The 72089-nt window shown below is 38.4% G+C and overlaps 2 non-coding genes across 2 annotated transcripts; both read right to left on the minus strand.

The window, feature by feature from the left end:
• Positions 1–41748: 41748 nt before the first annotated feature.
• LOC148544268 (small nucleolar RNA R71) lies at positions 41749–41856 on the minus strand. Its single transcript, XR_015901503.1, has one exon. It is a non-coding gene; the product is annotated as a small nucleolar RNA R71 (small nucleolar RNA).
• A 7990-nt stretch (positions 41857–49846) lies between these two features.
• LOC148544269 (small nucleolar RNA R71) lies at positions 49847–49953 on the minus strand. Its single transcript, XR_015901007.1, has one exon. It is a non-coding gene; the product is annotated as a small nucleolar RNA R71 (small nucleolar RNA).
• Between the last annotated feature and the right edge of the window lie 22136 nt (positions 49954–72089).

The raw sequence follows: 72089 nt of genomic DNA on the forward strand, positions 1-72089 counted from the left end.
AAACTTGAGACTGAGCGGTTAAAGTCAAGGTCCAAAGCAAAAAAAGAGTGTGCTTAAGAACTCTAGACACCTCTAATTGGGGACTTTAGCAAAGCTGAGTCACAATCTGAAAAGGTTCACCCAGTTATGTGTCTGTGGCATTTATGTATCCGGTGGTAATACTGGAAAACAAAGTGCTTAGTGCCACGACCAAGACTCATAAAGTAGCTGTGTTCAAGAATCAACATACTGAACTAGGAGAATCAATAACACTATCTAAACTCTGAGTTTCTATAGATGCCAATCATTCTGAACTTCAATGGATAAAGTGAGATGCCAAAACTATTCAAGAGGTAAAAAGCTACAACTCCCGCTCATCTGATTGGAGCTAAGTTTCATTGATATTTTGGAATTTATAGTATATTATCTTCTTTTTATCCTATTTGATCTTCAGTTGCTTGGGGACAAGCAACAATTTAAGTTTGGTGTTGTGATGAGCGGATAATTTATACGCTTTTTGGCATTATTTTTACATAGTTTTCAGTATGATTCAGTTAGTTTTTAGTATATTTTTATTAGTTTTTAAATAAAATTCACATTTCTAGACTTTACTATGAGTTTGTGTGTTTTTCTGTGATTTCAGGTATTTTCTGGCTGAAATTGAGGGACTTGAGCAAAAATCAGATTCAGAGGTTGCAGAAGGACTGCAGATCCTGTTGGATTCTGACCTCCCTGCACTCAAAGTGGATTTTCTGGAGCTACAGAACTCCAAATGCCGTGCTCTCAATTGCGTTGGAAAGTAGACATCCAGGGCTTTCCAGAAATATATAATAGTCTATACTTTGCTCGAGTTTAGATGACGCAAACTGGCGTTCAACGCCAGTTCTATGCTGTATTCTGGAGTTAAACGCCAGAAACAGGTTACAAACTGGCGTTCAACTCCAAGAGAAGCCTCTACACATGTAAAGCTCAATGCTCAGCCCAAGCACACACCAAGTCGGCCCCAGAAGTGGATTTCTACATCATTTACTTATCTCTGTAAACCCTAGTAACTAGTTTAACATAAATAGGACTTTTTACTATTGTATTAGACATCTTTGGAACGTTTTTCCTTAGACTTGGGGGCTGGCCATTCGGCCATGCCTGAACCTCCATCACTTATGTATTTTCAATGGTAGAGTTTCTACACACCATAGACTAAGGTGTGGAGCTCTGCTGTTCCTCATGAATTAATACAAAGTACTATCGTTTTTCTATTCAATTCAATCTTATTCCGATTCTAAGATATTCATTCGCACTTCAATATGAATGTGATGATCATGACAGTCATCATCATTCCCAACCTATGAACGCGTACCTGACAACCACTTCCGTTCTAGCTTAGATTGAATGAGTATCTTTGGGATTCCTTAATCAGAATCTTCGTGGTATAAGTTAGAATCCATGGACAAACATTCTTGAGATCCGGAAAGTCTAAACCTTGTCTGTGGTATTCCGAGTAGGATCTGGGAAGGGATAGTTGCGACGAGCTTTATACTCGTGAGTGCTGGGCGTAGTGACAGACGCAAAAGGATCAATGGATCCTATTCCAGTATGATCGAGAACCGACAGATGATTAACCATGCAGTGACAGCGCATTGGACCATTTTCACTGAGAGGACAGGATGTAGCCATTGACAACAGTGATGCCTAACATACAGCTTGCCATAGAAAGGAGTATGAATGATTGGATGAAGATAATAGGAAAGCAGAGGTTCAGGAGGAACGAATGCATCTCTATACGCTTATCTGAAATTCTCATCAATGAATTACATAAGTATCACTATCTTTATTTTATATTTTATTTATCTTTTAATTATTAAATCTCTATAATCAATTGAATCCGCCTGACTGAGATTTACAAGGTGACCATAGCTTGCTTCAAGCCGACAATCTCCGTGGGATAGACCCTTACTCACATAAGGTTTATTACTTGGACGACCCAGTGCACTTGCTGGTTAGTTGTTCGAAGTTGTGACAAAGAATTAAGATCATGAACGTGCGTATTGAGTTTTTAGCGCCATTACCAAGGAATGGAACCGTCACGATTTCTGCGCTCCAACGCTGAGTCCAACGGTCCCTGCATGTTTTTAAAATTGGAAATGGTATTTTTGCATCCACGCGCATGCGTGCAGCACACGCATGCGTGGATGAGCAATTTTACCCCATAAGCGCAAATGCGCAAAGCATGCGTACGTGTGGATAGCGGGACGTTGGCCCTCCAACGTTCAGTCAAATGCCAATGACAGAAATGTTCTTTGGTTTTTCTGAAGAGCGTTTGAATCAGCGTTGGCCATCAAATGTTGACTCCAATGTGAAGCATCAGCCTCTGCAATTTAAACCAATCTCTTCTCAACAGCAAGGGAAACCAATTGGAGCCATTTTCAACCCAATTCCATCAAGGCCAAAAGCCCAATTCAGAGATTGAAGATCAATGGAAGAGAGTGTATAAATAGCTTAGAATTTAAGTTAGAAGGGATCTTTTGACATTTTTTCGGACTTTCACTTTCTACCGCACTTTTCATTTTCTGTTTTAATTTCTAGAATGTATCTTTCAGTCCGAATTTCCATTTTGAGAGCTACGAATAACTAAACCCCTTTCATTGGGTTAGGGAGCTCGTTGTAATTCAATGGATCAATAGTAATTTTCATTCATCTCCTTCTTTCTTTTCTCTTGATTTTGCTAGAAAGCTTTCGTTCTTCGTCCAATTGGATAATAATCTTGGGAAAGAAGCTATTCATAATTGGATCTCCTTAGAACCTTTGAAGAGGAATGAGGAGATTATGCTAGAAATACTTTCTCACATTGGATCAGATTGGGGTTTGGATGGATATAGTGACATGTAATCCTACCAACACTTTGATCTATAAATTTGTGTGGTATAATCAGTGACCAAACTTTATCTCTTCCTATGAGCACTTAAATCAAGGAATTAGGCAATTGTTCATGCTTAGAGAGATTGGTGAGCCAAGGAATTGGGATCCAATCAATTAAGATTGCCAAGGAGATCAATGAATGCATTGATTGCAGAAGAGATGAAAATGAATTTGATCCGGAGAATTATACATCTCCTAAACCCAATGATTCCCCCATCTCTGATCTACCCATTCTATTTACATTCTGCTTCTTTAATTTCATGTTAAATCCCCATTCCCTTTTAATTTCTTGCAATTTAAGTTCCTGTTCTTTAATTCCAGCAATTTAATTTTCTGTCATTTAATTTCTTACAATTTAAGTTTCCCGCCAATTTTACTTTCTGCAAGTCTCAATTCACTTCTGATTTCGCTCAACTAGCATAATTCTCCAATTAACATTGCTCAATCTACCAATCCCTGTGGGATTCGACCTCACTCTACAGTGAGTTTTTACTTGACGACAATCTAGTGCACTTTCCGGAAGAAAATTTGTTGAGAGGTAAATTCCGCGAATCAGGTTCACCTTAAAAACTTCAAATTCTCCTCCTGTCAGTTTATGTCGGGTTTGCATACGTAGTATGTGTATAAAGCGCTCTTTCAGAGTTTAGCGACATCCTTCGATTTGTGAAGTTATAACGATCCTTGATTGCATCTCTTTGGTGTCAGACTTAAGAGATAAATACCCTAAGAGCGTTGGTGCACGAAAATGAAACTCGCACAACTGAACCGGCAAGTGCACCAGGTCGTCCAAGTAATACCTCAGGTGAGTGAGGGTCGAATCCCACGAGGATTACCGGGTTGAGCAAGCTGTGGTTATCCTACAGATTTTAGTCTGGCGAATAGAAAGTTGATTGTTGTTGTAGGCGCATAAAATAGAATAATAAATAAAGCAACAATGAATTAACGTAAAAACATTAATAAAGAATTAGTTAAGGCCTCAGAGATGCTTATTCTTCCGGATTAATACTTCTTACAGACTACTTTAACAATGAGTGATTCATTCAATGGCAAGGCTATAAGTGATTAAGCTATGGTTTTGATCATTAATCTCCTCTAAATCAAACCAAACGCCTAAACAGGTCAGTCAATCTGGACGAGGGTGAAGCTCACGCATTTCAATCTCTGATGATCCTACTCAAAATGTCACAGACAAGGTCGAATCTTCCAGATCGGAGAATGAAGCTCTATGATTCTAGCCTTAACGCCATAGGGACCTCAATTACCCATGACTAACGAGATTTCATGTTACGTATCTCAATTAGCCCAAATAATTTATTGGAACCTGTGATGTACTCTCAAGCTATAGCTTAATACTATTCGGGTTAGGACTCGTAAAGAACTCATGTAGAATAAGGGGTCATACTTTCGTTCCACCTCAAATTCATAAAGATGAAGAATGATAATACATCATAGAATAGAATTAAACATATATTATAGTAGAAAAATAATAACATTAATCATAGGAATGATCAGAGCTCCTATCCTTAACTCAGGAGAGCTAGCCGCTCATATTTTACAAAGAAAAACAGAAAAATGTGTTAGTGCTTCTCCCCTCCTGGGAGGCATAATCCTCAAAAGGAAGGAAGTTCCTTATTTATAGTAAATACTAGACCTAAAATATATTACTAATAATTAAAATTATAAAAATGAAATAAAATAAGCTGAAAGGTGCAAAAATCCACTTCTGGGCCCACTTGGTGAGTGTCTGGGCTGAGCTTAACGTCCAACTTGGTTGAGTGGGCATTGAATGCCCACTAGGGAATGTCCACGCTGCTTCCTTGCTCCCTTGGTGGCGTTGAATGCCAGTTTGGGCATTCAACTTGGGAGGTTGGTCCTGTTTGGGCGTTGAACGCCACAAAGGGGGTAAGTTTGGCGTTCAACTCCCGTTTTGGGTAGTCGTCTCTAAAAAAAAGTATAAACCATCATATATTACTAGAAAGCCCTAGAAATTAGCTTTCCAAATCCGTTGAGAGCGTGTCATTTGGATCTCTGTAGCTCTAGAAATTCTTATTTGAATGCATGGAGAACAGGATTTGACAACATCTGCTATCCTTTCTTAGCCTTTGTATCAAACTTTGCCAAAACTTGCCAATTTCACCCAAAAATTACCTAAAATCATAAGAAAAATACAAAAACTCAAAGTATCATCCAAAAAGTGAATTTTGCACTAAAACCTACTAAAACATACTAAAACTTGATAGAATGTTCTGAAACACTACGAAAATGACCCTAAAAAGTGTATAAAATATCCACTCATCATAACACCAAACTTAAACTGTTGCTTGTCCTCAAGCAACTAAAAACAAAGTAGGACTAAAGAGAAGAAAAATATACAATAAGTCTCAGAGTTGTCAATGAAGCTCAGTTCCAACTAATTGAATGGGGCTATTAGCTCTTTACATCTGAATAGTTTTGGCATCTCATTTTTCTTTGAAGCTCAGAAGTATTGGCATCTCTTAGAACTATAATCTAGATGATATTATTGACTCTTTTCTTTAAGCTCTTCGTGATTCTTAAACACAGCTTCCATTGGTGCTTTGCACCTTTAAGCCTAGCCGTGACTCTAAGCGTTTTGTTTTCCCGCCGGATACATAAATGCCACAGGCACTTAGCTGGGAGAACCCTTTGGATTCGAATTTAGTTTTGCTTAAATTCCCAGACAGTGGTGCCCAGAGTTTTTAAGCGTACTCTTTGGCCTTGGATCGCAACTTTAACTGCTCAGTCTCAAGCTTTTTTTACTTGACACCTTCGCACCACAAGCATTTAGTTAGGGATAGCAACTCTTTTGAGCTTTTTAGGCCAATTTTTGACCCTTGTAACCATTGATGCTCAAAGCTTTGGATCCTTTTTCTTTATTTTTCTCTCTTTTTTTTGAAAAAGTATATTTTCTTTTTCTTTTTATTTTTTTTTTCTTTTTGCGGCTTTTTCTTGCTTCAAAAATCAATATTTTTTTATTTTTTAGAGAATCAATAATACTTCTCTAAATTCACCATTCTTCAAGAGCTAACATACTTAACTTCAATATCAATTATGCACTGTTAATACATACATTCAGAAAATAAAGATAAGGCCACCACATCTTAAGTAATTGGAATAACTTATGATATACTCAAGACCTTGTATATTTTCCTACTTCTTTTATAAAAATTTTCATTTAAGCTTGTTGTGGGATATAGGAGATATCTTTCACCGTAAAAAAAATTTGAAATTAAACTACTAAAGCAGGTCCTAATTAAGAGTGATCATGCAAAAGCTAGAAAACAGAAAATAGAATAAAATACCAAAAAATAGAAAGAAAAAGGGGGGATGAAACTCAACCACCTCAGTGCTGATGATTGCTCAGACTGTGCTCTTCTGTGAAGATGATTCACCTCCCTTTGGTGCTATTGATGATAATACACACCTAGAGCTCTCTCTGTAACACCAAACTTAAAAAGTTTGCTTATCCCCAAGCAAAGAAAACTTGGTCCCCTCTTGGCGTTGAACGCCAGGGCTGCCTCCCTTATGGGTGTTGAATGCCCAAGCTTTTCTCCTCCCTTCTGGCGTTGAACACCAGGAAGGGGCACCCTTTAGGGTGTTCTGTTTTTCTCCTTATATGTTCCTGTTTCTGTTCTAATGGCTACACATGATCAAAAACGTTAGAAAAACTAAGAAAACTATGAAAAACAATAGAAAATAAAATAATATGAAATCAAACTAAAATAACAGAAGGAAAGATAGAAAAGAAGAAAATACTATATGATACTTATGGTTGGGTTGCCTCCCAACAAGTGCTTCCTTACCATCACTAGCTTGACGGTTAATTCCTTCAAAAAGGAAGATAGTCATAGAGGAATAAATCCTCACTCCCCACTGGGAGCTTCCTTCCTGTGCTCTCATGGATTAGCGTAGTATGCTCAAGAGACAGGATCCTGTTCACTGCATGAGGTAGGATTGGGATTGCAGGGGATACTACCCTCATCCCTGGTGAAAAGCCTTCAGTAGGGATATTTTTGTTCCTCCATCTCCTAGGCATCTTTCTCTTAGGACCTTCCTCCTTGGTTGATAGTGCACACCCAACACCAAACTTAGGTTTGATGTTTGGGGAAACTGTATGAGTTTCCACCATGGGAGGAGGCTTCAACATTGTACTCTGCATGCAAGTACCTCCTCTATCAGGGGGTAGTGGAGGTTTAAAGACTTTGAAACCCAACAAATCCTTATGCAATTACAGCACCAACTTGCCTCTCTCAACATTAATGAAGTTTCTTCCCGTAGAGAGAGGTCTTTGCTTCAAAACCCAGTAAAGGAAAACTTGATTTGCAGTTTCTTAAATACTTCCAAGAACTGTGAGTGGTGCTCATTCTTGGTCTCCTTTTGGGACTCCTGAGGGTGTGGTGCTTCAAGCTCTTGAATAGGTGTCATAAAGGAGGCATGTGAAAGTGTGACCTCAGCCTTTTCTGGATTTTCTCTCTCCTCTGACCCTTTAGCAGCTTGCACTTCCTCCTTTGGTATAGATTCAGCATCCATTATGATGGCCTTGCACTCTACACTTGGGGTAGGCACTGTGTCACTAGGAAGAGTGAGAGGTCTTTTCAGTTTCTCGGGAGGATTCCTCTGAATGACTGCACTACACTCCTTAGGAAGCACTACTGTCTCTACTACCTTCCAATCCTTCTTGTTATTCAGTATTTCCTTCATGAATTTATCATATGAAGGCATTTGTTCAAGAGCCTCTGCAAGGGGAGTTTGATCTCTAGCTTCTTGAAATCTTCTAGGAAGTTGGAGAATTGCTTATCCTTTTCTTCCCACTAAAGTCTCTGAGGATATGATAACTTGGCCTTGTACTCTGAGGCTTTAGGTAGTGCAGGATGAGTGGCTAGAGTCACTAGAAAGGGATTGTCAGGATGTCTAGAGAGGATGTCCTCTGAATTGGCATTTATGCCTCCTCCCCTTTCTGGGCGTTGAACGCCTTTGGTGACCCCTGCTAGGCATTGAACGCCAGTGCTGCTCCCCTCTGGGTATTCAGCGCCCTTGGTAGTACCCTGGTTACTGTGTTTTCACTCTCTGGTGTTTCCTCTTTGCCCTGCTCTCTATTTTTCTAAGGCTGGGTATCCAGTGCCCTACTACTCCTCAATTGAATAGCTTGACACTTCTCTCTTATCTGTTCAGATATCAGCTATTCGACCTGGCTCAACTATGCTTCCATATTCTTGTTGGAAGCTCGGGGCTCCTGCAATACTTCTTGCAAGCTTATCACTTATTGTGTGAGAAGGTGCAGCTGCTGAGTTAATGGTTTACCTTGTTCCGGAGGGTTAGATTCAGTGGACACCGTCTTGACCTCTCCTTTCATTGAAGTCTCACCAGATGAGTATAGATGCTGGTTGTTGGTGACTGTCTCAATGAGTTCTTGAGCTTCGTCAATTGTCTTTTTTATGTGTATTAAACCACCAGCAGAATAATCTAGGGACATCTTAGCTATGTCTGTGAGTCTGTAATAGAAAATGTCCAGCTTTACCCATTCTGAAAATATTTCCATGGGACATTTCCGTAGCATCATTCTGTATCTCCTCCAAGCATCATGAAGAGACTCATTCTCTTCTTGTCTGAAGCCTTGAATGTCAAACCTTAGCTGGGTTAACTTTCTTGGGGCAAGTATTGGTTCAAGAACTTGTCCACCAACTTATCCTAGGTTTTCAAGCTCGATTTGGGTTGAGTATCCAACCACCTCTTTGCTTGCCCCTTTTATGGAAAACGGAAAGAGCAGCAGTCTGTAGACATCTTGGTCTACTCCATCGGCTCGTACTGTGTTAGAAATCTGCAGGAAGTCTGCAAGGAATTCTGTGGGTTCTTCTTGTGGAAGCCCATAAAACTGGCAATTTTTTTGCACTAGAAAGATCAACTCTAGGTTGAGATCAAAATGATCTACTCCAATAGGAGGTATACTAATGCTGCTTCCATAGAAATCAGGATTGAGAGCTGAGTAAGATCCCAGGGTTCTTCTGGGTTGTGCACTTCCATCTAGATACATAGTGATTCTAGTATTCCTGCACATTCAAGAAACAAAGGAAGCTGGGGAGTCTCTATGTCAAAGTCTAGAGAACTCCCAGTGAGATACCCAAAAGAGAAAAAAAAAAATATATATATATAATAAAAATTCGAAAATAAATAAATAAAAAAATTAGAAATTTTGAAAATTAAAAAGAAAAAGTCAATTAAAAATTTTGAATTTCGAAAATTGGAAAGAAAAAGTCAAGAGAAAGAAACAAGATAAAATAAGATTTGAAAATTTAAGGAATTTGAAATTCAAGAAAAGACCAAAGGAACACCAAACTTTAAAATTAAAACAAGATAAAACAAATAATTAACTAACAAGATTTGAAAATAAAATAAAAGATTTTATTTTAAAAATTTTTGAAAATTAAAAAGAAAGAGTCAATCAAAGATTTTAAAATTTAAATTTGGAAAGAAAAAGTTAAACAAGATAAGATAATATTTTAGAAATTTAAGATAGAGAAGATTTGATTTTGAAAAATTTTGAAATTAAAAAGACAAAGTCAAAGAAAGATTTTGAAATTCAAAATTTGAAATAGTCAAGAGAAAGAGAAACAAGATAAGATGAGATTTAAAAAATTTAAAGATTTTAAAATTCAAATTTAAAATAAAGAAAAGATTTGGAAATTTGAAAATTAAAATAAGATAAGAAAAGATTTTGAAATTCAAACTTAGAAAGAGAAACTAGCCAAATACTAAACTTTTAAAAATTGAATTTAAAATAAAAGTAAAGATAAGATAACAAAAATTTGAAAATTAAAGGAAAAGATAAGATAAGATTTAAAGATAGAAAAGATAAATAAGAAAATTAAATGAAAAGATTACTAACGGAACACCAAACTTAAAATTTGAAATTAAATCTTAAAGATTTTCGAATATATATATATATAATTTTTTGAAATTAAAAAGAAAAGAAAAACACTAAACGGACACCAAACTTAAAGATTTTGAAATCAAACAACATAAATTTCGAAAAAAAATAGAGAGAAAAACACTAAAAGATACCAAACTTAAAAGTTTTGAAATCAAATAAGGGAAAATACAAAATATTCGAACACAAAGAAAGACAACAAGAATAATTTTCGAAAATTTGACAAAAAGAAATAAAAACCAAAGGGACACCAAACTTAAGACTTGACACAAGACTCAAACAAAAGAAAAGATGACTAAAGATGAATTTTTGAAAAAGATTTTTAAAGAGTTTTCGAAAATTAACAAGAAAAGAAATTAAAAGAAAACTAGTAAAAAGTACCTGATCTAAGGAGCAAGACAACCGGTAGTTTGTCAATCACAAACAATCCCGGCGACGGCGCACAAAACTTGTTGCGTGAAAAAGAAACTCGCACAACTGAACCGGCAAGTGCACCGAGTCGTCCATGTAATACCTCAGGTGAGTGAGAATCGAATCCCACGAGGATTACCGGATTGAGCAAGCTGTGGTTATCCTGCAGATATTAGTCAGGCGAATAGAAAGTTGATTGTTGTTTTAGGGGCATAAAATAGAATAATAAAGAAAGCAACAATGAATTAACGTAAAAACAATAATAAAGAATCAGCTAAGGCCTCGGAGATGCTTATTCTTCCAGATTAATACTTCTTACAGACTACTTTAACAATGAGTGATTCATTCAATGGCAAGGGTGTAAGTGATTAAGCCATGGGTCGTGGTCATTAATCTCCTCTAATCCAAACCAAATGCCCGGACAGGTCAGTCAATCTGGACGAGGGTGAAGCTCACGCAATTCAATCTCTGATGATCCTACTCAAAACACCACAGACAAGGTCGGATCTTCCGGATCGGAGAATGAAGCTCTATGATTCTAGCCTTAACGCCACAAGGACCTCAATTACCCATGACTAACGAGATTTTATGTCACATATCCCAATTATCCCAAAAGCCTTGTTGGAACCTATGATGTACTCTCAAGCTGTAGTTCAATACTATCCAGGTCAGGATTCGTAAAGAACTCATGTAGAATAAGGGGTCATACTTTCGTTCCACCTCAGATTCATAAAGATGAAGAATGATAATACATCATAGAATAGAATCAAACATATATTAGAGTAGAAAAATAATAACATTAATCCATAGGAAAGAGTAGAGCTCCTATCCTTAACTCAGGAGGGCTAGCCGCTCACATTTTACCAAGAAAAACAGAAAAATGTGTCTGTGCTTCTCCCCTCCTGGGAGGCATAATCCTCAGGAGGAAGGAAGTCCCTTACTTATAGTAAATACTAGACCTAAAAGAGATTACTAATAATTAAAAATTACAAAAAAGAAATAAATTAAGCAGGAAGGTGCAAAAATCCACTTCTGGGCCACTTGGTGAGTGTTTGGGCTGAGCTTGGCGTCCAACTTGGTTGAGTGGGCGTTAAACGCCCACTAGTTAGTCACCACGCTGCTTTCTTGCTCCCTTGGTGGCGTTGAACGCCAGTTTGGGCGTTCAACTTGGGAGGTTGGTCCTGTTTAGGCGTTGAACGCCAGACAGGGGGTAAGTTGCGCGTTCAACGCCCGTTTTGGGGAATCATTTCCAAAGAAAAGTATAGACTATTATATATTTCTGGAAAGCCCTGGAAGTTAGCTTTTCAACGCCGTTAAGATTGTGTCAATTGAATCTCGATAGGTCCAGAAATGCTCGTTTGAATGTATAGAGGTCAGGATTTGACAACATCTGCTATCCTTTCTTAGCCTCTGAATCAGACTTTGCCAAAAGTTGTTAATTTCACCCAAAAATCACCTAAAATCATAAGAAAAACACAAAAACTCAAAGTAGCATCCAAAAGTGAATTTTTCACTAAAACCTACTAAAGCATACTAAAACTTGATAGAATGTACTGAAAACACTAAGAAAATGACCCTAAAAGGTGTATAAAATATCTGCTCATCAAGCGTGCAAGTTGAGGCACCCTCTGAATATCGTAATTCACGAGCTCAATCAGCTTACGTTCGTCTATAATATTTCAATACTCACCTATGATCCTCCATTGGGCATTCAAACAATTTTTTCTAGTTTGGGAAAAATTCTTACTCAGCTCATGATATGGACCTAACAATTCACAATCTGAGAAGCTGATGTATGCACCTGCAAGTCATAAACTAATTTGGATAATTTCAGCCCTAATTCCTCAACTCTATCATGCGATCTGAATGAATGCGATACTCCAGTACCATACAAAGCAACTAAAGTTCTCTTGAAATCCTGGCATCGTAGTCTTCCTCAACTAAAGTTCTCTTTTCATGGAACTCTTGGCAGTCATTCCTTGCCATCGTAGTCTTCCTCAAGCAATCTCCCACCATTCGGCTCTTGCTGACCAACTCAAGAAAACTCATTATCTCCATTGGCAGCACGGTACTCATAATGTCATTTTCACTGCCATGTCCATTACCACCTTCATTGCCATTTCTAGCTTATTGTCCCATCCTATCCACTGTTTGGTTAGTCACAGCAGCAGTAGCATTGATGGCAACAGTCATATTCTCCATAGCAGCCATGAAATCAGTCGGATGATCTAATGGAACAACTTTCTCACTACCTCTTCGTCCTCATTTTTGACCTTGTATACGTCCATGAGACACCATTTGAGTGTTGTCCATACCGAACAATTAATATTAAGGTGATCAATTTCAATATCTCAAGTCTAGTGTTTCGAATCCCCAAAAGTATGCTCATGAACATTTATGCTATATTTTTCAAGCAGACATCCTAAATAACATATACACATGACTCAAAGTATGCTCAGAAGCATAATCAGTCCATCCCTCAGACTCTACAGGAACGAACTACTCTGATACCATAAATGTAACACCCTACCAAACAAAACCTTACGCTATTGTCGTAAATCAAAGATGGTGAGACATTACGATACCTAAAAGAAAGATACATACATAATACTTGAAGAATAACAATATAACTAGGAGCCTGTGAAGGAAAGATTAACAAAATTGACAACCTTTATTCACACACGAGATGTTAACGTAAGAAGCATTGTATATTGGAGCAAAACAGATATATATATATATATATACACAAGTTCTGGAATAGGATACATAACATTTACTAATTTCGACTCGCAAAGAAAAGGTCGGCTAAAATATTATAAAACCAGAAAAGTATACAAAATAGAAATCCTACTTCTCTAAATAAAAATCTCTAAGAGAAAATATACAATAAAATTTTCAGAGGTGGAGAAAGCTTTAAATAAGCCAAAATAAAGTTCAAAAAGTCTTCTTCGCTTCGCCAAACTGAATCTCGCACTCTCAGCATGGTGCGTCACACCCTGCATCTGAAAAATAGAAAATCTATGACGGGTGAGAACCCGAAAGTTCCTAGTATGGTAATAGTTCCAAATAAAGACTATATAAAGAAACATGAACCCACGAGGCAATCCTAATCTCCAACTTCATAGAAGTTCAAGACTAGGGTCTTAATTAATCCCAACTGGGTCAATTTTTTAAGGTCTCAGCTCTATCAATTACCTCTAGCCTCAATCATTCTCAATATATTGTCATCTTTACTCCTAATATTTAATTGCTCAGTTCAGTAATACCAATCACAAATAATAATCAATATAAAACAAATATAATTAGAGAGAATGTATGGCAAGTATTACAATTAGCAATTAAATAGAAATATACAGTTAGGCAAACCAAAATAATTGTGCACACTCAAACAATAGCAAACAATTGCACATGATGCATGCCTATCCTACTGGTCGTGAGCTCACGTGTCAGGTTCTGGCAGTTTGACTGACACGTGAGCTCATGGAAAATACAAGTAAATGCAAGCAAATAACAAACAAGTAGATTACATGTATAGCAGATAACACAAGTAGCATTTAGGCATGTTATACAATTAGACAGAAAGCAAATAACCAATCCAAACAATCACATAAGCATGCATATGATGAATGCTTGCCCTACTGGCCATGATCTCACGTGTTGGTTATATTGCCAGAATCGGCCATATTCGATAGCTAACCTGGATATCGTCTCTCTGTTTCACTTCCACACTCTTGGGATATAGTGCCCGACGCACTACACCAACAGAGAGAGAACCACAAACAAGCGAGATTTCACCATCATCCTTGCTCGGGTTTTAATCAAAAGTCAAACTGCAAGTGGGATAACACCACTGTCCTTGCCAATCACAAATCACTTTTCAACACGCAAGTGGGATTTAAACACCGTCCTTGCCAAGTATATCACAACTTATCAACAACAATGCATCATAATCTGCTACTCATCTAAGCTATCACTATCCCTATTCAATAAGTTCACCAACCTCAATCTTTCACAATTCATCATTAGCTTTTCTTTGCTCACTTTACCATCAACTTGCCACTTTACCAATCGACTCTAATTATTCCATCCATAGTACGTTACAACCTAAGTCATCGTCTCTAAACTTATAATAGAAAATATCCTTTTTTAGTTCTCCCAAAGCACTCTCACTCTTCCCAAAGCCTAAACACTAGCTATGAGATCTTAAATAAGCATTACAAAGGTTTAGAAGACTAGAAAAAGGCTTAAAAACACAAAAATATAATTTATGCAAAATAGGATGGTCATGTGTACGCATGCCACCCTGTGTACGTATGAGTTTTTGAAATTGCCAGACTTGCGTACGCGAGCCACCTTCCGGATACACGAGAGTTCCAAAATCATCATTTCCGCATATGCATGTCCTCTGCGTATGCAAGAGTATTAGGCAGAGCCATAAACTCGCGCATGCATGACATCTCCCGTGTACACACAAATGTAAATTTTTCCAAAAAGTTGTTTTGTTGCAGAATTTTCAAATTTTTACACCAAACTTCAAACGTGGATAACTTTTTCCTTAAAAATTATTTTTCATCGATTATTTGAATGACATAAACTATACGGACCCAATTTTCATTCAAATTAAGTTTTACAAAATTTGGAGGTCTGGAAACCAAATTATGACTCGTCAAAGTTGGTTCAAAAACATGTTTTTACTAAATTTGCCAAAATCCTCTAGTTCCAAAACTCTCAATCCAAAAAAAAATTTTACTATGCAAATATCAATACTATACACTTCTACATATTATCCACTACTCCTCAATTATTTTTCAACTATCCAAACCTAATTTACCCTGCCTCTCACACAAATCACCTTTATCCTTCATTACCAAAAACTTTCACATTTCCACACATCAATAATCATCAATTTCCATCAATCCTCATCAACACTAATATTTATCATTCACAATTCTAAAAATCATCAATTTTACATATTCAACTATATCACAACCACCCGAACTTACCCAATCACAGCCTCCGGCCCAATCTTTCTCACCAATAATCAATCTCAATATCAAACATCATTAAAACCAATAATTATCATTCACTCCATAGTAGCATAACATAGCTCATTCATTTAACTCATTTCCATACATTCAAATACATCATACTTACCGAACTTACCCGGTCAAGGCCTCCGACCCAAATTCACCAATACTCATCACCGCCATCATTATACACCACATTCATTTGCGCACCATATCAAATCTTTCTTAAATTAATCATATATATTACACACATTCAAACCACCAAATCATACAATTCAAACTTATCTTAGGGACCACAAGCCTAAGTTTCACGCAACATTACATATTATCTAAAGAAAATCGAAATTATACTTTGGTCGATTTCCTCCCAAGCTCAAAACACCACAAAAGCCTTCTTTTTCACAAACTTTTCAAGCGTCCAACAAATTTTAACAAGTTCCATGGTGCACAGAATTGGCTCCGCAGAATTCCCACAAATAGACCAACAAGTATACCAGGTCGTCCAAGTAATACTTGAGGTGAGTCAGGGTCCATCCCACGAGGATTGTTGTTTTGAGCAACCGGTGGACACCTTGCAGATCTTAGTTAGGCGGATAGAAAATTATAGTTTGTCACGAAAAGCATATAAAACAAAATAAATAAATAAAAGTTAATGGATAGATAGGAATTCAATGGTATAGAATGGTTGAGGCTTCGGAGATGCTTTATCTTTTTGGATTAACTTTTCTTACTGTCTTCTTTAATAACCTTCTGATTCCTTCAATGGCAGCCGTAAGGGATTAACTCATGTCCTCTCATTAAGTTAACCTCTTTTACTGCAGCAATCCACCACGTTGAGATGAATCATGTCCTCTCATCAAGCCACCTCTAGGTTTCTCACTATAGCAGAAAATGAAGCTCTAAGAAGTCCGCTTCCCTTCACGATCCTACTCAAGGTGCCACAGACAAGGCAGATCTTCCGGATCAGAAAGTGCTACTTCTCTGACTCAATCCTTAATGCCACAGAAACTTCACGCACCCATAGTCAACGGGATTATATGTCACATATCCAAAGTTGCTCAAATGCTCTATAAGAATCTGCAATGCAATCTCTAGCTTTAGTTTAATGCTATCCGGGTCAAAAATCGCACAGAACCCATGTAGAACAAGGGTGATTGTCACGGGTCACTCTCAATTCATAAGATGAAGAATGAGGTTGCATAGGAGAATAGAATCAGACATATTGAATGAAAACAGTAATATTATTGATCCATGAAACTCAGCAGAGCTCCTAACCTTAACCTTAGGAGGTCAGTGACTCATACTATACATAATAGTGTTTGAAAATAATGGGGGAGGAAGAAGATCCTAAACATGGGTGATCTTCTCCTACATATACTAATCTAATGACTAAGGATTACAGAAATAAGATAAACTAAGTTAATAGTGCAAAAATCTACTTCTGGGGCCCAATTGGTGAGTGTTTGGGCTGAGCTTAAGTGTGTCCCACGTGCTAATGTCCCTTAAGGGTGTTGAACGCTGGCTAGGAACCCCTTTTGGGCATTGAACTCCAGTTGCTCCCTTGTGGGCGTTGGATGCCAGGAATGAGGCTGGTGGCTGGCGTTGAACGCCAGTTTTGGGCCTTCATTTCCGAAACAAAGTATGGACTATTATATATTTCTGGAAAGCCCTGGATGTTAGCTCTCTATAGTCATTGAGAGCGCACCATTTAGACTTCTGTAGCTCCAGAAAAGCTCCTTCGAGTGCACGGAGGTCAGATCCTAACAACATATGCAGTCCTTTCTCTGCTTCTGAATTAGACTTCTGCTCAAGCTTCTCAATTTCAGCCAGAAAATATTTGAAATAACCATAAAACACACAAAATCAAAGTAGAATCCAAAAATGTAAATTTTGCACTAAAACTTATGAAAACTTAATAAAACTTAAACAAAACATAACAAAAACTATATGAAAACAATGCCAAAAAGCGTATAAAATATCCACTCATCAGAACACCAAACTTAAACTATTGATTGTTCCCAAGCAACCAAAAACAAAGTAGGACAAAAAGAAGAGAAGGATACAATAAATCTCAGAGTTTCAATGAAGCTCAGTTTCAATTAGATGAGCGGGACTAGTAGCTTTTTGCTTCTGAACAGTATTGGCATCTCACTTTCTATTGAAGCTCAGAATGATTGGCATCTTTAGAAAATCAGAATCCAGGTGATATTATTGATTCTCCTAGTTAAGTTCTTTTTTATTTTTGAACACATCTTTTAGAGTCTTGGCCGTGACCTAAGCACTTTATGTTCCAGTATTACCACCGGATACATAAATGCCACAGACACTTTAGCTGGGTGAACCCCTTAGGATTGTGACTCAGCTTTGCTAGAGTCCCCAGCCAGTAGTGTTCAGAGTTTTTAAGCACACTCTTTGCTTTGGACCACGACTTTAACTGCTCAGTCTCAAGCTTTTCACTTGACACCTTCGCACCACAAGCATATAGTTAAGGAAGCAACTCATTTGAACAACCTAGGCTAAGATATTTCTTTTAGGCCCTCCTAACCATTGATGCTCAAAGCCTTGGCTCCTTGCTCTTGCCTTTTCGTTTAAAGAACAACTGGCATTTTACTCTTGCCTTTTGGTTTAAAGAGCTATTGCCTTTTTCTATATATATATATATATATATATATATATATATATATATATATATATATATATATATTCGGATTTTTTTCTTTTATTGTTTTTTTTGCTGCTTTTTCTTGCTTCAAGAATCAATTTTTGGATTTTTCAGATCACTTATCCCTCTTCATCTTCTAATGATGAGTTATTACACTCTATTGATCGAAGACAACAGGCCATGGAAAATAATCTTACATCTACTCTAAATGGTATGAACTCTACCTTGCAAGCTCTTGTCTCACAGATTGGATCACTAAATAACTCCAACAACCAGCCTTTGAGCTCCAGTGGAATCCCCTCTCAACCATTACCCAACCCCAAGGGTGGCATCAACGCCATTACCTTGAGGTCTAGAACCACACTACAATGGAGGAATCCTGAAGAGCCAAGCCCGCTCGAACACGCCCCAGCTGAGGACATGGTTGAGGTAGAGGATGTTGAAGAAGAAGATGAAACACAAGGCATGGCTAAAGCAGAAGCAACCCAAGAAGGGGATGCAGAATCCCAGCAAGCTAAAGCTGTAAGAGACACCACTCCTATCCCATTTCTACACCTTGCTAAGAAATCCAGGAAGCAGATGGAACTTGATCCCAAAATGGTAAAAATATTTAAAAAGGTTGAGGTAACCGTTCTCCTTTTTGATGTTATTCAACAAGTACCTAAATACACAAAGTTTCTAAAAGAATTATGCATACATAAAGATAAAATTAATGAATTAGAAACTATTCCTTTAGGTAGTTCTATATCTGCTTTAATGGGAAATATACCTGAAAAATGTAGTGATCCAGGCCCATGCATGGTTAACTGTACCATTGAAGGTGTGAAAATTTCTGACTGTATGTGTGATCTAGGAGTGTGCGTGAGTATTATGCCCTTGTCTATATATGATGCTTTAAGGCTCCCTCCCTTAAAAAGGTCGGCAGCTCGTTTTGTGTCAGCAGATAAAAGCATTATTACAGTGATTGGGATTGCTGAAGATGTGTTAGTGAGCATTAAGGGGCTCATGTTTCCCATTGACTTCTATATCTTGGAGATGCCCCAAAATGACTCCGGAAAGCCTTCATCAATCCTGCTTGGAAGACCATTCTTAAAAACTTCGAAGTTCAAGATGGATGCCTTTTCGGGAACCTATTCTTTTGAGGTAGATGGCAGAACAGTAAGCTTCAATCTGGATGAAGCTATGAAGCATCCCCCAGAAGATCACTCCATATTCCAATGTGACATCATTGATGATATTATAGCTGCAACTCACCAGGAAGAAATGGAAGAGAGTCACCTGGAGCAAGATCCAAGTATGGGGACACCCTCTGAACATACTGAAGATTCATTACCATTTTCACCAGCCCCAGATGATCCAGAGCCAAACCATGAGAAAAAAATGGAATTAAAGCCCCTTCCTCCATACCTCAAGTATGCTTACCTTGAGGACAAGCAGAAGTTCCCAGTTATCATTGCAAGGGAGCTCACTTCCCAACAAGAAGAACAACTGCTTAGTGTATTGAGAACGCATAAGAGAGCAATTGGATAGAGCTTGGCAGATATAGTAGGCATCAACCCTCAAGTTTGTGAACACAGAATATTCTTAGAAGAAGGAGCAAAGCCTGTCCGACAACCTCAGCGAAGATTGAATCCAACCATCTTAAAAGTTTTCAAGAAGGAAGTAACCAGACTACTTGAAGCAGATATCATTTACCCTATTTCAGATAGCGAATGGGTCAGCCCAGTGCAAGTGGTGCCCAAGAAGTCTGGAGTAACAACAATAAGGAATGAGCAGGGAGACCTTCTGACAACCAGAGTACAGAACTCATGGAGAGTTTGCATTGACTACAGGTGTCTCAACCAAGCCACTCGCAAGGACCATTACCCCTTGCCATTCATTGATCAGATGCTTGATCGCCTGTCAGGTAAATCTCATTACTTTTATTAGATGGTTATACAGGTTATTTTCAAATCCATATAGCTCCTGAAGATCATGAAAAGACTACTTTTACATTTCCTTTTGGGACTTATGCTTATAAGAGAATGCCTTTTGGCTTATGCAATGCACCAGCCACTTTCCAAAGGTGCATGATGAGTCTTTTCTCTGATCTCATTGAGACCTGTATGAAAGTTTTTATGGATGACTTTAGCGTATATGGTGATTCATTTAGCCTTTTCTTGGATAGTTTATCTAGAGTATTGGACAGGTGTGTTAGTTCAAACCTTGTTTTAAATTTTGAAAAGTCTCATTTTATGGTAAAACAAGGAATTGTTCTAGGACATGTTGTTTCTGATACTGGTATCTCTGTAGACCCAGCAAAGGTGGATGTTATTTCTAGTTTACCTTACCCCTCCTCTGTGAGGGAGGTCCATTCGTTCCTTGGCCACGCAGGTTTTTACAGGAGATTCATTAAGGACTTCAGTAAGGTAGCACTACCCTTATCCAGACTACTGCATAAAGACATTGATTTCGAGTTCAGTGAGGATTGCAAACAGGCATTTGATAAGCTGAAGACTGCCTTGACTCAAGCTCCGATTGTGAGGGGACCAGACTGGAGTCAACCATTTGAAATCATGTGTGATGATTCCAATCATGCAGTAGGCGCGGCGCTGGCTCAGCATGAAGGTAACGATCCTTTTGTAATTGCTTATGCATCTGAAGCTTTAGATGCTGCTCAATCTAATTACATTACTACTGAAAAAGAGCTTTTAGCTATTGTTTTTGCTCTGGATAAATTCTGAGCCTATTTACTTGGTACTAAGGTAGTAGCGTATTCAGACCATGCAGCTCTAAAGTATTTATTGGCTAAAAAAGAGTCTAAACCAAGGGTAATACGTTGGATGCTACTGCTGCAAGAATTTGATTTGGAAATTAAAGATAGGAGTGGTAACCAAAATTTAGTGGCGGACCACTTGAGTCGCCTCGAGCACATTAAAGATGACTCCATTCCTATCAATGATAATTTCCCATTTGATAGCTTACAGGCAGTATCTGATGTAGTTCCTTGGTATGCACCTGTAGCTAATTATCTAATTAGCCACACTTTTCCTCTCGATTTTACTAAGCATCAGAGAGACAAGCTGAAAAGTGAGTCCAAATATTATGTATGGGATGATCCATATCTATGGAGGTGTGGTGCTGACCAGGTAATTAGACGGTGTGTACCTCAATCAGAATTCCAGTCCATTTTAGAGGCCTGCCACTCATCTGAGACTGGAGGACATTTTGGCCCTCAACGAACAGCTAGAAAAGTGTTAGATTGTGGATTCTGGTGGCCTACTCTTTTTAAAGACGCTGCTGAATTTTGTAAATCTTGTTCCCCATGCCAAAGGTTAGGTAATATATCTAAGAGGGATGAAATGCCTCAACAAATTATGCTTTTCTGTGAAATTTTTGATGTTTTGGGCATTGACTTCATGGGTCCATTCCCAAATTCTAATGGTCACCTTTATATACTGTTAGCTGTAGATTATGTTTCTAAATGGGTAGAAGCAATTCCAACCCGTACTGATGATGCTAACATTGTTGTTTTCTTTGTTAGAAACCATATTATTTGTCGCTTTGGATCACCACGAGCAATCGTGAGCGATCAAGGCACTCACTTTTGTAACAGGCAACTAACAGGATTACTGAAGAGGCATGAGATAATTCATAAAGTATCAACAGCCTATCACCCCCAGACTAATGGGCAGGCCAAGGTGTCTAACAGAGAGATAAAGCGCATACTGCAAAAGATAGTCAAGCCTCATAGAAAGGACTGGAGCACCAGGCTCCAAGATGCGCTTTGGGCATGTCAGACAGCATACAAGACGCCAATAGGGATGAGTCCTTTTCGCTTAGTTTATGGAAAGGCCTGTCATCTCCCAGTTGAGTTAGAACACAAAGCCTTCTGGGCGGTAAAGGAATGCAACATGGACTATGAAAAAGCCGAAGCTGAACGAAAGTTGCAACTGCAAGAATTAGAGAACCTTCTCCTAGAAGCTTATGAAAACTCCAGGCTGTATAAAGAAAAGGTGAAAGCTGTGCATGATAAGAACATCAAGAGAAGAGAGTTCCAACCTGGGGACTTAGACATCCTTTACAACTCTAGAATGCGGCTCATGCCAGGCAAGCTGAGATCCAGATGGGATGGTCCCTATCGAGTAGAGAGAGCGGAGCCATACGGAGTCTTTCACTTGAGCCATCCTTCAAGCCCTGAACTTATAAATGTCAATGGACATCGCTTGAAGTTATTTCATGGCGAAAAGATGGTGAAAAACCAGGAGCTAGAGATCTTCCTCTTGGAGGATCCACCCACAGCAGAAGACTGAGCTAGTGGAGCGTCCAACATAAGGACGTTAAAGCAAAGTGCTGGGTGGGAGACAACCCACCATGGTATGATCGTTTCCCCCCTCTCCTTTATTTCCTTTTTCATTAACTCTTCTCAGTACCAGTGCCTATAGTTGCATCTGCATTTGCATATCGAAAAAAAATGGCACGCGACGCGACAGCATTGCCGACGCGTCCGTGTCATATGTGCCTCAAGGAAGAAAAGAGATTTTATAGTGAGTCATGCGAGAGCATGGCTGGAGGCGTACCTTTGGCACAATTTAACCCACGCGACCGCGTCACTGACGCGTCCGCGTCATGTGGGAAAAATGCCTCCCACGCGTCCGCGTCAAGCACGCGAACGCGTGCCCTGAAAATCGACGTAAGGGTGTATGGCAGAATGTCACGCTGGACCAGGGCTGGAATGGTTCTAGACGCACAAGCCCTACCATGCGAATGTATGCCCCACGCGTCCGTGTCGTTTTCCAATCTTGGCCATTCACGCGATCGCGTCCACCACGCAAACACGTCACCTTGAAATTTGGCAACAATGAGTTTCGAACAGAGAGTTATGCGAGCGCGAGGCTGCCTTCGCGCCACTAGCACAGATCCTGTCACGCGTCCGCGTCGGTTCATCTAAGTGCCATTCGCGCGAACGCATACCCCACGCGTCCGCGTTGCTTGCACCGCACAACTTATCCAAATCTGCCAAAATATCTTATCTTTTTCTTCCCCAAATCTTACTTTTTCTTTTCCCTTCTTCTTTCTCCCCCCCCTTTTCTTCCTTGTTCCTTCTTTCTCACTTTCTACTTTCTCTCTCTCACCACCATTATCAAGGTTTTTCTTTTCTTCTTCTCTCTTTACTTTTCTATTCTTCTTCTTATTTTTATATTTTCTTCTTCTTTTCTTTTTTTTTCTTTTTACTTTCATTATCCATGTTTTTTCTTTCTTTTTCTTTTAATTGGTGTTGGGAATTTATTTGGGTCATTATTTCTTATGATTTGCTTGTGGATTGTTAAGAAATTATTTGACAATTATATATTAATTTTATTGGGTTGCTTGCATGTTCAGTTTAATACTTTCAATAGCTTATTTACCATGCATGCTATGTGTTTGTGAAAACACCCGTATGGCATTGTGCACTATTTTTAGATTTCTTTTAATCTACTACTCTAAATACTTGCTTTTCACAAAACACTTTTTATATTTCATTAATTAAATATAATTATTATTACAAAGAGATTGTTAGTTTGACATACTTGGTAATCTAACTTGGACTTTGAATGCTTGATCTATGCTACTCATGCCTTTGACGGCATGCCAATAAACACGTTGCATTTAACTGTCTTCATATGAACTTGCTATATTTTCATTGATGATTTTTCACATGTAGTCATGACCATGTGTTAACATCATTCGTTTTAATGTGCATTGATTACCACCTTTCCCGTTCTCTTCCTTGCTCTAACCCTTGAATTCTTAACATCCTTATTCTTTCCCTTTCAGGATGGCCACCAAGAAAGGAAAAGAGAAAGCTACTCCCAAACCACCAGCAAGGAGAGGAACAACAAGAGCATTAGTGATAGAGCCCTCTTCAACTGCAGTTAATCCCTCAACAAAACGAATTAAAAGGATTATCAAGGTCGATGAAAAAGAGAAAGACAGATGTTCCCCATCCTGTGAGCAGATGTTCCCCATCCTGGCAGTAAGGAATTACAACAACGAATACCTGCTTATCATCCCGACCCGTATTACTGAATTTATTGAGCCGCTAATCGAACACAGACACTGGGGATTCCTACAAAGACAGCCACGACAGGTTAATCTCTCATGGGTAGTCGAGTTCTACTCTAATTTCCACTTGCCAACCCTGCAGTCTGTCTATGTTCGTCAGAAGCAAATCCCCATTACAGAAGAGGCCGTTTAACGAGCTTTGGATCTCTCCCCTACTCCAGAAGGACTGGACGCATTCCAGGAGGCCGCACTCAAGCGCCAGACGTACCAATTTGACTGGGACGCTGTTCTCAGAGTTATCGCACAACCTGGCAGCAGATAGATTTATGGATACCATCGTTCCCGACCTAAGGGAATATCGGCTTCCTCACTTACCTTGGAGGCTCGCGTATGGGCATAGATTATGTCCCACTACGTCTTTCCGAGCACTCATGAGTCCTCCTTCACTGCAGACATGGCCGTTCTACTATGGTGCATCCTCACAGACCAGCCTCTCCACCTACCAAGACACATCCGGAATGCCATGGGACACGTACAAATTGCGGGCAACCTACCTTTTCCTGCCTTGGTCTCAGATCTTATCGCAGCAGCCAGAGTCTCCTACAAAGCTGGGGACACCAAAGCCATGCTTCCACGGGATGATCAGTACGTCCCTAACGGGAAATATCTCTGGCCACCAACAGCCACTACCATCCAGTCCGCAGAATAAGCTACAGACATTCCCCCTTCCACACCACAAGCACCTTCAACAAGTCAGCTGCTCCATCAAATACTGGAGAGGTTGGACTGGCAAGAACAGAAAGCGAAACTACGAGAGCGCCGCAACCAGCGCCGATTCAAATACCTCAAGGAGCTACTCACAGGCAACCACAAGCCTGACAAGGACCCAGACACCCCGGACTCCACTTCATTTACTAGCACAGGGAGCCATGACGGTCCTGACTATGGAGATACTGCTACCAGCCCCCCTTTGTTCCTGACAGATGACACCGAGGACGGTGCAAAGCCTTAAGTGTAGGGAGGTCGGTCAGTGCCTGACTTCCGGAGGTAATTTCTTTTCCTTAACACCAATAAAATAGTTATTTTTTCAATTTTTTGTTTTAGAATATGATAGATTGCATAGTAATAGGTTAATTGCATGCATGTTCTACTTGATTGAAAGGATAATAAGTTTCTCCTAAGACCTGAATCTTTCACTAATTTAAATCAAAACCCTTATGTTAAAATTGTTTGAAGTTGTAATTGGAACATGGCTTTTGAGCTAAAGAACACACAACTTGTGAGACTTTGAGCCTAAATACATGGTTATATTATTTAACCATAACTATTTTATTCTTGTGTGTTTATTTCTCTATGATTGTAATTTGAATTTTGTTTTATCCTATATGTCTATTATTTAGTGTATTTACATACTTGCATATGATTGAGGCCATTATTTGTTTAGCTCACTTACCCCAAATAAGCCTACCCTTTTAATTACCTTTGTTAGCCACTTTGAGCCGTTTTAATCCCATTTGTTCTACATTTTACCACATTACTAGTCTTAAGCAGAAAAATAATTAAATATCCCTATTGAATCTTTGGTTAGCTTAAGATAGAAATTGTGTGTTAATTGAGTTTGGGAAGATTGTGGGAACAAAGGTTAATAAAGGAATGTGTCATGATAAGATAATGGGAATTTGGGTACCTACTCATGTGAAACTATAAAAGAAAATTGAAAATCTATGTGCATTGATAAGCTATGTTTATTTTTATGTTAAAAAAATTATAATATTTTAGTAAATAAGGGGACAAAATTACCCCAATGATAAGTTAAAGTTCAACAATCAATGCACATGTGATAAAATCAAAATAAAGGTTGATGCATGAGTATGAAATGTGAAAAGGAAATTCTGGGTAGCTAGGTATGAAATTTAAAGTTATATAAAATATACATATATGATCAGGTGAAAGCTTGGGTTAATTAAAGATTCAATTTATAAGCTCACTTAGCCATATATACCCTTACCTTTACCTTAGCCCCATTACAACCTTGAAAAGACCTCGTGATGTTTGCATTAGTACATTAAATGTTGTTGATTGGTTAGGTGAAGAACAAAAATTAGAAAGCATGATTAGAGAAGGATAGAGTGATTACCCTATACACTAGAGAGATTAGAGTGCACACACACCATCAGTAAGGGTTCAATGCTCAACTCCATGTTCCTTGCTTTCACAAGCTGTCTTCTTACAAATTTACTCGCTTTTACTGTATGATTTAAACTAGTGAAATCTGCTCTATGTTCTGTCTTAGAGAACTTATTTATTTTAATCAGATAGACAAAATCATATAATTGCATTCATGTATATAGGTTGCATTGCATTGCATGAGTCTTACATACCCCTATTCATTCATTTTTACCTCCTTCAACTAAGCATGAGGACATGCTAATGTTTAAGTGTGGGGAGGTTTGATAAACCATTATTTTATGATTTATATTATGTTTAATTGAGAGGTTTTATCAAGTCTTTCACCCACTTATTCATATGATTTGCATGTATTCACAATTCCTTCCTAAAATTGTTCTATGATTGAAAACTTGCTTCCTAAAGATCTTTTAATTGAAAATTTTTTTTATTCTCCTTTATACCATTCGATGCCGTGATCTGTGTGTTAAGTGTTTCAGGCTTCATAGGGCAGGAATGGCTTAGAGAATAGAGAGGAAGCTTGAAAAGATGGAAGGAACACAAGAAATTGAGCAGATGACCAGCGAGAAGTGACGCGGGCGCATGGCTCACACGACCGCGCGAAATAGAGAAAATTGCAGTGACGCGCTCGCGTGCTTGACGCGAATGCGTGGATTGGAAGCTACACGAGTGACGCAAATGCGTGGACGACGCGCACGCGTGGCACGGAAAACGCTGAGTAACGCGAATGCATGGACGACGCGGTCGCGTGGCGTGCGCGATCTGCAGAATTTACAGAAGCCGCTAGCGTGAATTCTGGGCTGCATTCTAACCCATTTTTTGGCCCAGAAACACAGATTAGAGCCAGGGAACATGCAGAGACAAAGGACGACATTCATTCTGCATAATTTTTAGTTTTAGATCTGATTTTACTTATCCTCTAGGTTTTCTCTCTACACATTCATAGTTATTAGGATTTTGTTTTTATTACTTTTTGGATTGGGATATCGAGAAGGGTTGTTACCTCTGCAAGACTTCATCTCTCTAGTTTGTTTTCTCTACTTTTTACTTACTCTTCCATATCCTTAATTTGTCCAGAGTACAATTGGATTATTTTTAGAATTATTTAATACAAAGACTATTTTTATTTTTTTAATTAATCTCTTTGATTATTGTTTATCATGTCTCTTTTTATTTCCCCTCTTTATTTTGTGAAGTCTATATTTATGATAATGGAGTAGTTCCCCAACTTGATTGGGAGTTGATTAAAAGGAGAACCTTGAGTTGGAATACTCAAGAGTTCAATTGTAATTGGTTTGTTGTTGGTGGCTTGTTAGTTACTAACTCTAATCCTTCCCAAGGGAGAGAATTAGGACTTGTGAATAGAAGTTGGCTTTTAACTTGACTTTCCTTCATTCGTTGAGGGTTAACTAAGTGGAACAACTACTAATTATTAATTAATCTTGAGAAAATTCCAACAAGGATAGAACTTCCGATTAATCTTCTCCCGGTCAAGATTTTTATTTAAATTACATAAATTCTCTGATTTAATTTCCTGTTTATCAAACTCAAACCATTTTGGAAAACCTCTAATTAATAAAATAGCATATCTTTCTGCAAGTCGTTGGGAGACGACCTGGGACTCATACTCCCAGTATTCTAATTTTAATTTTGTGACAACTCTTTTCTAAATTGACAAGTGGATTTTTGTTGGTTAAGAGCTGTACTTGCAACGCCGTTTTTCTTAATGATTCTTAATCTACCAATTTTCACCACGTCAGGCATCTCAGGGATTTCTTGTTGAGGTAGCTCCATATGCTCTTGCTGTGGTCCATGTGCTGGCTCTCTAATTTACTCCATCTTCTTCTTGGTGATGGGCTTGTCCTCCTCAATAGGAATGTCTCCTTCTATAACAATTCCAACTGAATTGCATAGATGAAAGATAAGGTGGGGGAATGCCAACCTTGCTAAGGGGGAAGGCTTTTCAACTTTCTTGTACACTCTTGAGGTATTACCTCGTGTACCTCCACCTCACTTCCAATCATAATGCAATAAATCATGATGTGTCTGTCAATGGTCACTTCTGATCGATTGCTAGTAGGGATGATAGAGCGTTGGATTGATTCCAACCATCCTCTAGCTACTGGCTTGAGGTCAAGCCTTCTCAGTTGGATAGGCTTGCCTTGAGCATCCCTTTTCCACTGAGCTCCTTCCACACAAATGTCTGAAAGGACTTGGTCCAGCTTTGGGTCAAAATTGACTCTCCTAGTGTAAGGATGTGGGTCTTCTTGCATCATTGGCAAATGGAGTGCCAACCTTACATTCTCTAAGCTGAAATCCAAGAGACAGCCTCGGACCATGGTGCTCCAATTTTTGGGATGAGGGTTCACACTAGTGTCATGGTTTATAGTAACCCCTGCATTAGCATAGAACTCCTGCACCATCAAAATCCCAACTTCTGGGATAGGATTGGTTAAGAATTTCCAACCTCTCCTCCGGATTTCTCTTCGGATCTCTGGGTACTCATCCTTTTTTAGCCTAAAAGAGACTTCAGGAATCACCATCTTCTTTGCTACTACTTCATAGAAGTGGTCTTGATGAGCTTTGGTGATGAATCTCTCCATCTTCCAAGATTCGGAGGTGGAATCAACTGCTTTCCCTTTCCTCTTTCTAGAGAATTCTCCAACCTTGGGTGCCATAAGTGTGAATGGAAAGAAAAAAGCAAGGCTTTTCCAACACCAAACTTAAAAGTTTTTCTTGTTCTCGAGAAAAATATGAAGAAAAGAGTAGAAGAAAAAGAGAATAGAGGAGATGGAGAGGGATAGTGGATTCGGCCAAGAAGGGTGTAGTGTATGGATGGTGTGTGTGTGTATGAAGGGTAGGAAGAAGGGGTATTTATAAGAGTGGGATAGGGTAGGGTTCAAATGAATGGGTGGGAATTGGGCGGGAAATTTTTGAATTTGAAGTGGGTGGGGGTTGGTGGGAGTTATGATGGTTTTGGAAAGTGATATAGATGTAATTGGGTTAGGGTTTATAGGTAAGAATGTATGGGGAAGAGTGAAAATGAGAGAAAAGAAGGTGGGGTAGGTGGAGATTCTGTGGGACCCACTGATCCTGAGGGGATAGAGAATTCGAGTTCCCTGCCCCCTTGTGGGCATTGAACGCTCAGATGCTGCTCCTGGCTAGCGTTCAACACCAGCTATGTACCTCTATGTGGGCGCTAAACGCCCATTGGGGTGTTCCTGCCTGGTGTTTAACGGCGGGTCTCTGCCCCATCACTGGCGTTCAACACCAACAATATGCTCCCTGGCTGGCATTCAACGCCAACAATGCTGCTTCTCATGGGCATTGAACGCCCACTCTGGCCTCCCTGGCTGGCGTTCAATGCCAGCAAGGTCTCTTCTCCAAGGTGTTCTATTTCTAGCTCTAACTATTTCTATTTTTATTTTAACTACTGCACATGATCATAAACTCAAAGAAAACATGAAAATTAAACTAATATAACTTAAATAAACTTAAAGAAAAATAAGAAAACATTAATAATTGATGGGTTACCTCCCAATAAGCACTTCTTTAGCGTCACTAGCTTGATAATTAGCTCCTTACGGAGATGGATAGGGGCTCAGAATTTTGCCCCTTACAGTAAATTTCTTGCCTGTGCTCTCATGGATAAGTTCCACATATTCTAGAGACATGATCCTGTTTACAGTGTGTGAAATAACAGGATTGTCAGTGAAGATAACTCTCATGCCAAGTGAGAGGCCTTTAGTGGGGATTTTCTTATCCCTCCATCCTTTAGGTACTTTCTTCTTAGTACCTTTGTTCTCAGTGCTTGATAATGGCTGCCCAATACCAAACTTAGAATTGGTGTCTGGGAGCTCTGTATAACTTTGCACTGAGAGAGAAGATTGGAACACTAGGTGTTGCACAACTGTTTCTCTTTTGCCACGGGGAGAGTTAGGGTTAGGCATCTTGAACAAGATGTGGTCTTCCCATAACTGTAGAATTAGCTCTCCCTTTGCCACATCAATGATGGCATTGGCAGTGGCTAGGAAGGGTCTTCCAAGGATGATGGATTCATCCTCTTCCTCCCAAGTATCCAGGATTATGAAGTCAGCAGGGATGTAAAGGTCTTCAACCTTTACTAAGACATCCTCTACCAGTCCATAAGCCTTTTTCATGGACTTGTCTGCCATCTCTAGTGAGATTCTTACAGCTTATACCTCAAAGATTCCCAACTTCTCCATTACAGAGAGTGGCATAAGGTTTATGCTTGACTCTAGGTCACACAGAGCCTTTTCAAAGGTAATGGTGTCTATGGTCCAGGAAATCAGGAAGCGTCCGGGATTCGACAGCTTTTGAGGTAGTTTCTGCTGAACCAAGGCATTAAATTCCTTGGTGAGCACTGAAGGTTCTTCCTCCAATGGCTCTGTGCCAAACAACATGGCATTGAGATTCATGAGGACTCCTAGGTAACAAGCAACTTGCTCTTCCCTTGTTTCTTCTTCCTCATCAGAGGAGGAGTGATCCTCACAATCCATGATTTGCAACAAGGCATTCATGGGAACTTCCATAGTATCCTCATGAGCCTTAGTTGCCTTCAGATCTTCAATAGGGAAGCCTTGAGTGGGCGTTGAATGCGCAGCTTGTGTCCCTTGACTGGTGTTCAATGCCAGTGAGTGTGCCTTTTTGGGCGTTGAACGCCCAGTAAGGTCCTCCTTACTAGCGTTCAACGCCAGTGATGGTGCCTTTGTGGGCGTTGAACACCCTCCTTACTGGCACTCAACACCAGTTCCTCTCCTCCAGATTCGGCCTCAATGTCCACTGTGATGGCCTTGCACTCTTCTCTTGGGTTCACTTTAGTATTACTAGGAAGAGTGTTAGGAGGAGTCTCAGGGATTTTCTTGCTCAGTTAACAAACGTGTACCTCCAAATTTCAAATGGAGGACCTTATTTCAGTTATGAAACTATGAGTGGTCTTAGAGAGGTTGGAGACTATAGTGACTAAGTTAGAAAGGCTCTGCCTAGGAGTCTCCATATGTTCTTGAGAAGATGGGAATGGTGGTCTGTTGTTGATTAAGAAAGATTTGAAAACAAGATAAGATAGAAAAATTGAAAAAGATTTGATTTTGAAATTTGAAAATTGAAATTGAATCAAGATAAGATAAGATTATGAAAATTGAATTTTAAAATCTGAATTTAAAACAAGATAAGATCAAGATTTGAAAAAGATTTGATTTTTGAACAGATTTGAAATTTAAAATTAAGATAAAATAAGATAACGATTTGAAATTAAATGAAAGATAACAAAAGATAAGATAAAGATTTGAAAAAAAAGTTTTGAATTTTAAACTTTAAAAGAAAGATAAGATGAGATAGAATCAAATTAAAAGAAAGATATGATAAGATATAAAAAGATAAGATTTGAAATTTGATTTTTGAAATTAAGATAACATAAGATAATGATTTTGAAATTAAAATTTGAAATTGTGTTTGAAATTTTCGAAAATAATTTTGAAATAAAGATAGAAAATATATTTTTTTATTTTTTGAATTAATAAGGAAAGAGAAAAACAACCAAAAGACACCAAACTTAAAATTTTTAGATCTAAAACACTAAGTTTTCAAAAATTTAAAAAGAAGAACACCAAAAGACACCAAACTTAAAAATTTTAAGATCAAAACAAGAAAAGAAACAAGAACAACTTGAATACCAAGAAAGAACACTAAGATGATTTTTGAAAATTTAAAGCAAATAAAGAACAACAAAAAGACACCAAACTTAGAAACTTTGAAAATCAAAGACACTAATTTCAAAAATTTTAAAGGAAAATACTCAAAGACACTAAACTTAAAAATTTTGAAATCAAAGACTCTAATTTTCGAAAAGAAAAGAAAAGAAACTTAAAGATTCAAGATGACTCAAAAAGACACCCAACTTAAAGATTGACACAAGACTCAAACAAAAGATACTATTTTTGAAAATTTTTGGAAAGAAAGCAAAAAAATTGGAAACTTTAACAAGAACAAGAATAAGAACAACGACTCAAACAAAAGATAAAGATCAATAAAGAAAACAAAGATTTTTTTATTTTTTTTATTTTTTTTGAAAAAAAAAGAAAATAAAAGACTCAAACAAATTTAAAAGGTACCTAATCTAAGAAACAAGATAATCCATTTGTTTGTCAAATCCGAACAATCCTCGGCAATGGCGCCAAAAACTTGGTGCACAAAACTGGCTCTACAGAATTCGCACGGATAGACCGGCCAGTATACCGGGTCGTCCAAGTAATACTTGAGGTGAGTCAGGGTCGATCCCATGAGGATTGTTGTTTTGAGCAAGCAGTGGACACCTTGCAGATCTTAGTTAGGCGGATAGAAAATTATAGTTTGTCACAAAAATCATATAAAACAAAATAAATAAATAAATGTTACTGGATAGATAGGAATTCAATGTTATAGAATGGTTGAGATTTCGGAGATGCTTTGTCTTTCTAGATTAACTTTTCTTACTATCTTCTTTAATAACCTTTCGATTCCTTCAATGGCACCGTAAGTGATTAACTCATGTCCTCTCATCAAGTTAACCTCCTCTACTACAGCAATCCACCACGTTGAGATGACTGGTGCGCGGAATTACACTTTGCACAACTGAACCAGCAAGTGTACTGGGTCGTCCAAGTAATACCTGAGTGAGTTAAGGTCGATCCCATGAGGATTGTGATTTGAAGCAAGCTATGGTTATCTTGTAGATCTTAGTCAGGCAGATAGAAAAGTTGATTGTTTGTTTAAAACGCATAAAAGTAAAATATAGAAAACGTTACTCAGTTGATGGTGAATGCAATGATATGGAGATGGTTAAGGCTTGGAGGTGCTTTGTTCTTCTAGATTACTCCGGTCTTACTGTCTATTCCAACTGTGAATGATTTCTTCTATGGTAGGCTGTATGTGATCAACGCCTTTCTTAAGAGATCGCCAATGCTCCTCCAGATCTGATTGAGGGTGAAGTTCCTGCAGTCCATTCTCTTAAGTGATCATACTCAAAACGCCACAGACAAGGTCGAATCTTCCGGATTAGAGAATGTTGCACCTTTGGTTCTAGCCTTTACCACAAAGACTTTAATCTCCCCGTACCTTGGTTGAACTGGTGTCTCGAGAAGTGCCTAACGAAGTCGTGGATTAGCCGTCTTAGAGAATGTATAATCAAGCTAGTGGTTCATCATTGTCTGGTGAAAGACTCACTTTGAACCCATGAAGAATGAGATAACCTTGTACCAGTTTAATGCATTCATAATGATAAAGAACGAATATACATCTTAGAATAGAGAATCAAACACGTATTGAGATAGAACAGTGGTACTTTATTAATCTATAAAACTCAGCAGAGCTCCTCCGCTCAACCTAGGAGGTTTAGAAACTCATACTGATAGAAAATACAATGATAAACGTGTAAAGCATCAAAAGGTCCCTAAGATTGTAAAATTTCTCAAATAAATACTAAACTAATGACTAAGGATTACATAAGAAGGGTAAAATAGTCTTTTAGTACGAAAATCTACTTCTGGGGACCACTTGGTGAGTGTTTGGGCTGAGCTTGATTGATATCCACATGCTAGGAGGCCTCTAGGGCATTGAACTCTGGCTAGGGGATCCTTCTTGGGCATTGGACGCTGGTCTCTTCTCCTTTGGGCGTTGGACGCCAGAATAGGGCAGGAGGCTGGCGTTGAACGCCAGTTTTTTGGGCCTTCAATTATGACACAAAGTATGGACTATTATATATTGCTGGAAAGCTCTGGATGTTAGATTTCCATAGCCATTCAGAACGCTCCATTTGGACTTCTGTAGCTCCAGAAAAGCTCTTTTGAGTGCAAGGAGGTCAGATCTGGACAGCATCTGCAGCACTTTCTCTGTCTCTGAATCAAACTTTTGCCCCTGCTCCTCAATTTCAGTCAGAAAATATCTGAAATTGCATAAAAACACACAAACTCAAAGTAGAATCCAAATATGTGAATTTTGCACTAAAACCTATGAAAACTTAATAAAACTTAAACAAAATATACCAAAAACTATATGAAAATAATGGCAAAAAGCGTATAAAATATCCGCTCATCAATGACTCATGTCCTCTCATCAAGCCACCTCTAGGTTTCTCACTGTAGCAGAAGATGAAGCTCTAAGCAGTCCACTTCCCTTTACGATTCTACTCAAGGTTCCACAGACAAGGCACATCTTCCGGATCAAAAAGTGCTACTTCTCTGACTCTAGCCTTAACGCAATAGAAACTTCACGTACCCATAGTCAACAGGATTATATGTCACATATCCAAAGTTGCTCAGATGCTCTATAGGAATCCGTAATGCAATCTCTAGCTTTAGTTCAACACTATCCGGGTCAGGAATTGCACAGAACCCATGTAGCACAAGGGTGATTGTCACGGGTCACCCTCAATTCATAAGATGAAGAATGAGGTTGCATAAGAGAATAGAATCAGACATATTGAATGAAAACAGTAATATTATTGATTCATGAAACTCATCAGAGCTCCTAATCTTAACCTTAGGAGGTGAGTGACTCATACTGTACATTATAGTGTTCAAAAATAATGGGGGAGGAAGAAGATCCTAAACATGGGTGATCTTCTCCTATATATACTAATCTAATGACTAAGGATTACAGAAATAAGATAAACTAAGTTGATAGTACAAAAATCCACTTCCGGGGCCCATTTGGTAAGTGTTTGAGCTGAGCTTAAGTGTGTCCCACGTCCTAATGTCCCTTAGGGATGTTGAACGCTGGCTAGGGACCCCCTTTTGAGCGTTGAACTCCAGTTGCTCCCTTGTGGGCGCTGGACACCAGGAATGGGGCTGGTGGCTGGCGTTGAATGCCAGTTTTGGGCCTTTATTTCCGAAACAAAGCATAAACTATCATATATTTATGGAAAGTCCTGGATGTTAGCTTTCCAAAGCCGTTAAGATCGTGCCATTTGAACTTCTGTAGCTCTAGAAAAGCTCCTTCAAGTGTATGGAGGTCAGATCCTAACAGCATCTGCAGCCCTTTCTCTGCTTCTGAATCAGACTTCTGCTCAAGCTCCTCAATTTCAGTTAAAAAAATACCTGAAATCACCATGAAACACACAAACTCATAGTAAAATCCAAAAATGTGAATTTTGCACTAAAACCTACGAAAACTTAATAAAACTTAAACAAAACATAACAAAAACTATATGAAAACAATGCCAAAAAGCGTATAAAATATCCACTCATCATTCCAGCCACCAAGATTCAATCCCAATCAATCCAATTGCCAAATTCAACTTCAATAAATACTAATTTTCAATCTAATATCATATAATTCATCATAATCAATTCTAGGATTCATAAAATTGACAAACCACAAGGGTTTACAGAATCCTTACCTTGCCCAATGATGTCTGGGGCAAAACCCAATAACAACCCAATTCTAGATTACACTTAAATAACAAAATCATGAAAAATCTTAATTTCCTAAAACCAAAAGTCAAAATTATGTTAGGACAGAGAACTGGAGCATAGGTTTTGAATTTCATACCACTTTGTTCAGTTAGAATCGAAGAGGTCAACGAGAGCTTTGCGTAGCCGCAAACAACACGTCAATCGAAACTCCGGATAAAAAGTTATGATCCAAAGAAGAAGATGATAAATAGTGGTAAGGGTTTGTGTTTTCCCTTCCAATTCTCAGGTGCTCCTTCTCCTTGTGTGTATGAAATGAAGCTGAATTGCCTCTTAATGAGACATATATATGTTGGGCTTGGATCCAACTTGGGCCGGTTGAGTTTTGGTTCATTTTGGCCCACTCTCAGGCCAAAACTTTTAAAATAACTTACCGGTTTTCTATCCCAAATATTTCTCTAAGTATTTTATCAGTTTTTATTTTCTCATATGTAGTACCAAACAGACTTAATCCGGTACTGCCGGCTAAATTACCGTTACGTGTTTTCATGTCTTTTTCCGCAGAAAATTACATTTTTTTTACTCGGAAAAATCTGCTGAATCTAATTCTCACCTTTAAGTTTTCAAATTAATATTTCTAAATTTTTTAACCTATTTTGGACAATTAAATTATTATTTTATTCTAATTAAATGGCTAATAAATTTTCCGTTCTTATATTTGTTTTCAGTTCAAACGATTTAAAGTCACTCCTCCATACCCAACACACCTAAGAGAGTTCAAAGGGGAGTAGATGGATCGTCTCTACCGAGTAGATGGAGTTGTCCATATTGTTGGTAACATCAATAAGGAGGCCAGTATACCAAATTTCTTTTCTTCATGTTAGATTATAAATGTCAGTGATCTGTAGTGACTTAGAATTATTAGACTAGAAATGTTAGTTAGGGTGGTGATTTGAAATTGTTAGTTAGAGTTTTTAAATTAGAAATGTTAGTGATAGTAGTGATTTAGAATTGTTGATCATAGTTAAATTTAGAATGCTAGTGATAGTGTTTTTGAAATTTGGTTTCTATAGATAAGGTTAGAGTAGGATATGTGGTATGGTGGAGACACTAAGATTGAATTTTGCATGTAATGACATGATTGGATTTTAACTTTTAGGATAAGGTTTTTATCACTTGATTGGAAAGAAAAATTTACTAAATGATTATGAATTAAGTTATATAATGTTCATTTTTCCAAAAGGTTACAAATTTGTTATTAAAATTTAGTCAAGAAATTTGTTGATTATCTAATTTTGTATAGATTCTTAATAATCTTTTTTACTATTATGTAGCTGACCTGACCTATGTATTACTAGCATTAAGAGGCAGCAGGGTATGCTTCTGGATGACCATATCACTAGAAATCTCTATAGCTAGACATGTATGAAGTCCATTATACTTTTTTACCTCTAAAGTGCCCTTTCGCTGTCAAAGAGTGATCTGAATCAACCAATTATATTGCAACCTTTTCTAAAATCCTTATACTTTCCAAAGAACTTCATGTGATCTGACTCCAACACTCTATACTCAACCCTACGACAAATGCTATGACTCTTTGACACTAAGGAAAACTTCCTCTTTATTACACTGAAATTGTTATCTATCTTGGAACTCAGTTAGAGCCAAAATATCATGAGAATATATTCCCTCCAAATTCAGATTCTATGTTCGAAAAACCTTACTGCATCATGACCTCTAAGTTTAAAGTCGAAAGTTAGGCGAATATTGCTGCACTACAGAACTTGAGGGGCCACTTTGTCTAACTGAAATGCTCCCTAAATCCTCATCGATATCCTCGCTTATCATGGTGGGCTCTATATCCTCATCATCTTGCATTGCATCTTCCATAGGATCTAGTTCTCCATCCTCCACAGAAGCTGGTATCATCCTAGGAGAAGCAGCCATTACAATCGGAAGCTTACCAAAGGAACGATTATCACCAATGTCACAAGCATCATCATTATCATGGTTTAAGTTAACTGCATAAGATGGAGATGCCACTAATGCTAGTTTCTGTGTAATTACAAGCACCAAACTAGAGGCAACTTGATGAGCGGATAATTTATACGCTTTTTGGCATAGTTTTTAGTAGAATCTAGTTACTTTTAGAGATGTTTTTATTAGTTTTTATGCTAAATTCACATTTCTGGACTTTACTATGAGTTTGTGTGTTTTTCTGTGATTTCAGGTATTTTCTGGCTGAAATTGAGGGACTTGAGCAAAAATCAGATTCAAAGGTTGAAGAAGGACTGCTGATGCTGTTGGATTCTGACCTCCCTGCACTCAAAGTGGATTTTCTGGAGCTACAGAACTTAAAATGGCGCGCTTCCAATTGCGTTGGAAAGTAGCATTCAGGGCTTTCTAGCAATATATAATAGTCCATACTTTGGGCAATTTTAGACGACGTAAAAGGGAGTTGAACGCCAATTCTACGCTGCTGTCTAGAGTTAAACGCCAGAAACACGTCACGAACCAGAGTTGAACGCCAGAAACACGTTACAACCTGGCGTTCAACTCCAGAAAGAGCCTCTGCACGTGTAACATTCAAGCTCAGCCCAAGCACACACCAAGTGGGCCCCGGAAGTGGATTTATGCATCAATTACTTACTTCTGTAAACCCTAGTAACTAGTTTAGTATAAATAGGACTTTTTACTATTGTATTAGGATCTTTTGAAAGATCCTGGATTGTATTTTTGATCCTGTGATCACGTTTTGGGGGCTGGCCATTCGGCCATGCCTGAACCTTTCACTTATGTATTTTTCAACGGTAGAGTTTCTACACTCCATAGATTAAGGTGTGGAGCTCTGCTGTTCCTCATGAATTAATGCAAAGTACTACTGTTTCTCTATTCAATTCAACTTATTCCGCTTCTAAGATATTTATTCGCACTTCAATATGAATGTGATAAACGTGACAGTCATCATCATTCCCCCACGAACGCGTGCCTGACAACCACTTCCGTTCCACCTTAGATTGAAGGAGTATCTCTTGGATCTCTTAGTCAGAATCTTCGTGGTATAAGCTAGATTGATGGCAGCATTCATGAGAGTCCGTAAAGTCTAAACCTTGTCTGTGGTATTCCGAGTAGGACTCTGGGATTGAATGACTATGACGAACTTCAAACTCGCGAGTGCCGGGCGTAGTGACAAACGAAAAAGGAGGGTGAATCCTATTCCAGTATGATCGAGAACCTCAGATGATTAGCCGTGCTGTGACAGAGCATTTGGACCATTTTCACAAGAGGATGGGATGCAGCCATTGGCCACGGTAATGCCTCCAGATGATTAGCCATGCAGTGACAGCGCATCGGACCATTTTCACAGAGAGGATGAAAAGTAGCCATTGACAATGGTGATGTCCTTACATAAAGCCAGCCATGGAAAGGAGTAGGACTGATTGGATGAAGACAGCAGGAAAGCAGAGGTTCAGAAGAACGAAAGCATCTCTATACGCTTATCTGAAATTCTCACCAATGAATTACATAAGTACTTCTATCCTTATTTTCTATTTATTTATTATTATTCGAAAACTCCATAACCATTTGATATCCGCCTGACTGAGATTTACAAGGTGACCATAGCTTGCTTCATACCGACAATCTCCGTGGGATCGACCCTTACTCACGTAAGGTTTTATTACTTGGACGACCTAGTGCACTTGCTGGTTAGTTGTGCGAAGTTGTGAAGTTATGTTTGGACCATGGTTCTGTGCATCCGTTTTTGGTGCCATTGCCAGGGAAAGAACGAACAAATAATTTTACAACCTAATCTGAGTAGCAATTTCGCATACCAAGTTTTTGGCGCCATTGCCGGGGATTGTTCGAGTTTGGACAACTGACGGTTCATCTTGTTGCTCAGATTAGGTAATTTTCTTCTTATTATCTTTTCAAAAGAAAAATTTCGAAAATCTTTCAAAAATTTCTCATCTGTTTTCGAAAATTATTCTAAAATTTTTTAAGAATGAATTCTAGTGTTTCATAGAGCATGTTGAAGCCTGACTGGCTGTAAAGCCATGTCTAAATTCATTTGGACTGGGACTCCCAACCCAATATTATTAAGAGCAAGCTAGTTGTTGCTAATCCACCTGCTGCTGTTTCTGATCCACCTGATTTACATGCTAAAGCTTGACTGGCTATTAAGCCATGTCTAACCCTCAGATTGGAGCTTTAGACTAAGAATGCAAGATTCCTGGAATTCATATTAAAAATTTTGGAATCCTTATTTTTCTTTTTCACAAATAATTTTCGAAAAAATACAAAAAAATTAGAAAATCATAAAAATAAAAAAAATATTTCATGTTTCTTGTTTGAGTCTTGAGTCAAATTGTAAGTTTGGTGTCAATTGCATATTCATTTTGCATTTTTCGAAAAAATCATGCATTCATAGTGTTCTTCATGATCTTCAAGTTGTTCTTGGTGAATCTTCTTGTTTGATCTTGATGTTTTCTTGTTTTGTGTCTTTTCTTGTTTTTCATATGCATTCTTGAATTCTTAGTGTCTAAGCATTAAAGATTTCTAAGTTTGGTGTCTTGCATGTTTTCTTTGCATCAAAATTTTTTCAAAAATATGTTCTTGGTGTTCATCCTGACATTCAAAGTGTTCTTGGTGTTCATCTTGACATTCATAGTGTTCTTGCATTCATCACATATTTTGATCCAAAATTTTCATGCATTGCATCATTTTCATGTTTTTCTCTCTCATCATTAAAATTTCAAAAATGAAAAAAATATCTTCCCTTTTTTCTCTCTCAAAATTTCGAAAATTAGATTTGATTTTTTTCAAAAATTTTTAAAATTCAATTGTTTCTTATGAGTCAAATCAAATTTTCAATTTAAAAATCTTATATTTTTCAAAATCTTTTTTAAAAATCAAATCTTTTTCATTTTTTTATTTATTTATTTTCAAAAATTTTAAAAATATTTTTTAAAAATCTTTTTCTTATCTTTATCACATAATTTTCGAAAATAACATCATCAATTAATGTTTTGATTCAAAAATTTCAAGCTTGTTACTTGCTTGTTAAGAAAAATTCAAACTTTAAGTTCTAGAATCATATCTTGTGATTTCTTGTGAATCAAGTTATTAATGGTGATTTTAAAAATCAAATCTTTCTCAAAACTAATTTCAATCATATCTTTTCAAAAATATCTTTTTATCTTATCTTTTTCAAAATCATATCTTTTTCAAAAATTTGATTTTAAAATATCTTTTCTAACTTTTTATCTTTTCAAAATTGATTTTCAAATTTGTTTCAACTAACTAACTAACTTTTTGTTTGTTTCTTATCTTTTTCAAAACTACCTAACTAACTCTCTCTCTCTAATTTTCGAAAATATCTCCCTCTTTTTCAAAAATTCTTTTTAATTAACTAATTGTCTCAAAATTCAATTTTAATTTATTTCTTCTTTTAATTTTCGAAAATTCTCTTTCTCTCTCATCTCATTCTATTTATTTATTCATCTACTAACATCCCTCCCTCACTCACCAAAAATCCGAACCCTCTCTCTCTGAGTTCAGATTTTCTCTTCTTCTTTTCTTCTACTCACATAAGAGAACCTCTATACTTGGGTAAAAAGGATCCCTATTATTATTATTTTTCTATTCCCTCTTTTTCATATGAGCAGGAACAAGGACAAGAATATTCTTGTTGAAGCAGATCCAGAACCTGAAAGGACTCTGAAGAGGAAACTAAGAGAAGCTAAATTGCAACAATCCAACAAGCACCTTTTAGAAATTTTCGAACAGGAAGAGGAGATGGCAGCCGAAAATAATAATAATACAAGGAGGATACTTGGTGACTTTACTGCACCTAATTCCAATTTACATGGAAGAAGCATCTCCATCCCTACCATTGGAGCAAACAACTTTGAGTTGAAACCTCAATTAGTTTCTCTGATGCAGCAGAACTGCAAGTTTCATGGACTTCCATCTGAAGATCCTTTTCAGTTCTTAACTGAATTTTTGCAGATCTGTGATACTGTTAAGACTAATGGAGTAGATCCTGAAGTCTACAGACTCATGCTTTTCCCTTTTGCTGTAAGAGACAGAGCTAGAGTGTGGTTAGACTCTCAACCCAAAGATAGCCTGAACTCTTGGGATAAGCTGGTCACGGCTTTCTTAGCCAAGTTCTTTCCTCCTCAAAAGCTGAGCAAGCTTAGAGTGGATGTTCAAACCTTCAGATAGAAAGAAGGTGAATCCCTCTATGAAGCTTGGGAGAGATACAAGCAACTGACCAAAAAGTGTCCTTCTGACATGCTTTCAGAATGGACCATCCTGGATATATTCTATGATGGTCTGTCTGAATTAGCTAAAATGTCATTGGATACTTCTGCAGGTGGATCCATTCACCTAAAGAAAACACCTGCAGAAGCTCAAGAACTCATTGACATGGTTGCTAATAACCAGTTCATGTACACTTCTAAGAGGAACCCTGTGAGTAATGGGACGCCTCAGAAGAAGGGAGTTCTTGAAATTGATACTCTGAATGCCATATTGGCTCAGAACAAAATATTGACTCAGCAAGTCAATATGATTTCTCAGAGTCTGAATGGAATGCAAGCTGCATCCAACAATACTCAAGAGGCAGTTTCTGAAGAAGAAGCTTATGATCCTGAAAACCCTGCAATAGCAGAGGTGAATTACATGGGTGAACCTTATGGAAACACCTATAGCCCCTCATGGAGAAATCACCCAAATCTCTCATGGAAGGATCAACAAAAGCCTCAACAAGGCTTTAATAATGGTGGAAGAAACAGGTTTAGCAATAGCAAGCCTTTTCCATCATCCACTCAGCAACAGACAGAGAACTCTGAACAAAATACCTCTAATTTAGCAAACTTGGTCTCTGATCTATCTAAGGCCACTGTGAATTTCATGAATGAAACAAGGTCCTCCATTAGAAATTTGGAAGCACAAGTGGGCCAGCTGAGTAAGAAGATCACTGAAACCCCTCCTAGTACTCTCTCAAGCAATACAGAAGAAAATCCAAAAGGAGAGTGCAAGGCCATTGATATAACCATCATGGGCGAATCCAAGGAAGAAGGGGAGGACGTGAATCCCAAGGAGGAAGACCTCCTGGGACGTCCAGTGATCAATAAGGAGTTTTCCTCTGAGGAACCAAAGGAATCTGAGACTCAACTAGAGACCATAGAGATTCCATTAAACCTCCTTATGCCATTCATGAGCTCTGATGAGTATTCCTCTTTCAAAGAGAATGAGGATGTTACTGAGGAGCAAGTTACCAAGTACCTTGGTGCAATTATGAAGCTGAATGCCAAATTATTTGGTATTGAGACTTGGGAAGATGAACCTCCCTTGTTCACCAATGAACTGAGTGATCTGGATCAACTGACATTGCCTCAGAAGAAACAGGATCCTGGAAAGTTCCTAATACCTTGTACCATAGGCACCATGATCTTTGAAAAGGCTCTGTGTGACCTTGGTTCAGGGATAAACCTCATGCCCCTCTCTATAATAGAGAAACTGAGAATCTTTGGGATGCAAGCTGCTAAAATCTCATTAGAGATGGCAGACAATTCAAGAAAATAGGCTTATGGACAAGTAGAGGACGTATTAGTAAAGGTTGAAGGCCTTTACATCCCTGCTGATTTCATAGTCCTAGATACTGGGAAGGATGAGGATGAATCCATCATCCTTGAAAGACCCTTCCTAGCCACAGCAAGAGCTGTGATTGATGTTAACAGAGGTGAACTAGTTCTTCAATTGAATGAGGACTCTCCTCAAGGACATCCTTCTGTAAACATGGAAAAGAGGCACAGTAAGCTTCTCTCAAAACAGAGTCAACCAGAGCCCCCACAGTCAAACTCTAAGTTTGGTGTTGGGAGGCCACAACCAAACTCTAAGTTTGGTGTTGAACTCCGATATCCAAACTCTAAGTTTGGTGTTGGGGAGTCTCAACAATGCTCTGAACATCTGTGAGGCTCCATGAGAGCCCACTGTCAAGCTATTGACATTAAAGAAATGCTTATTGGGAGGCATCCCAATTTTTATTTCTCTAATTTTATTTTATTGTTATTTCATGTTTTATTAGGTTCATGATCATGTGGAGTCACAAAATAAATAAAAAAATTAAAAACAGAATCAAAAACAGCAGAAGAAAAATCACACCCTGGAGGAGGATCTTACTGGCGTTTAAACGCTAGTAAGGAGCATCTGGCTGGCGTTCAACGCTAGAACAGAGTATGGATATGGCGTTGAACGCCAGAAACAAGCAGCATCCTGGCGTCCAGACGCCAGAAATGCGCAGTGAAGAAGAGCTGGCGCTGAACGCCAGAAACAAGCATCTGGCTGGCGTTCAACGCCAGAAATATGCTGCATCTGGGCGCTGAACGCCCAGAACAAGCATCAATTCGGCGTTTAAATGCCAGAATTGTATGCAAAGGCATTTTACATGCCTAATGGGTGCAGGGATGTAAATCCTTGACACCTCAGGATCTGTGGACACCACAGGATCATCTCAGGATCTGTGAATCTCACAGGATCCCCACCCACCTCACCCTCACTCTCTCCATTCATGGTCATCCCTTCTGTTTTCTATTCACCACTCACATCCATACACACATCCCTCCATCTCCTCCATATCTTCTTCTTCTTCTTCTATTCTTTCTTCTTTTGCTCGAGGGCGAGCAACATTCTAAGTTTGGTGTGGTAAAAGCATAAGCTTTTTATTTTTCCATTACCATTGATGGCACCTAAGACCAGAGAAACCTCTAGAAAAGGGGAAGGGAAGACAAAGGCTTCCACCTCCGAGTCATGGGAGATGGACAGATTCATCTCAAGGGTCTATAGCTCAGTGGTAGAACATGTGGCTGCAAATCAAGAGATCCCTGAGATCCCTCAGGGGATGCACTTCCCTCCACATAATTATTGGAAGCAACTGAGGATAGGAATACCAAAAATCACTAGGGATCAAGCCACAAAGGCAAGGAAGAGACATAGAAGAGCTCAAGGACATCATTGGTTCCTCAAGAAGGAAACGCCACCATCACTAAGGTGGACTCATTCCTTGTTCTTACTTTCTCTGCTTTTTGTTTTCTTTATGTTAAATGCTTATCTATGTTTGTGTCCTATTACATGATCATTAGTATTTAGTAACTATGTCTTAAAGTTATGAATGTCCTATGAATCCATCACCTCTCTTAAATGAAAAATGTTTTAATTCAAAAGAACAAGAAGTACATGAGTTTCGAATTTATCCTTGAACTTAGTTTAATTATATTGATGTGGTGACAATGCTTCTTGTTTTCTGAATGAATGCTTGAACAGTGCATATGTATTTTGAAGTTGTTGTTTAAGAATGTTAAATATGTTGGCTCTTGAAAGAATGATGACAAGGAGACATGTTATTTGATAATCTGAAAAATCATAAAAATGATTCTTGAAGCAAGAAAAAGCAGTGAATACAAAAGCTTGCAGAAAAAAAAAATAGAAAAAAATGGCTAAAAAAAAGAGAGAAAAAGCAAGCAGAAAAAGCCAAAAGCTCTTAAAACCAAGAGGCAAGAGAAAAAAAGCCAATAACCCTTAAAACCAAAAGGCAAGGGTAATAAAAAGGATCCCAAGGCTTTGAGCATCAGTGGATAGGAGGGCCTAAAGGAATAAAATCCTGGCCTAAGCGGCTAAACCAAGCTGTCCCTAACCATGTGCTTGTGGCGTGAAGGTGTCGAGTGAAAACTTGAGACTGAGCGGTTAAAGTCAAGGTCCAAAGCAAAAGAAGAGTGTGCTTAAGTACCCTGGACACCTCTAATTGGGGACTTTAGCAAAGCTGAGTCACAATCTGAAAAGGTTCACCCAGTTATGTGTCTGTGGCATTTTTGTATCCGGTGGTAATACTGGAAAACAAAGTGCTTAGGGCCACGGCCAAGACTCATAAAGTAGCTGTGTTCAAGAATCAACATACTGAACTAGGAGAATCAATAACACTATCTGAACTCTGAGTTCCTATAGATGCCAATCATTCTGAACCTCAATGGATAAAGTGAGATGCCAAAACTATTCAAGAGGCAAAAAAGCTACAAGTCCCGCACATCTGTTTGGAGCTATGTTTCATTGATAGTTTGGAATTTATAGTATATTCTCTTCTTTTAATCCTATTTGATTTTCAGTTGCTTGGGGACAAGCAACAATTTAAGTTTGGTGTTGTGATGAGCGGATAATTTATACGCTTTTTGGCATAGTTTTTAGTAGAATCTAGTTACTTTTAGGGATGTTTTTATTAGTTTTTATGCTAAATTCACATTTCTGGACTTTACTATGAGTTTGTGTGTTTTTCTATGATTTCAGGTATTTTCTGGCTGAAATTGAGGGACTTGAGCAAAAATCAGATTCAGAGGTTGAAGAAGGACTGCTGATGCTGTTGGATTATGACCTCCCTGCACTCAAAGTGGATTTTCTGGAGCTACAGAACTCAAAATGGCACGCTTCTAATTGCGTTGGAAAGTAGACATTCAGGGCTTTCCAGAAATATATAGTAGTCCATACTTTGGGCGAGTTTAGATGACGTAAAAGGGAGTTGAATGCCAATTCTACGTTGCTGTCTAGAGTTAAACGCCAGAAACACGTCACGAACCAGAGTTGAACGTCAGAAACACGTTACAACCTGGCGTTCAACTCCAGAAAGAGCCTCTGCACGTGTAACATTCAAGCTCAGCCCAAGCACACACCAAGTGGGCCCCGAAAGTGGATTTATGCATCAATTACTTACTTCTGTAAACCCTAGTAACTAGTTTAGTATAAATAGGACTTTTTACTATTGTATTAGGATCTTTTGAAAGATCCTGGATTGTATTTTTGATCCTGTGATCACGTTTTGGGGGCTGGCCATTCGGCCATGCCTGAACCTTTCACTTATGTATTTTTCAACGGTAGAGTTTCTACACTCCATAGATTAAGGTGTGGAGCTCTGCTGTTCCTCATGAATTAATGCAAAGTACTACTGTTTCTCTATTCAATTCAACTTATTCCGCTTCTAAGATATTTATTCGCACTTCAATATGAATGTGATGAATGTGACAATCATCATCATTCCCCCACGAACGCGTGCCTGACAACCACTTCCATTCCACCTTAGATTGAATGAGTATCTCTTGGATCTCTTAGTGAGAATCTTCGTGGTATAAGCTAGATTGATGGCGGCATTCATGAGAGTCCGGAAAGTCTAAACCTTGTCTGTGGTATTCCGAGTAGGACTCTGGGATTGAATGACTGTGACGAACTTCAAACTCGCGAGTGCTGGGCGTAGTGACAGACGCAAAAGGAGGGTGAATCCTATTCCAGTATGATCGAGAACCTCAGATGATTAACCGTGTTGTGACAGAGCATTTGGACCATTTTCACAAGAGGATGGGATGCAGCCATTGGCCACGGTGATGCCTCCAGATGATTAGCCATGCAGTGACAGCGCATCGGACCATTTTCATAGAGAGGATGAAAAGTAGCCATTGACAATGGTGATGTCCTTACATAAAGCCAGCCATGGAAAGGAGTAGGACTGATTGGATGAAGACAGCAGGAAAGCAGAGGTTCAGAAGAACGAAAGCATCTCTATACGCTTATCTGAAATTCTCACCAATGAATTACATAAGTACTTCTATCCTTATTTTCTATTTATTTATTATTATTCGAAAACTCCGTAACCATTTGATATCCGCCTGACTGAGATTTACAAGGTGACCATAGCTTGCTTCATACCGACAATCTCCGTGGGATCGACCCTTACTCACGTAAGGTTTTATTACTTGGACGACCTAATGCACTTGCTGGTTAGTTGTGCGAAGTTGTGAAGTTATGTTTGGACCATGGTTCTGTGCATCTGTTTTTGGTGCCATTGTCAGGGAAAGAACGAACAAATAATTTTACAACCTAATCTGAGTAGTAATTTCGCATACCACAACTATAGGCATTGAGGTAGAAGCTCCTGGCAGCTCAGCAGAACTAATTAATTGTCGGATAAAGACACTCATTAGATCTTTATTAGTAAATTTTATTCTCTCTCGTGCTTTTTACTTAATCTTTCCTCTATAGTATATAAGAACTAGTTGATTGTGTTTGCCACTCTATACAACACCAAATGTTGTGTATGTATTTATAGGTCATTGATAAACCACTATTTTATGGTTTATATTGTGTTTAATTGTGTGGTTTTATCATGATCCTTACCCACTTATTCATTAAATTAGCATGAAATTATAATTCCTTCCTGAATTTATAACATGTTTGAAAACTGCTTCCTAGAGACTTTAATTATGTATTTTTAATTCTCCTTTATTCCATTCGATGCCGTGATCTGTGTGTTGAATGTTTCAGACTTTATAGGGCATGAATGAATTGGAGATTGGAAAGGAAGCTAGCAAAAATGGAAGGAACACAAGAATTTGAGGGGATAACCAGCGAGAAGTGACGTGGTCGCATGGCTCACGCGACCGCGCGAAGGAGAGCAAATCGCAGTGACGCGGCCACATGGCTCACGCGGCCGTGCAGATTGGAAAAGCTTAGGCGACGCAGTAGCGTGGACGATGCGAACGCGTGGCAAGGAAAAGCGCGAATGACGCGTCCGCATGGATGACGCGATCGCGTGACATGTGCGATCTGCATAATCTGCAGACTTCGCTGGGGGCGATTTTGGACCTTATTTCGACCCAGTTTTCGGCCCGAAACAGCAGACTAGAGCCAGAGAATATGTAGAAACAAAAGACAGCATTCATTCTACATAATTGACAGTTTTTAGATCTAGTTTTTCCTCCTCTAGGTTTTAGAATTTTACTTTTGGAATTGATCTAAGCATTGGAACATTGAGAAGAGTTATTTTTCCTCATCAAGACTTCGTCATTCTAGTTCGCTCTCTTAACTTGGTTTTATTCTTCCATGTTCTTTGCTTTGTTCAATTTTGTTATTTGAATATTTTCATGATTATTTTATACAAGGATTATTTCTCCCATTTTAATTTATTTTCCATTCCAATAATCATGTCTTCTTTTAATTCCCTTTCATGTGTTATGGATTTATTATTTGCAATGAGTGAGTAGTTTCCCCACTTGATGGGGAGTTGATTGAAAGGAACTCTTGAGTTGGAAGGATTGAAAGAAAAATTGTAATTGGGTTAACTGTTGGATTCTTATCTAATCACTAACACCAATCCCTTTGAACTAAGTGGGTTGTAACTCGTGAATAGATCTAGCATTTCAATTTGTTTGACTTTCCTTTACCTAGTAAGGGATAACTAAACAGAACAACCATTAGTTATAAATTAATCTTGAAATCATCCCATCAATAATAGAGATTCCAACTAATCAACTCCTAGTCAAGGCTTTTATTCATATTATTTAAATTTTCTCTTTTTAATTTTCCCTCTACTTAACTCAACTTCTTGGAACATCTGATTAATAAAATAGCACACTTTTCTGCAACTCGTTGGGAGACGACCTGGGACTTAAACTCACAGTAATTTTTAATTTAAACTCTCTGTGACATATTTCTAAATTGATAGGCAGATTTTCGGTGAGTTAAGAACTATACTTGCAACGTAACCATTTTAATAATTTTTAATTCACCAACTTCTGCCCCTCATCAATTTTTGGCGCCGTTGCCGGGGAGTTGCAATAGAGTGCTAAAGTTATTAATTAGAATTTATTTATCTGCATTTTATTTTATTTTGCTACTATGAGCTGCATGTTTCTTCCGTCAAATGACGAGTTCACTTCCTGATCCGCGCTTGCTCATATTCGATCCTGAAATTGAAAGGACTATTTCACGAATAAGGCGAGAACAGCGTCGGTTAGTCCGCTCTGAGGGCGGATTTGAAAGTGAACTTGAGGAAGAAACCAGCCCCCGTTCTACTGATTCGGTTGTTTTACGTGCAGAAGACATGGCAGCTAGGAGAGTTACCATCCAGGAGGAAGGAGTCCCTGATTTTACAATGCAACCGTTTCAAGCGCATCATCCAGCGGTAGCTACAGATTTTGAAATAAAGACCGCACTACTAAATTTGATGCCCAAGTTTCATGGCCTACCTGCTCAAGAGCCTATCAAGCACTTGAGAGATTTCCAGGCAGCCTGTTCTACTGTCAGGCGTGATGGTACTGATGAAACTTCAATTTTGCTGAAAGCTTTCCCGTTTTCTCTTGAGGGAAAAGCAAGAGAGTAGTACTACACTCAACCTCTAGCAAATGTATCCAACTGGGATACACTCAGAAAGGAGTTTTTGGAGAAATTCTTTCCATCTGAAGTTACTGATAAACTGAGAAAGGATATTTCCACAATTGTTCAGGATGACAATGAAACTCTCTTTGAATACTGGGAGCGCTTCAATAATCTTCTAGAAGCATGCACCCACCACAGGATTGACAAGATAGTGTTACTTAGCTATGTCACACAGGGCATAAGGCCCCAAGATAAGACCACATTGGAAAGTGCTAGAAATGGGTCTATGAAGAAGTACAAGACCACTGATGAGGCTTGGCAATTAATCAGTGATTTAGCTGAATCCACTAGGAACCACAAGCAAAAGCAAGGCCGTTCAAAAGTCGTTGCATAAGTATCCTCTAACAGAGAGACTGCTGCTCTTGCTCAGAGTATATGTGAGATGACCAACTTGCTGAAGCAGATGCAATTGAATCAACAACAAGCTCAGCAAGCTCCTCCACCACAGCAAAACCAACAACTGGTCCCGCAAAAAATTTGTGGAATTTGTGCTGATTGCAGCCATTACACTGATGAATGCCCACAGCTCCAACAAGAAGATAACATGGTGGCATCCACTCATAACTTCTATGACTGCCCCAACCAAGGGTACAATCAAAGTGGAAATAATAACCATGGATGGCAGGACAATTCTAACCAGAATTGGAGGGATAACAATAACAGAGGAGGCAGAGATAATTAGGAAAATCAGAGGTGGAATAATAACAACAACAGGCAGCAGAATCAACCTTACAGAGCACCTCACCTGAGGCAAAACCAAGGACCACAGAACAATCAACAGTAGACATCTCAATTTACTCATTCTTCTTTATCTCCTAATGAAGAGCTACTACAATCTTTTGAGCAAAGACAACAGACCATAGAAAATAACATGAACAGTATTAACGCCAGTCTGAATGGTCTCAACTCTACTTTGCAAGCTCTTATGTCACAGATTGGATCAACGTAAAATTCCAGTAACCAACCTTCAAGCTCCACTGGAATCCCCTCTCAACCATTACCCAATCCAAAGGGAGGCATTAATGCCATCACCCTAAGGTCTGGAACCACACTGCAGGAGAGGAATCAGGAGGAACCAAGCCCATCAGAACACACCTCAGTTGAAGAGGTAGTAGAAATAGAAGATGTTGAAGAGGAAGAGGACATACAGGACATAGCTGAAGAAGAAATAGCTCAACCACAGGAGGAAGCACCAAAAGGCTTAGACACCACAAAAGAAACCACTCCTATTCCATTTCCACAACTTGCAAGGAAGCCCAGGAAGCAGCTGGAACCCGACCCCAAAATGGTAGAAATATTCAAAAAGGTTGAGGTAACTGTTCCTCTTTTTGATGTTATTCAGCAGGTACTTAAATATGCAAAGTTTCTAAAAGACTTATGTATCCATAAAGACAAAATTAATGAATTAGAAACTATTCCTTTAGGTAGTTCTATATCTGCTTTAATGGGAGGATTACCTGAAAAATGTAGTGATCCAGGTCCTTGTATAGTTAGCTGTACTATTGGTGGTGTAGTAATTTATGATTGCATGTGTGATTTAGGAGCATGTGTCAGTATAATGCCTTTGTCTATATATGATGTTTTGAGGCTCCCTCCCTTAAAAAGGTCGGCAGCTCGTTTTGTGTTAGCAGATAAAAGTATTATTACAGTGGCTGGAGTTGCTGAAGATGTTTTGGTGAACATTAAAGGCCTTATGTTTTCCACTGATTTTTATATCTTGGAGATGCCCCATAATGATTCAGATAAGCCATCATCAATCCTACTTGGAAGACCATTCCTGAAGACATCAAAATTCAAATTGGATGCTTTTTCAGGAACATACTCCTTTGAAATAGATGGTCGCATAGTAATCTTCAATCTGAATGGAGTCATTAATAACCCCCCAGAAGATCGTTTTATCTTTCAGTGTGATGTCATAGACGAAAGTGTAGCTAAAGTTCACAAGGAAGAATTAGAAGAGAGGCACACTGGACAAGGTCCAAGTGTGGGGACCCTCTTAACTGACAATGAGGGCACTTCGTCATTTTCACAAGCTCCAGATAATCCAGAGCCTGCCCATGATCAAAAGTTAGAATTGAAACCCCTCCCTCCACATCTCAAATATGTTTATCTCGAAGATGAGCAGAAGTTTCCAGTTATCATTGCAAGGGAACTTACTTCTCAACAAGAAGAGCAGTTACTTGATGTGCTGAGAAAGCATAAGAAGGCAATTGGGTGGAGCTTGGCAGACATAGTAGGCATCAACCCTTAAGTATGTGAGCACAGAATATTCTTAGAAGAGGAGCAAGACCTGTCCGTCAACCCCAAAGAAGATTGAATCCCACCATCTTGGAAGTTGTCAAAAAGGAAGTAACCAGACTATTGGAAGCCGGTATCATATATCCCATTTCAGACAGTGAATGGATAAGCCCAGTACAAGTGGTGCCCAAGAAGTCTGGGGTCACTACAGTGAAGAATGAGCATGGAGAGCTCATAGCAACTAGAGTTCAGAATGCTTGGAGAGTCTGCATTGATTACAGGCGTCTTAACCAGGCTACCCATAAGGATCACTACCCACTTCCATTCATTGATCAAATGCTGGATTGCCTGTCAGGTAAATCACATTATTGCTTTTTAGATGGTTACACAGGTTATTTCCAGATCCATATAGCTCCTGAGGATCAGGAAAATACTACTTTTACATGTCCTTTTGGGACCTATGCTTATAAGAGAATGCCCTTTGGCTTTTGCAATGCACCAGCTACTTTCCAAAGGTGCATGCTGAGTCTTTTCTCTGATCTTATTGAGGACTGCATGGAAGTTTTTATGGACGATTTTAGCGTTTATGGTGATTCTTTTAGCCTTTGCTTAGATGGATTATCTAGAGTATTAGATAGATGTGTTAATACAAACCTTGTATTAAATTTCAAAAAATGTCATTTTATGGTAAAATAAGGAATTGTGTTAGGACATGTGGTATCTAATAATGGCATTTCTATAGACCCAGCAAAGGTGAATGTTATCTCTAGTCTACCTTACCCCTCTTCTGTGAGGGAAGTCCGTTCGTTCCTTGGCCATGCAGGTTTTTACAGGATATTTATTAAGGACTTTAGTAAGGTCGCACTTCCCTTATCTAGATTATTGCAAAAGGATATTGAGTTCGAGTTCAGTGAGGATTGCAAACAAGCGTTTGATAAGCTGAAGACTGCTCTGACTCAAGCTCCAATTGTGAGAGGACCAGACTGGAGCCAGTTATTTGAAATCATGTGCGATGCTTCCAACCATGCAGTAGGAGCAGCGCTGACTCAGCATGAAGGTAAGGATCCTTTCGTTATTGCTTATGCGTCTAAGACTTTAGACATTGCCTAGTCCAATTATACTACTACTGAGAAAGAGCTTCTTGCTATTGTTTTTGCTCTGGATAAATTCCGGGCTTATTTACTTGGTACTAGAGTAGTAGTGTATTCAGACCATGCAGCTTTAAAGTATCTATTAGCTAAAAAGGAATCCAAACCAAGACTCATACGTTGGATACTGCTATTACAAGAATTTGATTTAGAAATAAAGGATAGGAGTGGTAATCAGAATTTAGTGGCAGACCACTTGAGTCGCCTGGAGCATATTAAGGATGATTCTACTCCTATAGATGATAATTTTCCTTTTGATAACCTGCAAGCAGTATCTGAGGTAGTCCCTTGGTATGCACCTGTTGCTAATTATTTAGTTAGCCGCACATTTCCTCCAAATTTTTCTAAGCATCAAAGGGACAAGCTAAAAAGTGAGTCTAAATATTATATATGGGATGACCCGTATTTATGGAGGTGTGGCACTGATCAAGTAATTAGACGTTGAGTGCCTCAATCAGAATTCCAATCCATTTTAGAGGCCTGTCACTCATCTGAGAGTGGAGGACATTTTGGTCCTCAGAGAACAGCCAGAAAGATCTTAGATTGTGGATTCTGGTGGCCTACTCTTTTTAGAGACGCTGCTGAGTTTTGTAAATCTTGTCTCCCATGCCAGAAATTTGGTAATATATCTAGGAGGGATGAGATGCCTCAACAAATTATGCTATTCTGTGAAATTTTTTATGTTTGGGGCATTGACTTCATGGGTCCATTCCCAAATTCTAATGGATATTTTTATATATTGTTAGCTGTGGATTATGTTTCCAAATGGGTGGAAGCAATTCCTACCCTCACTGATGATACTAACACTGTTGTTTCCTTTGTGAGAAACCATATTATATGTCGCTTCGGATCACCACGAGCAATCGTGAGCGACCAAGGCACCCATTTTTGTAACAGGAGACTAACAAGATTAATGAAGAAGCATGGGATAATTCATAAAGTTGCAACAGCTTACCATTCCCAAACTAATGGGTAAGCCGAGGTGTCAAACAGAGAAATTAAACGTATCTTGCAAAAGATAGTAAAGCCTCATAGAAAAGACTAGAGCACCAGGCTACAAGATGCACTCTGGGCATACAGAACAGCATACAAGACACCCATTGGGATGAGTCCTTTCCGCTTGGTTTATGGAAAAGCTTGTCATCTCCCAGTTGAAGTAGAACACAAAGCCTTTTGGGCAGTTAAGGAGTGCAACATGGGAATTGAGAAAGCCGGAGCTGAAAGGAAGTTACAGCTGCAGGAACTGGAGAACCTTCGCCTAGAAGCTTATGAAAACTCCATAATATACAAGGAAAAGATGAAAACTGTACATGATCAAAACATCAAGAAGAAAGAGTTCCAACCTGGGGATTTAGTCCTCCTTTACAAATCTCGACTAAGGCTCATGCCAGGCAAGTTGAGATCAAGATGGGAAGGTCCATACAGAGTAGAGAAGGCCGAACCGTACGGAGTTTATCACCTAAGCCATCCTTCAAGCTCTGAACTTATTAAGGTTAATGGACAACGCCTGAAGCTATACCATGGCGATAAGGTACAGAGAAACAAGGAGCTTGAGATCTTCCTCTTGGAAGATCGTCACATAGCAGAGGATTGAGCTAGTGGAGCGTCCAACTTACGGACGTTAAAGCAAAGTGCTAGGTGGGAGACAACCCACCATGGTATGATCGTTCTTTTCTTTATTTTTAGTTTTTCCTATTCAATAACTCTTCTCTTTCGTAGTACTTTCGTGCATCTGCATTTGCATGTTTAAAAAAAAAATTCGCTACACGACGCGATCGCATCAGCGACACGTCCGTGTCCCAGGGAGAGTAAAGAAAAATAAAAAAATGAACAGAAAGTCCCGCTGGAGTGTGGCTGGAGGCGTGCCAATGGCACAAATCAACCCACGCGACCGCGTCACTGACGCATTTGCGTCGCATGGGAATTATGGCCTCGCACGCGATCGCGTGCCCCACGTGGCCGCGTGCCCTGAAGTTTTCGACGTAAAAGTGTGCACAATGAAATACTGTGCGAAAGTGATGCTGGATTGGTGCTGGAAGCACAATCCTTATCACGCGACCGCGTCGCTGACGCGGCTGCGTCATCCATCTCCTGGCGCACACTTACGCGATCGCGTGACCCACGCGATCGCGCCGTCCCAATTTTGGCAAACAATTTAATTTGAACAGAGAGTTGTGCTGGAGCGAGGCTGCACTCGCGCCAGACGCATAATATGGGTCACGCGACCGCGTGACCAACGCGATCGCGTCACCTTACTTGAAGCGCATTCCCGCAAACGCGTGCCCCACGCGGCTGCATCGCGTGCGCCGCACAGCTCAACCTAAATTTCCAAATTATCTTATCTTTCTCTCCTCCAAATCCTAATTTTTCTTTTCCCTCCTTATTTCTTCCTTCTCCCTTCTTCTTCCAATCTCACCTATCACTCTCTCTCTCTCACCTCCATTACCAAGGTTCTATTTTCTTCTTCCTTCTTCTCTTTTCTATCATTTTATATATTATTTTAGATATTATTCTTCTTCTCATTATTCATATTTTTCTTCTTTTTCTTTTCCTTTTTACATGGTGTTAGAAATTTTTTGAGTCATTGTCCCTCATTATATGCTTGTGGATTGTTGCAAATTGTTTGACAATTATTTTTATTCTAATTAAGGGATTGCTTGCATTTTCACCTTCATATTTTCTATATCTTATTTACCATGCATGCCATGTGTTTGTGAAAAATCTCAAATAGCATTATGCACTTCTCTATGTTGTTATACTATTCAATGCTTGCTTTTCAGAACTTTCCTTTACTATTGTATTAATTGAATTTAATTGTCAATACAAACGTGACGGTTTGTTACAAAGTATTGCTTGGTCTATGTTACTCATGCCCTTTTCCGGCATGCCAATAAACACCTTGCAGTCACTTGTCTTTATATGCACTAGCTATTTTTTCATTATTGGCTTTTCACATGTACTCGAGAGCATGTGTTAATGTCATCTACATCCTAATGTGCACCCATCACCACTCTTCCGTTCTCTTCCTTGCTACATATCTATTTGAATTTAATTTACTTTCTCCTCTCTTTTCAGGATGGCCACCAAGAAAGGAAAGGAGAAAGCGACTCCTAAACCCCCAGCAAGAAGAGGCACTAAAAGAGCATTAGTGGCAGAACCCTCTTCAACCGCAGTCAAGCCCTCAACAAAAAGAGTTAAGAGGATAATAAAGGTTGATGAAAAGGAGAAAGCCTTTCCAGCAAAGGACACTGTGTGATTTTCCAATCGCTACTATGAGCAGATGTTCCCTATCCTGGCAGAAAGGAACTATAACAATGAATACTTTCTTATCCTCCCGTCCAATATTGCTACCTTTGTTGAGCCGCAAATTGAACGAAGACAATGGGGTTTCCTACGGAGACAGCCAAGGCAGGTCAATCTTTCTTGGGTAGTTGAGTTCTACTCTAACTTCTACATGCCCACCCTGCAGTCTGTTTATGTCCGGCAGAAGCAAGTCCCCATCACAGAAGAGGCGATTCAGCAAGCTCTGAGTCTTCCCCCTATTCCAGAAGGAATGGACGCCTTCCAAGAAGCCACACTTAAGCGCCAGAGGTACCAATTTAACTGGGACTCCGTTCTCGGAGTTATCGCATTACCTGGCAACTGTTGGATCTACGGATACCACCGTACCCACCCTAAGAGAATCTTGGCTTCAGCACTTACCTTGGAGGCTCGCGTATGGGCACAGATTATGTCCCATTACGTCTTTCCGAGTACTCATGAGTCCTCCTTCACTGCGGACATGGCCGTTCTACTATGGTGCATCCTTACAGACCAACCTCTGAATCTCTCAAGACATATCCGGAATGCTATGGGACACGTACAAATTGCGAGCAACTTACCTTTTCCCGCCTTGGTCTCTGATCTTATCTCAGCAGCCGGAGTCTCCTACAGAGTTGGGGACACCAAAGCCGTGCTTCCACGGGATGGTCAGTATGTCCCTAACGAGAAATACCTCAGACTTCCAGCAGCCACTACAAGTCTTCTTACTGCTCCAGTTGAAGATAATCCTTCTTCAACACCACAAGCACCCACAACTGATGAATTGCTCCAGCAGATAATCGAAAGGTTGGATCGGCAAGAACACAAAGCTAAGTTGAGAGAGCGCCGTAACGAGCGCCGATTCAAACACCTCAAGGAGCTACTCAAGGGACACTTCAGGGACTCAGATACCCCGGACTCGACTTCTTTTACCAGCACAGGGAGCCATGACGGTCCCGACTGTGGAGATACTACCACCAGCCCACCCCTGTTCCTGACAGACGGCACCGAGGACGGTGCAAAGCCTTAAGTGTGGGGAGGTCGGTTAGTACCTGACTTCCGGAGGTAATTTCTTTTCCCTAGCACCAATAATTAGGATACTTTAGTTAGATTTTCTTTCTTTTATAGATTAGAATAAATTGCATAGGTTAGAATAGTTGCATGCATGTTCTACTTGATTGAAAAGACAATAAGTTTCTTTTAAGACTCTATCTTTGGAACAAAATTTCACTAATTTTTCAAAATTTTTATGATAAATTTGCTTGAGTTGTATTTGGAACATGATATTTGAGCTAAAGAACACACTACCTGTGAGGATTTGAGCCTTTATGCATGGTTACATTATTTAACCATAATTATTTCATTCTTGTGTGTTTACTTCTTTATGATTGTGATCTATATTTTGTTTTATCTTATATGTCTAATATTTATTATATTTACATGCTTGCACATGATTGAGGCCATTATTTGTTTAAACTCACTTATCCAAATTAAGCCTACCCTTTTCAATTACCTTTGTTAACCACTTTGAGCCTTTAAATCATATTTGTTCTATATTTTACCACATTACTAACCTTAAGCTGAAAAACAATTGTATATCCCAAATTGAATCTTTGGTTAGCTTAAGATAGAATTGTGTGTGCTAGTTAAGTATGGGAAATTGTGGGAACAAAAGTTGTTAAGGGAATGTGTCATGAGAATTTAATGGAAATTTGGATACCTACTCATGTGAAACTATAAGAAATAAAAATCTATGTGCATTGATAAGCTATATTTATTTTAATTCCAAAAAAAATTTATAAATAAATAAGGGGACAAAATGACCCCAATGTTAAATTCAGAATTCAAAGATCAATGCACATATGATAGAACCAAATATCAAGTTGATACATGAGTATGGATAGAAAAAGGGAATTCTGGGTAGCTAGGTATGAACTTTAAGATTACATTAAAAATATATAGGTTGGGTTGAAGCTTGGGTTAATTAAAGATTCAATTTATTAGCTCACTTAACTATATGTATACCCCTACCTGTACCTTAGCCCCATTACAACCTTGAAAAGACCTCATGATGTTTGCATTGGTATATTAACTGTTGTTGATTAGTTATATGAGTTTGTGTGTTTTTCTGTGATTTCAGGTATTTTCTGGCTGAAATTGAGGGACTTGAGCAAAAATCAGATTCAGAGGTTGAAGAAGGACTGCTGATGCTGTTGGATTCTGACCTCCCTGCACTCAAAGTGGATTTTCTGGAGCTACAGAACTTAAAATGGCGCGCTTCCAATTGCGTTGGAAAGTAGCATTCAGGGCTTTCCAGCAATATATAATAGTCCATACTTTGGGCGATTTTAGACGACGTAAAAGGGAGTTGAACGCCAATTATACGCTGCTGTCTAGAATTAAACGCTAGAAACACGTCACGAACCAGAGTTGAACGCCAGAAATACGTTACAACCTGGCGTTCAACTCCAGAAAGAGCCTCTGTACGTGTAACATTCAAGCTCAGCCCAAGCACACACCAAGTGGGCCCCGGAAGTGGATTTATGCATCAATTACTTACTTCTATAAACCCTAGTAACTAGTTTAGTATAAATAGGACTTTTTACTATTGTATTAGGATCTTTTGGAAGATCCTGGATTGTATTTTTGATCCTGTGATCACGTTTTGGGGGCTGGCCATTCGGCCATGCCTGAACCTTTCACTTATGTATTTTTCAACGGTAGAGTTTCTACACTCCATAGATTAAGGTGTGGAGCTCTGCTGTTCCTCATGAATTAATGCAAAGTACTACTGTTTCTCTATTCAATTCAACTTATTCCGCTTCTAAGATATTTATTCGCACTTCAATATGAATGTGATGAACGTGACAATCATCATCATTCCCCCACGAACGCGTGCCTGACAACCACTTCCGTTCCACCTTAGATTGAATAAGTATCTCTTGGATCTCTTAGTCAGAATCTTCGTGGTATAAGCTAGATTGATGGCGGCATTCATGAGAGTCTGGAAAGTCTAAACCTTGTCTGTGGTATTCCGAGTAGGACTCTGGGATTGAATGACTGTGACGAACTTCAAACTCGCGAGTGCTGGGCGTAGTGACAGACGCAAAAGAAGGGTGAATCCTATTCCAGTATGATCGAGAACCTTAGATGATTAGCCGTGCTGTGACAGAGCATTTGGACCATTTTCACAAGAGGATGGGATGCAGCCATTGGCCACGGTGATGCCTCCAGATGATTAGCCATGCAGTGACAGCGCATTGGACCATTTTCACAGAGAGGATGAAAAGTAGCCATTGACAATGGTGATGTCCTTACATAAAGCCAGCCATGGAAAGGAGTAGGACTGATTGGATGAAGACAGCAGGAAAGCAGAGGTTCAGAAGAACGAAAGCATCTCTATACGTTTATCTGAAATTCTCACCAATGAATTGCATAAGTACTTCTATCCTTATTTTCTATTTATTTATTATTATTCGAAAACTCCATAACCATTTGATATCCGCCTGACTGAGATTTACAAGGTGACCATAGCTTGCTTCATACCGACAATCTCCGTGGGATCGACCCTTACTCACGTAAGGTTTTGTTACTTGGACGTCCCAGTGCACTTGCTGGTTAGTTGTGCGAAGTTGTGAAGTTATGTTTGGACCATGGTTCTGTGCATCCGTTTTTGGTGCCATTGCCAGGGAAAGAACGAACAAATAATTTTACAACCTAATATGAGTAGCAATTTCGCATACCACAACTATAGGCATTGAGGTAGAAGCTCCTGGCAGCTCAGCAGAACTAATTAATTGTCGGATAAAGACACTCATTAGATCTTTATTAGTAAATTTTATTCTCTCTCGTGCTTTTTACTTAATCTTTCCTCTATAGTATATAAGAACTAGTTGATTGTGTTTGCCACTCTATACAACACCAAATGTTGTGTATGTATTTATAGGTCATTGATAAACCACTATTTTATGGTTTATATTTTGTTTAATTGTGTGGTTTTATCATGATCCTTACCCACTTATTCATTAAATTAGCATGAAATTATAATTCCTTCCTGAATTTATAACATGTTTGAAAACTGCTTCCTAGAGACTTTAATTATGTATTTTTAATTCTCCTTTATTCCATTCGATGCCGTGATCTGTGTGTTGAATGTTTCAGACTTTATAGGGCATGAATGAGTTGGAGATTGGAAAGGAAGCTAGCAAAAATGGAAGGAACACAAGAATTTGAGGGGATAACCAGCGAGAAGTGACGCGGTCGCATTTCTCACGCGACCGCGCGAAGGAGAGCAAATCGCAGTGACGCGGCCGCATGGCTCACGCAGCCGCGCGGATTGGAAAAGCTCAGGCGACGCGGTAGCGTGGACGACGCGAACGCGTGGCAAGGAAAAGCGCGAATGACGCGTCCGCATGGATGACGCGATCGCGTGACATGTGCGATCTGCATAATCTGTAGACTTCGCTGGGGGCAATTTTGGACCTTATTTCGACCCAGTTTTCGCCCGGAACAGCAGACTAGAGCCAGAGAATATGCAGAAATAAAAGACAGCATTCATTCTACACAATTGACAGTTTTTAGATCTAGTTTTTCCTCCTCTAGGTTTTAGAATTTTACTTTTGGAATTGATCTAAGCATTGGAACATTGAGAAGAGTTATTTTTCCTCATCAAGACTTCGTCATTCTAGTTCGCTCTCTTAACCTGGTTTTATTCTTCCATGTTCTTTGCTTTGTTCAATTTTGTTATTTGAATATTTTCATGATTATTTCATACAAGGATTATTTCTCCCATTTTAATTTATTTTCCATTCCAATAATCATGTCTTCTTTTAATTCCCTTTCATGTGTTATGGATTTATTATTTGCAATGAGTGATTAGTTTTCCCACTTGATGGAGAGTTGATTGAAAGGAACTCTTGAGTTGGAAGGATTGAAAGAAAAATTGTAATTGGGTTAACTGTTGGATTGTTATCTAATCACTAACACCAATCCCTTTGAACTAAGTGGGTTGCAACTCGTGAATAGATCTAGCATTCCAACTTGTTTGACTTTCCTTTACCTAGTAAGGGATAACTAAACAGAACAACCATTAATTATAAATTAATCTTGAAATCATCCCATCAATAATAAAGATTCCAACTAATCAACTCCCAATCAAGGCTTTTATTCATATTATTTAAATTTCCTCTTTTTAATTTTTCCTCTACTTAACTCAACTTCTTGGAACATCTGATTAATAAAATAGCACACTTTTCTGCAACTCGTTGGGAAACGACCTGGGACTTAAACTCCTAGTCATTTTTAATTTAAACTCTCTGTGACATATTTCTAAATTGATAGGCAGATTTTCGGTGAGTTAAGAACTATACTTGCAACGTAACCATTTTAATAATTTTTAATTCACCAACTTCTGCCCCTCATCAGTCATGCTGCCTTGCTAAATCAATTTGCACTAGCTCAAAATACGATAAACGCATAAATCATAGATAAAAGCTATGAATTATATTATGCGACACTTTTCTTTAATTGAAGCAGCCTACTATGATTTATTATAGTATATGTTCTTGTATGAATACCTGGAGGGGAGCTCGGCTTCTAAGAATCGGCGCCGAGTTGTTATCTTCAATGCCGATCTATGAAGCTTGGGATAGTTTGAGCTTTTCGCCTAGGGAGGTGTCCAATTGTGCAGAGTATGAACAAAAAAAAGTGGGGAGTGTACCTGAAAAGGCACTCCGAAGCTTAAGTTAGTATTGAGAATTCAATATATATTTAGGATAGAAGATCATACCTTTTATAGGTGAGAGTATACAGGTCGGTTACATTCCTGCTTTATTGTCTAAATTGAAGAGCAATAATGAGGGTGTAACGGGTGATGATATCTGATAAGACGTTTTGACTCTAGGATGTAGTTCGTTGAGCTTGGTTGTAGCGTGTCACGCCGAGCTATAATGTAAGTTTGCCGAGTTATGACGCATAATGCTGAGTTATTACGTCAGATTCATAACGGCCGGATCATAGCTCCTAAGCTTAGCCTGGGAATATGTTTAATGAAGCAGGTTGAGCTTTTAATGAGGCATAAGTCGGCCATTGAGTGAGGATGTAGGTTGGTGAGTTTGGGTTGCCCTTGGAGCCCCCAGTTCAAGTGCTTTATTAAACCGATCTATGAACCTTGGGACAGTCCGAACTTTCCACCTAGGGAGGTGTCCAATTGTGCAGAGTATGAACAAAAAAAAGGGTGGAGTGTACCTGCAAAGGCACTTTGAAGCTTAAGTTAGTATTGAGAATTCAATGTGTCTTTATGATAGAAGATCATACCTTTTATAGGTGAGAGTATATAGGTCGATTACATTCCTGCTTTATTCTCTGAATTGAAAAGCAATAATGAGTGTGTAATAGGTGATGATATCTGATCGAACATTTTGACTCTAAGATATAGTCTGTTGAGCTTGGTTGTAACGTGTCACGCCGAGCTATAACGTAAGTTTGCCGAATTATGACGCATAATGCCAAATTATTACGTCGAATTCGTAACGGCCGGATCAGTATAGAATCAAAGCCTAAATCATAATAGGGTGTAATTTACTTTCTTCTATGCTATTCACGTAATTCATATTAGGGTGTATTAATTTATTTATACATGCTTAAATCGATTTTGTAAGCTACGGTTTACATAAAATACGAATAGGACACGCATGTATTGAAAATCCAAATAAGATATTTGTATAAAATTGGATGCCAATCTATTTATTCTGGTAAATGATCCTATCTATATGTTATATAATTTTAATGTGCTTAAAAAAGTAATCTATCTACTAATAATTAATATATTATTCTATTTTTTTCCTTGTTTATAATATAATGTATTTAATTTTCTTTCTAATAACTTATAGATTATAGTATTTGATGTGTAATTTAAGCTCAATAAAATTAAAAAATTTTACGTAACTTTTTCTTATCTTTAATATTATAATATAATATATATAATAATACCAAAAATAATATATTTAGTTTAAATTAAGTATATATAAAAATTAAAATATATAAAATGCATTTATTTTTCGAATAAAAAGAACTTATGAATTAAGATATAAATAAACTATTATTTTTTTTGTTTGGTTATTTTTTATTATTCTATAACATAAATATATATTATCATGAATGTTATACATATATAATCTTGAGATTTGATTATTTTATTTTTTATTTAACTATTATATTATATTTATTCGAGATTATAAAATTTTAGTCGGTTTTGTACTTTTAATTCATGTATTTTTAGAATTTATATTAGCATATATTTATATTTTTTTATATCTATTTATAACTTTACATACTATTTTATTATAACATGATTCCAGTTGAATCGACTAAACTTTTAAACTAGCAGACCAGTAACTAAAACAATTCAATAATGATGCATGAGCATTTTATGTATTTTTCTTAGGTATTTTTTAAGTAAAATTGATGACTTTTTTGCTTGATAACCATGTGCTTTTATATGATATTCTATTAGTACTTCGAATGTTTTAATTTCTTGTTAATTGTAGGAGAATGATACCAAAAGAAAAGCAAAGCACAAGCAAAGGAAAGAAACTAGAAAAGCATCCATCAGGAGGCAAAAAATTGGCGTGCAACACGCCCATACAAGAAAGCAGAGGAGATGGCATGCAACGTGCTAAAAGGGAGGGCATGCCATATGCCCAGGCAACCAAAAATAGAGCCTTGGCGTGCCACACACCAACATGTCGGCGTGGCATGTTAGGCCAAAAGTCCAGAGAGTAATTTTGTGGATAAAGTGGCGTGCAACCATGACCTCTTCCTATTCTAACGAACATAACTTGAGTTATAGAGGTCCAAATGAAGCTCTTCTAGCAGCGTTAGAAAGCTAACATTTAGAGCTTTCCAACAATATCTAATAGTTCATGGTGTATGTGCATAAAAGTGGGTGTGCAACACGCCAAAGCCAAGGCATGTCACACGCCCATAAAGCGTGCTCCATGAGGCCAAGAACCATAGCGTGTAACACACAAAGATGAAGGGGTGTGTCATTTTGGCACGCTTTCGAAGGGGTAGTCGTGCATACGCATCTCTCATGCATACGCACAAGACCTAAAGTTTGCTGAATCATGCGTACGCACAAAGCTTGGAAGTTTGATGGATCATGCGTACGCATCCCCATGCATACGCATCCCCATGCGTACGCACAAATGAGAAATTTTGCCCAATCATGCCTACGCATGTTCCATGCGTACACATGACCCTACTTCAAGGTTGGGCGTGCCACATGCCCATATACAAGTGTGTGCCATTTTGACACGCCTTCGAGGCCTCCATAATACCAAAAGCTGGCGTGCAACACGCCATACATAGGGCGTGCCACACGCCATGGTTGGAGCTCCCATGGAAGAAGAAAGTTATGGCATGCTACACGCCATGCGCAAGGCGTGGCATGCTAGGACAGATCCAGAAGGCCACCAAAGCTTGAGAAGAGGCATGCAACACGCCAGTGGATTGGTGTGCCACATGCCCAGAAAGGCCCAAGATCACACACTTAAAGAAGACTCTCCTTAAGCTCATATTGAATAACTAAGTCAAAGATTGAATCATTAAGTGATGGACCTAAATCACTAAGAAGATTTGAAGATTAATTGTGGAAGATTTGATTGGATTTTGCTTTTAAGTTTGCATTTAATGCTTAGTTTTTATTTTAGATTTTATTATAAAAGGTGTTGAGTTTAATGAATTAAACCATGATTAAAATGATGACCAAACATCACTGGATTAATGTCAAATTGGTGTGTGATATATTTTGTTTAAATGTGCATAATTGATCTTATTGGACAGGCTCAAGCCCATACACACATTGGCCTATTATCATATTGAACATAACCAAATGTTATTTCATTATAAGTTGCTGAACCATATGAGAGAAAAGAAAGAAAGTGAGCCCATATCCATTTCAATCCCAACTCGGTAATCCATAACCAAATCTCACACTCGCAAAATTACTTCCACCGAACAAACAAAAATCTCTCTTTCCTATTTTTTTCCTATCACATCAATCTCTGAATCAAGAAAGAAGAAAGAGGAAAGATCTGGAGCTAGGGCAAAAAGAAGTATGAAAAGCTAGCTTCCATTCTCAAGCAAGAAGGGATAGTTAAAGGACTACAACCAAGGAAAGATCTCAACACAACAGAGGATCACAAAAAGGTGATTTCTCCATCTGTGCTTCACCAAGAAACTGTGAAGAAATCTTCTGAGCTCCAAACACCTTTCAAGCAACGATAAAGACAATGAAGTCAAAAGTGCTCAGTGGTTCATAAATGGCCAAGAAATGAATTTGGGGCCGAAGCAAAGAACAACGGCCAAGATCCAAGATTTGTGAAGAAAAAGGTTAAGAGAGAAAGGTAAGGTTGCCTGTCTCTGCCTCTGCTCACTCCTACTTCTGAGAACACCACTGCTAATTCTGATTGTTGGAGAAAAAGACAAACCATGTGTTAAAGATGCCTCAAGCCGTGGAAGCTTCACTCCTCTATAATAGGGATGAATGGCCAAGGATTGAAGTAAGAGAGAAAGAGCACTAGTTTTGGTTCCCATAGCTCCCTGAGCTATTCTTCTCCTTCATGGTTTTTATTTCGTAATTATTTTTCTCAGTTTAGTCTGTCTGAGTTTCATTGGAAAAAGACAAACACAGTAAGATTTGTGAGAAAAAGCCAATGAATGAAAAAAGACAGTGAGCTAGACTTGGAGAAAAAGCCTAAGTTATTTCAAAAATTCTTTGTAAGTATTTCTATTTTGTGTCATGATCCTGAGCTGATTCCCTTGCAAGTTAGGTTAGCATTTTATAGTTGGAAGCTAGGATGAGTCCTAGTCAAGTTCAGGTTGGGATAGAATCTGGACTTGTCCCAGATAGGATTGGGTGTATCCTAGGGAGAATTGGTGTATGTATTCTATTGAAAAAAATAGTAAAATTCTATCATTGTTGTGATGAAGACTGGATGTAGGCTACATTGCACTGGGTAGCTGAACCAGGATACATCTATGTGTCATTCTCTACTCTCTTTTCTGTTTCTGGTTCTACAACATAATAGACAAAAATAAAGTGTCTCTTGACTTCTCTAATCAACCACGTTTCACTATAACTATTCTTTCTATCAACTCTGATTAGGCTCCTCCTATGTTAGGAGACAAAACCATAGTTTCTCCTGTTTTTCTCATCTAAAAGTAAAGGTTACAAGTAAAGTAAAAAGGAGGCCAAATTTCAACTCTCCCTTCTCTTAGCCACTGATATCCATCAAAAAGTATCCTGAGAACTTTCTTTAGGGATCTCAGATCTTTTGGCCATCTTTTATTCTAAATTTTAGGTTTTTATGGAAGCATGAGTCACTAATCTCCTTGGTTAAGGTTAGGAGCTCTATTGATTCCTATGGACTAATGTTATAGCTTTTCTATCTTGATTAATGCATTGATGTTTTCTTAAGAAAAAGTTTTCGTTCTTCATCCAAAGAATTTGAATGTGTTGAAAAATAATTCTTCTCTGATTTGAATTCTCTTAATATCCTGAAAAAGTTAATTAATTGAATTAAGCTTGAAAACTCTTCTCACGATTCTTAGGTATTGAACTTGGACTTGATAAGTGACATCAAATCAACCAAGTTTAGTTCTTGAGAGTTGTGTGGTTTTAAATCAATGAATGTTCTTAACCTATTGTCATAATTAATTAATCAAGGAATTGATAATTGATTAGGATTAGAGAAATTGAATTACTAAGGAATTGATGTTTGATTACTTATGATTTGCCATATATACATCATTGTTTAATCAAGGTGAAAAGTGAAAAACATTTTTTCGGAAGTTTCAACATCTCTGAAAGCTTAACTCTTTTGAATCATACTTCTTTCTCAATTACTTATGACTTGCTTTTATTCAATTCATTATTTTTATGCAATTACTCTTGAAACCCTTGATTTTGATTGTCTAACTAGAATAATCAATTGAATATTTCTTGCTTAGTCCGTTAATCATTGTGAGAACGTGATGTTAGGATTTTTGCCAGTAAAGAATGTCATAAAAACAGTCGCGTTGTAGATATAGTCTCTAAACCGACAAAAATCCCTTCGTACAAATGTTTTGGTTGTCACAAGTAACAAACCCCTTTAAAATTGATAACCGAGTATTCAAACCTCGGGTTGTCTTCTCAAGGAATTGCAGGGAAGTATGTTCTTATTATTGGTTATGAAGATTGTAAATTGGGGGTTTTGGAAGTTTGGGCAATGCGCACAGGTATATTTTCGAGCAATAAAAATAAATAAATAACTGTAAAATAAACTCTTGGCAAGGTATGAGAAATTGAAAGTCCTATCCTGGTTATCCTTATCAATTGTGATGAGAATTGGATTTTTCTCCCACTTTGTTATCCTCTAACTATGCAGGTAAGTTAAGTATATGAATTAATTCTGATTCCTCAGGTCCTAGTCTTTCCTTGGGAAAGGCTAGAGTTATTGGAACTTGAATTAATTCCTGAAGAATTTCAATTTTCAATCAATAATGAGTTTGATAACTCAAGTGTGTTCAATGACTCAACCAAAGCCAAAAGAGAAAAATGCCTACTTGAATGAAAATAATTTGGATACACAAAGAGCAGTAATAAATTAAAGAGAACAATCATAAGTCTGAAAATACCTCAAATTATATTAAATAAAGAAATCAATTCTAACATGGAGTTCATAAATTAAATTGAGAAAGTAAATAAAGATAAAGAACCTGGGATTGAGAGTCACTCCTAAAACTAAGAGAAATCCTAAATCCTAATCCTAAGAGAGAGGAGAGAACCTCTCTCTCTAAAAACTACATCTACTCCTAAAATTGTGAATTATGTGAGCCTCCTTATGAATGGATGCATTCCCCTACTTTATAGCCTCTAATCTGTGTTTTCTGGGCCGCAAACTGGGTCAGAAACAGTCCAGAATTCGCTGGTTTCGAATTTTAATGCGCTGATTTCCGTCACTGCGATGCGGCCGCATGAATCATGCGGTCGCGTCACCTAGCATTAAGGGAACTATAGCACATTATATATCAAATCGAAGCCCCGGATGTTAGCTTTCCAACGCAACTGAAACCGCGTCGTTTGGACCTCTGTAGCAAAAGTTATAGCCATTTGAGTGCAGAGAGGTCAGGCTGGACAACTTAGCAATTTCTCCAACTTCTTGCATTCCTTCCACTTTTGCATGCTTTTTTCCCATCCTCCAAGCCATTCCTGCCTTATAATATCTGAAAACACTTAACACATATATCAAGGCATCTAATGGTAATAAGAGAGGATTAATAATAAGCAAATATAAGATCAAAGAAGCATGTTTTCAATCAAAGCACATAATTAGGAAGGCAAACGTAAAACCATGCAAATAGTATGAATAAGTGGGTAAAGAGTTAATAAAAACCACTCAATTGAGCACAAGATAAACCATAAAATAGTGGTTTATCAACCTCCCCACACTTAAACATTAGCATGTCCTCATGCTAAGCTCAAGAGAAGCTATAAAGATGAAGAGGAATGGTAGAATGTATGAAATGTAACCTATGAATGTAACTACATGCAAAATGTTTCTACCTACTTAGTTAAAAGTAAACAAATCTTTCAAGAGGAAATATGAACTGGATTTCACTAATTCAAATTATGAAAACGAAGTACAAATAGACTTGCGAGAAAAAAATAGCTCATGAAAGCATGGAACAAGGAATTGAGCATCGAACCCTCACTGGTAGTGTATACACTCTAATCACTCAAGTGTTTTTAGGTTCGATTCTCTCAATTCTCTACTAACCTTGCTGTCTAAGGCTTGCTCTTCATCTAGCAATCAACATAAATTTGATACACAAATACACAAATCAAGAGGTCTTTTAAGGGTTGTAATGGGGTTAGGGTCAAGGTAGGATTGTATTTGGCCAAGTGGACTAAAATCTGAATTCTTAATTAATCTTAAACTTTCCACCTAACTTTAGACAATCCATGTAATCATAATACCACATCTAACTATCCATTAACCATGTTTTCCACATATTCATGCATTCTAATTTCAAGTACAGTACATATGCATTGCTTTCACCATTTACTTTGGGGTATTTTTTTCTTTTTCTTTTGTTTTTCTCAATGCATATGATTAATTTATTGAATGCATGAACATATTCTCAACATTCTTTCACATTTTCAGAAAATTCTAGCATACTCAATTATCAAACCAAATGTTTCCAAACCCAATTTCCCACACTTAAATCATAAGCACTCTTACTAGTCTAAGCTAACTAAGGATTCAAATTTAAGGACATTATTGTTTTCTGCTTAGAGTTAATGATGTGCTAAAGTAAAGAACACAGGGGTAAAATAGGCTCAAATTGGTTTGCAAGGGATAATGAAGGGTTAAGGCCATATGGGTATGTAAGCTCAGTGAACAAAGGCCTCAATCATATAAGTGTATGCATACATCAAACCATGGAAATATAGAATTAAGCAAGACAAAGATCACAATTTTAGAGAGAAAAATACACACTAAAACAAAATTTTTGGTTGATAAAATGCAACCAATTCAAATAGGCTCAAAATCTCACAGGTTTTGTGTGTTCGAGGTCTAAACCATGTTCCAGTATAATATTTCTTCAAACAAGTGTAACATTAAATTTTATTCAAATTAGTGAAATTTTCTAAAAGGTTTCTTGGAAAAGAAAATATTACTTTAACCAAGTGGTAAAATATGCAAAAAAAAAAAAAAAAAATCAAATAAATATGCAATTAAATATGCAAATGCAACAACTAACAAGAAAAATAAACCATTGGTGTTTGAGATAGGAAGGTACTAACCCACGGAGATCGGTATCGACCTCCCCACACTTAAAGATTGCACCGTCCTCGGTGCATGCTGAGATGTGCAGGTGGACGGGGGTTGTGGTTCCTCAGCTGGGGCTCTTTTTGTTCCTTTCCTTGCTGGTAGTTTGGGAGTAGCTTTCTCTTTACCTTTCTTGGTGGCCATCCTAAAAAAAGGGAAGAGAAAGTAAATTAAATTCAAAGAGATATATATAGCAAGGAAGAGAACGGAAAAGGTGTTGATGGATGCACATTAAGATATAACTGACATTAACACATGCTCACGAGTACATGTGAAAAAGCCATCAATGGAAAATAGCTAGTGCATATAAGGACAAGTGAATGCAAGGTGTTTATTGGCATGCCGGCAAAGGACATGAGTAGCATAGACCAAGCATTACTTGTAATAAATCACCATGTTTGTATTGACAATTATATTCAATTAATAAAATAGTAAAGAGAGTTTATGAAAAGCAAGCATTGAATAGTATAAAGTAAAATAGAGAAGTGCATAATGCCATATGGGCTTTTTCACAAACACATAGCATGCATAGTAAATAAGCTATTTGAAAGTATTAAATTGAACATGCAAGCAACCCTTTAAAAAGTAATATATAATTGTCAAACCATTTTAATAATCCAAAAATATAGAAAAATAATGACCCAAATAAATTTCTAACACCAATGAAAATAATGCAATGAATGAAAGTATGCAAATAAATGAAATAAAATAGAATGGAAGTGAAAGAAAATAAGAAAGGAAGAAGAAAGAAATAAGAAAAGAGAAGAAAAATAAGGATTAGGGAAGAAAAGATAAGAAAATTGGCTGATCTGGATATTCTGTGCGCCGCCTGTGACGCGGACGCGTGAGTGACGTGGTCGCATAGTGCGTGATAAGGTCAGGTGACGCGGACGCATGGGGCACACGATCGTGTGGCCTGTTTTGTGCGATTGGCGCGAGTGCAGCCTCGTGGTCGCGCAACTCTCTGTTCGAAACTCTTTTTGCCAAAATTCTAGGTGACGCGATCGCGTGGTCGACGCGATCGCGTGAGTGGCCATCATGGGGATATGATGCAAACGCATGGGGCACGCGTTCGTGTGGTAAGGCTTGGGCTTCCAGCACGATTCCAGCCCAACTCCAGCTCAACTTTCGGCCATGCACCCGGGTGACGTCGATTTTCAGGTCACGCGGCCGCGTGGGGCACGCGGCCGCGTGGGGCACGCGGTCGCGTGGGAGGCCATTATTCCCATATGACGTAGTCGCGTGGGTCGATTTGTGCCATTGGCACGCCTCCAGCGCTGCTCCTGCAAAACTCTCTGTTCATATTAATATTATGTCCCATCTCCTTGCGACGCGGACGCGTCGCTGATGCGGTCGCGTCGCGTTCTCGCTCTCTTTTTTTTTGTAATCTGAAAAATGTAGAATGCAGTGTTAATATGAATGTGATGCAAAACTCCAGGTTCAATATAACAAAATAAAATAAAATTCAAAAACAAATAAAACTAAATAAAAATGAAAAAGGACGATCATACCATGGTGGGTTGTCTCCCACCTAGCACTTTTAGTTAAAGTCCTTAAGTTGGACATTTGATGAGCTTCCTGTTATGGTGGCTTATCCTTGAACTCATCCAGGAATCTCCACCAGTGTTTGTGATTCCAGTAACCTCCGGGGTCCCAATCTAGGCATGTAAAACCCTTGAGCAGCTTCAAAAAGATTCTTAGGCTCCCGGGG

Source organism: Arachis ipaensis, chromosome B9, assembly GCF_059453495.1.
Source record: "Arachis ipaensis isolate K30076 ecotype BB chromosome B9, ASM5945349v1, whole genome shotgun sequence".
Taxonomy (NCBI): domain Eukaryota; kingdom Viridiplantae; phylum Streptophyta; class Magnoliopsida; order Fabales; family Fabaceae; genus Arachis; species Arachis ipaensis.